The sequence below is a fragment of the Canis aureus genome, chromosome 7, assembly GCF_053574225.1.
Source record: "Canis aureus isolate CA01 chromosome 7, VMU_Caureus_v.1.0, whole genome shotgun sequence".
NCBI classification, from domain to species: domain Eukaryota; kingdom Metazoa; phylum Chordata; class Mammalia; order Carnivora; family Canidae; genus Canis; species Canis aureus.
In genome coordinates, this window is record NC_135617.1 from 43,539,868 (window position 1) to 43,611,956 (window position 72,089).

Sequence of the window (72,089 nt, forward strand, 5' to 3'; positions counted from 1 at the left end):
GCGGGGAGGAGGCTGCAGGGCGGGAGCGCGAATCCAACAGCGCAGGCTCCGCAGCACAGGGCGCCGGGACACAGCCCAGGATCCGGCCTCCCCCAAGACAGGCAGAGTCCGGGAGGGCCCAGGACAGCAAGGACGCTCCTGCCCCGAGCTGAGCAGATCAGCCGCCCCGCCCCGGAGCCTCCAGGCCCTGCAGACCGAGAGCTCTGTAGCCACAGTGGGGGCTGACTCCGGGGCTCCAGAGCTGGCCCCGCCACTAGGGCTGCTCCTCCTGGGGCCTCACGGGGTAAACAACCCCCACTGAGCCCTGCACCAGGCAGGAGCAGAGCAGCTCCCCCAACTGCTAACACCTGAAAATCAGCACAACAGGCCCCTCCCCCAGAAGACCAGCTGGAGGGACAAGTTCCAGAGGAAGTCAAGGGACTTAAAGTACACAGAATCAGAAGATACTCCCCCGTGGTTTGTTGTTGTTGTTGTTGTTTTTGTTTTTTTGTTTTTTGTTTTTTGTTTTTTGCTTTTTGATTTGTTTCTTTCCCCCACCCCTTGTTTCCTTTCTTTCTTTTTCTTTTATTTCTTCTTTTTTTTCTTTTTTCGCCTTTTTTCTTTTTTCTTTTTCTCTTTTCTCTCCTTCTTTCTCTCCTCTCTTCTCCTTTTCCCAATACAACTTGTATTTGCCCACTCCACACTGAGCAAAATGACTAGAAGGAAAACCTCACCTCAAAAGAAAGAATCAGAAACAGTCCTCTCTCCCACAGAGTTACAAAATCTGGATTACAATTCAATGTCAGAAAGCCAATTCAGAAGCACTATTATACAGCTACTGGTGGCTCTAGAAAAAAGTATAAAGGACTCAAGAGACTTCATGACTGCAGAATTTAGAGCTAATCAGGCAGAAATTAAAAATCAATTGAATGAGATTCAATCCAAACTAGAAGTCCTAACGACGAGGGTTAACGAGGTGGAAGAACGAGTGAGTGACATAGAAAACAAGTTGATAGCAAAGAGGGAAACTGAGGAAAAAAGACACAAACAATTAAAAGACCATGAAGATAGATTAAGGGAAATAAACGACAGCCTGAGGAAGAAAAACCTACGTTTAATTGGGGTTCCCCAGGGCGCCAAAAGGGCCAGAGGGCCAGAATATGTATTTGAACAAATCCTAGCTGAAAACTTTCCTAATCTGGGAAGGGAAACAGGCATTCAGATCCAGGAAATAGAGAGATCCCCCCCTAAAATCAATAAAAACCGTTCAACACCTCGACATTTAATAGTTAAGCTTGCAAATTCCAAAGATAAAGAGAAGATCCTTAAAGCAGCAAGAGAAAAGAAATCCCTGACTTTTATGGGGAGGAGTATTAGGGTAACAGCAGACCTCTCCACAGAGACCTGGCAGGCCAGAAAGGGCTGGCAGGATATATTCAGGGTCCCAAATGAGAAGAACATGCAACCAAGAATATTTTATCCAGCAAGGCTCTCATTCAAAATGGAAGGAGAGATAAAGAGCTTCCAAGACAGGCAGGAACTGAAAGAATATGTGACCTCCAAACCAGCTCTGCAAGAAATTTTAAGGGGGACTCTTAAAATTCCCCTTTAAGAAGAAGTTCAGTGGAACAATCCACAAAAACAAGGACTGAATAGATATCATGATGACACTAAACTCATATCTGTCAATAGTAACTCTGAACGTGAACGGGCTTAATGACCCCATCAAAAGGCGCAGGGTTTCAGACTGGATAAAAAAGCAGGACCCATCTATTTGCTGTCTACAAGAGACTCATTTGAGACAGAAGGACACGTACAGCCTGAAAATAAAAGGTTGGAGAACCATTTACCATTCAAATGGTCCTCAAAAGAAAGCAGGGGTAGCCATCCTCATATCAGATAAACTAAAATTTACTCCAAAGACTGTAGTGAGAGATGAAGAGGGACACTATATCATACTTAAAGGATCTATCCAACAAGAGGACTTAACAGTCCTCAATATATATGCCCCGAATGTGGGAGCTGCCAAATATATCAATCAATTAATAAGCAAAGTGAAGAAATACTTAGATAATAATACACTTATACTTGGTGACTTCAATCTAGCTCTTTCTATACTCGATAGGTCTTCTAAGCACAACATCTCCAAAGAAACGAGAGCTTTAAATGATACACTGGACCAGATGGATTTCACAGATATCTACAGAACTTTACATCCAAACTCAACTAAATACACATTCTTCTCAAGTGCACATGGAACTTTCTCCAGAATAGACCACATACTGGGTCACAAATCGGGTCTGAACCGATACCAAAAGATTGGGATCGTTCCCTGCATATTCTCAGACCATAGTGCCTTGAAATTAGAACTAAATCACAAGAAGAAGTTTGGAAGGACCTCAAACACGTGGAGGTTAAGGACCATCCTGCTAAAAGATGAAAGGGTCAACCAGGAAATTAAGGAAGAATTAAAAAGATTCATGGAAACTAATGAGAATGAAGATACAACCATTCAAAATCTTTGGAATGCAGCAAAAGCAGTCCTAAGGAGGGAAATACATCGCAATACAAGCATCCATTCAAAAACTGGAAAGAACTCAATACAAAAGCTAACCTTACACATAAAGGAGCTAGAGAAAAAACAGCAAGATGGACCCTATACCCAGCAGAAGAAGAGAGTTAGTAAAGATTGGAGCAGAACTCAACGAAATCGATACCAGAAGAACTGTGGAACAGATCAACAAAACCAGGAGTTGGTTCTTTGAAAGAATTAATAAGATAGATAAACCATTAGCCAGCCTTATTAAAAAGAAGAGAGAGAAGACTCAAATTAATAAAATCATGAATGAGAAAGGAGAGATCACTACCAACACCAAGGAAATACAAACGATTTTAAAAACATATTATGAACAACTATACGCCCATAAATTAGGCAATCTAGAAGAAATGGGCGCATTCCTGGAAAGACACAAACTACCAAAACTGGAACAGGAAGAAATAGAAAACCTGAACAGGCCAATAACCAGGGAGGAAATTGAAGCAGTCATCAAAAACCTCCCAAGACACAAGAGTCCAGGGCCAGATGGCTTCCCAGAGGAATTCTATCAAACGTTTAAAGAAAAACCATACCTATTCTCCTAAAGCTGTTTGGAAAGATAGAAAGAGATGGAGTACTTCCAAATTCGTTCTATGAGGCCAGCATCACCTTAATTCCAAAACCAAACACCCCACCAAAAAGGAGAATTATAGACCAATATCCCTGACAAACATGGATCCAAAAATTCTCAACAAGATACTAGCCAATAGGATCCAACAATACATTATGAATTCACCATGACCAAGTGGGATTTATCCCCGGGATGCAAGGCTGGTTCAACACTCATAAAGCAATCAACGTGATTGATCATATCAGCAAAAGAAAAAACAAGAATCATATGATCCTCTCAACAGATGCAGAGAAAGCATTTGGCAAAATACAGCATCCATTCCTGATCAAAACTCTTGAGAGTGTAGAGATAGAGGGAACACTCCTCAGCATCTTAAAAGCCATCTACGAAAAGCCCACAGCAAATATCATTCTCAATGGGGAAACACTGGGAGCCTTTCCCCTAAGATCACGAACAAGACAGGGATGTTCACTCTCACCACTGCTATTCAGCATAGTACTAGAAGTCCTAGCCTCAGCAATCAGACAACAAAAAGAAAAAAAGGCATTCAAATTGGCAAAGAAGTCAAACTCTCCCTCTTCACCGATGACATGATACTCTACATAGAAAACCCAAAAGCCTCCACCCCAAGATTGCTAGAACTCATACAGCAATTTGGTAGCATGGCAGGATACAAAATCAATGCCCAGAAATCAGTGGCATTTCTATACACTAACAATGAGACTGAAGAAAGAGAAATTAAGGAGTCAATCCCATTTACAATTGCACCCAAAAGCATGAGATACCTAGGAATAAACCTAACCAAAGAGGTAAAGGATCTATACCCTAAAAACTACAGAACACTTCTGAAAGAAATGGAGGAACACACAAAGAGATGGAAAAATATTCCATGCTCATGGATTGGCAGAATTAATATTGTGAAAATATCAATGTTACCCAGGGCAATTTACACGTTTAATGCAATCCCTATCAAAATACCATGGACTTTCTTCAGAGAGTTAGAACAAATTATTTTAAGATTTGTGTGGAATCAGAAAAGACCCCGAATAGCCAGGGGAATTTTAAAAAAGAAAACCATATCTGGGGGCATCACAATGCCAGATTTCAGCTTGTACTACAAAGCTGTGGTCATCAAGACAGTGTGGTACTGCCACAAAAACAGACACATACATCAATGGAACAGAATAGAGAACCCAGTAGTGGACTCTGAACTTTATGGTGAACTAATATTCGATAAAGGAGGAAAGACTATCCATTGGAAGAAAGTCTCTTCAATAAATGGTGCTGGGAAAATTGGACATCCACATGCAGAAGAATGAAACTAGACCACTCTCTTGCACCATACACAAAGATAAACTCAAAATGGATGAAAGATCTAAATGTGAGACAAGATTCCATCAAAATCCTAGAGGAGAACACAGGCAAAACCCTATTTAAACTCGGCCACAGTAACTTCTTGCAAGATACATCCATGAAGGCAAAAGAAACAAAAGCAAAAATGAACTATTGTGACTTCATCAAGATAAGAAGCTTTTGCACAGCAAAGGATACAGTCAACAAAACTAAAAGACAACCTACAGGATGGGAGAAGATATTTGCAAATGACATATCAGATAAAGGGCTAGTTTCCAAGATCTATAGAGAACTTATTAAACTCAACACCAAAGAAACAAACAATTCAATCATGAAATGGGCAAAAGACATGAAGAGAAATCTCACAGAGGAAGACATAGACATGGCCAACATGCATATGAGAAAATGCTCTGCATCACTTGCCATCAGGGAAATACAAATCAAAACCACAACGAGATACCACCTCACACCAGCGAGAATGAGGAAAATTAACAAGGCAGGAAACCACAAATGTTGGAGAGGATGCGGAGAAAAGGGAACCCTCTTACACTGTTGGTGGGAATGTGAACTGGGGCAGCCACTCTGGAAAACTGTGTGGAGGTTCCTCAATGAGTTAAAAATGGACCTGCCCTACGACCCAGTAATTGCACTGTTGGGGATTTAGCCCAAAGATACAGATGCAATGAAACGCTGGGACACCTGTACCCCGATGTTTCTAGCAGCAATGGCCACGATAGCCAAACTGTGGAAGGAGCCTCGGTGTCCAATGACAGGTGAATGGATAAAGAAGATGTGGTTTATGTATACAATGGAATATTACTCAGCCGTTAGAAACGACAAATACCCACCATTTGCTTCGAAGTGTTTGGAACTGGAGGGTATTATGCTGAGTGAAGTAAGTCAGTCGGAGAAGGACAAACATTATATGTTCTCATTCATTTGGGGAATATAAATAATAGTGAAAGGGAATATAAGGGAAGGGAGAAGAAATGTGTGGGAAATATCAGAAAGGGAGACAGAACGGAAAGACTGCTAACTCTGGGAAACGAACTAGGGGTGGTAGAAGGGGAGGAGGGCGGGGGGTGGGAGTGAATGGGTGACGGGCACTGGGTGTTATTCTGTATGTTGGTAAATTGAACACCAATAAAAAATAAATTAAAAAAATAATAATTAAAAATAAAAATAAAAATAAATATTAGCCTGTGATCAATCCCAGACTTAAAAAAAAAAAAAAAAAAAGAAGAAGAATGGAAACACTGCTCAGCTCTCTCAAAGCCCAAATAAACTTTTTGGAAATTAAATTTGTAATTAGATCATTTTCAGTTATATCTATTGACAAAAATATCTACTATTTGTAATAATTGGTAAACTCATAGGGAAAGCATCAGATGTTTATAAATATATTAGGAATATTTTATTAATTTGTGTAATGGTTTTTAAATATTTTATAAAATATTAAATATTAATTATTTTAATAAAATTTAATATTTTAAAAATATTTTTCCTATACAAAAATACATTGTAATAAAAAATATGATTTCAGGTAAATATGCAAGATCTGACAAAATATACAAATAGACAATTGCCAGATGATATATAAAAATAAAATACAACTTGCAGCAACCAGCCCAGGAAGCCAACATCTCAGGAAGCCAACCTACTGTCTATAGTAACCAATCTAAGAAATCAGACTATTATCCTAAGAAACCAATCCAGGAAGACAAACAATAACCACAACTACCATCAGATCAAAACAACCAGGGCTTAACTAATAAGTGTCAGCCCCCCTAATTTTTACCTCCAGTTCAACTTCAGATCAACTAGAGAAAAACAATCATATATAATGTGCCACTTACAGTTGGTCTGACTAAAACTTGTCCATGTCAACAACCTCCAGTCAAGGCATAGCTGAAAGTTCCCCCTTTTTCTACTATAAAGTTTTCTTGCACTTCTGCATTACTTTTGAGTCTCTACCAAACTCAAGTGATAGTGACTATCACCCTTGCTATAGCAAGTTCTGAATAAATAGCTTTTGTTTGTTTTTATTTTACTGGTCTTCATTTATTTTTATAGATCTTTAGATTACAGTCTTTCTATTATAAAACTTTCAGATAACTTACTTAACCATGTAGTCATTCAGATTGTGTTATGATTGATATACATTGAGAATAAAACATATTCTTTAGATATTCTTTAAATATACTTTCTTATGGTTTTAGTCAAATACATACAAAAAAAAAAAAAACTAAACTTACCTGATTTTTGGAAAGGAATCTAAAATTTATAGCATAAATAAAATTTATTTTTATTTATTTATGTTGTTGATCACATAAATAAGTGACTGAAGGGGTGTCTGGTGGCTTAGTGAAGTACCTGACTCTTGATTTCAGCTCATATCATTATCTCAGTTTCCTGAGATTGAGCACCCCATGAGCTCTGCACTGGGCATGAGTCTGCCTGAGATTCTGTCTCTCTTCCTCCTCTTCCACCTCCCCTTCCACATTGTTCCTACCAATTGTTAAAAAATGATCCCTTGTATATTCTACATTTTTGAAATAAGGACAAAATTTATAGATTAAAAAAAAGGAATCAAATATCAATGATGGACTTCAAGGCCTTTATAGGAAATTACCATAAAAACTACTATAGAAACTTACGTATTGTGCTATGTATGTTGCTATATTAATAGTGATCATCTTTAACACCAGGTAAACAATGTGATATTGGAGCTTAAAAGATATGGACACATGTTTGTACCCAGAGTCAGTTGTGCTATTGCCTATTTTCCACAGAGTAGATAATAACCTATATTTAACTAAATCTAAAGTTTTTTCAGCCAACAGATTTTGATTTGCTCCAAGTCCCAAGGATGCTAAAAGCCACATATACTGCAGGGATAGGTCCTTGTAACTTAGGTAAAAATGTAAATTATTGATAGTACATGCAATCTATGGTGACAATGAATTACTTATAACAACAACAAAATTGCATGTGAGATCATTATCCAATAGTGTTTTAGAGACAGTGTGTTATTATGGACTAAAATTTATGGATGATTATAACATAGTCTCTCTCTCTTTCTGATTTATGCAGTAAGTGAAGTAGAAACTCAGTTCAACAAACTGAGCTTTAGAAAATTTAACTTTAGCCAAAACCACATGTTTTCAAAATTACAAATGGCCTTGCCTATCTAGGTACACAATTTAATTAGGCTTATTAAGAATCTACAATAAAATACATTGTTGGTAACATGCTAAAACGTTCATTATTCAGGAATTTATATAAAAATATAATTAAACTGTACATTTATTAGGGAATCCAGCCACACATAAAAACAACAGTAAGCAGTGATAAGCAGTACTAAGCTCATTTGTTCAATTCTTACAAAACAATGACAAACTTAAAAGCATACATATACTTTACACTTTTACCTAATTTTCCATGTACTCTAAAATATTTAAATATAATTTTCTTAGTTTTAATTTTAATATTATAAAATAATTGTTCTTTTCTTTCTCAGGAGTAATCAAATCATAGGAAGAATATACTTTTTAGACTGAGATACAGCTATAAATTGAGACAGGTTGTGTCCCAGGTATGGATTTTTAAAAAAATGTTTGCTTCAGGCTTGTAATCTACTGAATGATGGGTTATGGGCTTACAGGATGAGATTAAATTGATATCATGTCAACATGTTATGCTTCATCTTATATTTGCTGAAGAAGTAAGACCTATTGGTCCTTGAAAAATATGTGACACATTTACTGGGAGACATTTATATTGGCCAAAAATATCAATTCAGTTTTAAAACATGAGCTTTCTGACCATCATACGACATTTAGAGAGATTAGTAACTTGTCTTAGACTGGTTTACATTATTTTGACTGATACACTGAACACAGAAATCCCCTGTGTTTATACTCCAGTCAGGTAAGATCCATATCAATATTTCCAATTTTCAAAATTTAATTAAAACAATATGAATGATTCTGTGCATATATAAAATATGAGCTACACATGCTATTTAGATTTGGAAAAAGCCATCTAGGTACTTCTCTGTCTTTTGGTAAAAATCCCTTAAATCAGAACTTAAATAGAAATAGAGTAAGTAGTATAAGATAGTTTCTTCAGATTTTCAAAGTCAATTGTTTCAATCTGTGCCCTTACCAAATTTGAAGGATGCAACAAGCAGAACAGACACTGCTCCTTACCGCTGTTTCAACTTAAGAGAACCCCAGAGTATGCTTTGGAGATGGTCACAGATATGGTTTCAGAAGAAAAAAATACCTGAATGCTTAAAAGCAAACTTGAGAAATAACTCATGAAATCATATAGCTTAGCCTAAAGGCCAAAAAAAAAAAAAAAAAAAAAAAAGAGTAGGGATACCTGGGTGGCTTAGTGGTTGAGCATCTGCCTTTGGCCCAGGGCATGATCGTGGAGTCCTGGGATCAAATCCCACATTGGGCTCCCTGCATGGAGCCTGCTTCACTTTCTGCCTATGTCTTTGCCTCTTTCTCTCTGTCTTTCATGAATAAATAAACAAAATCTTTAAAAAAAAAAGAGTATAAGATGAAAAATGAGATAACCAATATTATCAGTTTTGTTAGGGTTAGAGCTATGAGAAAAATCAAATTTCTTTTATTCCTGATATTCAATCCAGCTGCCTTACACATTCTCATTAGTTACATTTGCCTTTTTCAAATTTTAAAAATAAGGGTGGCCCTGGTGGCACAGTGGCTTAGTGCTGCCTGCAGCCTAAGGTGTGATCCTGGAGTCCCGGGATCGAGTCCCACGTCTGGCTCCCTGCATGGAGCCTGCTTCTCCCTCTCCCTGTGTCTCTGCCTCTCTTTCTCTCTGTGTCTCTCATGAATAAATAAATAAAATCTTTTTAAAAAAATGCAAAAATAAGTTTCCATAAAGAAATATTATCATACTTAAATTTAGATTTATTTTCTCCAAAAATTATAGCAAGACCAGAAAAAAAATATTCTTACAGAGTTTGACTGTCTATTTAAGTTAATAAAGACTACCTTTTCTTATTAATTGAATAGTTAATTATTACATATCTATTGATAACTTAACCATGCAATTTGCTTTGTCATAGAATAAAATGATGAATTGAAGATTTGTGCATCTCTGAAAATGGAGACAGGCTAAAAACATATACAGAAACATACAAACATAAAGTATGAAAAAAATGAAATTAAAAAGGTTATAGAGTAAATGATGAGCAGCAAATATTTTAATGTAGATTTGGGCAGGAACCAAAGAGATGAGAGACAACTAGTATGTTCTTAATGAAGCACCTCCTTTCCAGAGGGAAATACAAAAGTGATGAAGCAGATATGAGCTTGGTAGGTTTGAACAGCAGCCTAGTTAAAGAACTGAAAGTAAGACAAGAGTTTCATGTATACAGAAGATGGTGCTGGGGATGTAGGCAAGTGTAGTAATATGCAGGACATAGTGCCTAGATTTTATTCTAAATTTGATGAAAATCTATCAAATTATTTTTTTACAAAGTGCTTGCTATGATCTGTTGTAGATTTTAAAAAAATAATAACTATAAGCTGAAAGGTGGTTCCAGCAACCATTCAGTAAGAATTGATGGTGGTTTGGAATGAAGATGTACATAAAAATGTGAACAAAATTAAGGTGTTTTTTAAGGTAACATAAATAAGAACTCTTGATGAATTTTGTAACATGTGTGGCACTTTAAATACACACACTGCATATGTTAACCTATATCTCATTTTACTAATTAGGATGTACTTTTTTTTTTTTTAAGATTTTATTTATTTACTCATGACAGACAGAGAGAGAGAGAGAGGCAGAGAGACACAGGCAGAGGGAGAAGCAGGCTCCATGCAGGGAGCCCCACGTGGGACTCAATACCGGGTCTCCAGGACCATACCGGGCTGAAGGCGGTCCTAAACTGCTGGGCCACCTGGGCTGCCCAATTAGGATGTATTATTAACTTCTAGTCCAAGGCTTGGAAATATTTGAGACTATTGAGCTAAATTTATCTTGCTTATCTCTTTCAGTTTTTTTTTTTTTTAAAGATTTTATTTATTTATGCAGGAGACACACAGAGAGAGACAGAGACATAGGTAGAGGGAGAGACTCCCCACTGGGACCCTGCTGTAGGACTTGACCCCAGGATCCTGGATCACGACCTAAGCCAAAGGCAGGCAACCACTGAGCCAGCCAGGTGCCCCTCTCTTTCAGTTTTCAATTTAATTACATTATTTCACTTTATAGATCATCTCACTTGTTTTAAAATCGAAGCCACTGAATAGTTTTGAATGTCTGACAAAATTTATTAAATTGGGGCAGCCCCAGTCGCCGATTGGTTTAGCTCCACCTTCAGCCCAGGGTGTGATCCTGGAGACCGGGGATCAAGTCCCACTTCAGGCTCCCTGGTGTGGAGCCTGCTTCTCCCTTTGCCTGTGTCTCTGCCTCTTTCTGTGTCTGTCATGAATAAGTTAATAAAATCTTAAAAAAAAAAAAATTATTAGGGCAGCCCGGGTGGCTCAGTGGTTTAGTGCCGCCTTCAGCTCAGGGTCTGATCCTGGAGACATGGGATCGAGTCCCACATCAGGCTCTCTGCATGGAGCCTGCTTCTCCCTCTGCCTGTATCTCTGCCCCCCCCTCTCTCTCTCCCATGAATAAATATATAAATATCTTTAAAAATGTATTAAATTGGAGAAATTTAAATAGCTTAAAGTTTAATTACAGTTACAAATTTTTTTTTTGACCACTGAGCTGCCAGAGATTTCTGTAGACCAAATCACATATTGTTTCTTTGTCCATCTCAAAATCTTTTTTTAAAGTAGGTCCCATGCCTAACATGGGGCTTAAACTCAGGGCCCTGAAATTTAGTCACATGCTCAACAGATTGAGCCATCCAGGTCCCCCCATCTCTAAATCTTACTGAAACTTTTTCTTCCTCTTTCTTATTCCCCACCTATTGTCCAAGTGCAATTACCCAGGGAACTTCTAAGTTTTCTACTTTTATTGTACATATCCATTTACTTCCTTCTAATTACTCCTTCTGAATTCAGTTCCTGAACCACTTCACATATTCAAAACTTAGGGGAGAATGGATTTATTTTTAACAAAATGGTCATCTAGTCCACATCCTTCATGAAGAATAGGCAGACAACCTGAGGGTTTGTTTGGGTCGAACTCTCCACTCGGATTTTAGCAGTTAAATATAAAATCCTGGGCAGCCCCCGTGGCTCAGCGGTTTAGCGCCGCCTTCAGCCCAGGGCCTGATCCTGGAGACCCAGGATTGAGTCCCATGTCGGGCTCCCTGCATGGAGCCTGCTTCTCTCTCTGCCTGTGTCTCTGCCTCTCTCTCTGTCTCTCTCTCTCTGTGTCTTTCATGAATAAATAAATAAAATCTTTAAAAAATAAAAAATAAAATAAAAATAAAATCCTCAGAAATGGAAATCTAAGACAAAATTAATTTTGAAAAAAAATTGGTTTGTGTTGTTTTCCTAAACTTAATGTATAAATTAATTATTTATAATTTAAAACATAAAATGTTCATAAATACAAAGTCTGTGTGTATGTGGTAGTCCTTTATTCCAAAGACAAAATTTTATGGGATCCTGGAAAGTATAAAATGGACCGTCCCACCATTTCATTTAAAGGATATATTCATTGTGCAAGAAACAAATTACTTCAGTAGAACCTCCCCTTTCAGATGTTTCACAATTTAAGAACCAAGAATGTTTGGCAGAAGCCCTGAGTCCTCTCTATGGGTCCTATTGTTACATTTTCAGTTTTCATGCAAAAACAAAACAAAATAAAACAAAAGCTCTGCCTTGCCTTTCACTTTTAATAACAATGCATGAAATCTCTGCATTTTGCTGTAATACAGAATATTTAGCTGTACACCAATAATTCATTGGCACGATATTGAAAACTATTGTTAATATATTTCAAATGCGAGCTGAGAAGAATATGGAGGGTTTTTTTTAACATATTCTAAAATATTTTTCTAGAATAAATCAGAGAAATGTGTACAAGGAAAATCAGTGCTTTATTAGTCAGCTGTTGTCTTTACCAAACTGTGTTTTGGATAATTATCCCTACATATGATAGAAAAGAGCAACTTTCACCTCCTTACCTTGGACTATATAGATCTAGGAATAGAGCTAATATAGTATAGAAATTATAGCAGTAGGAATTATTAATTTTGGCAGGAGGAAATTCAATTTCTTTAATATATAATTTCACAATGAAAGTGATACTGTCCCCAAAAGGGTGAAAATTTGTTCTAGGGGAAGAGAGGCCCCTCAAAAAAATCTTACTATTTTATGTATAAATCAGAGGTATACATATAGTACATAAAGAGATATACAGCACATCTGTGTAATTAAAGCTTTCAGTGGAGGGCAATAATGCAAATGAAAGAAGGGGGAACACTATTCTAATGAATGTTAACCCTGAACAATCTAAAAACTAAACTCTTGAGTAGTATAGGGAATCATAACTTAAAGAATGCACTTGCTCTCATCACTGAGTATGATTCTAATTATTAAACTGTTCACTCACTCTGACAGATACAGGGACAAGCCATTTATTTTGCAACAAGAAATAGCCTTATAAACCCTATTGCTATTTTTACTGGATGAGTTATTTTGAGGAAATCCATTCATTAAATTATATAGTACTTTAATGTCTAGGGCTTTTTATTTTATTTTATTTTATTTTTCAGTAATCTCTACACCCAACATCGGACTCAATCTCACAATGCTGAGATCAAGAATCGCATGTTCCTCTGAGTGAGCCAGCTAGACATTGCTCATGTTTAGGACCTTTGAAAGAAACATAGCCAGGGCCTCAATCCTGAAAATAATTATTTTCTTGAGCATATCTTTGTTTGTCTTATAAACCTTATGGAATCTATAACTGACTTCATTTTCCTCTTCACATTGACTAATCAAACATAATCAAAATTTTGTCCCCAAATATAGAAAGTATAAAAGACCTGAAAACATCTATTCATATTAACCTAATTTTGATAGGTATTTATTGTTTTCTGGAATGTTTTTCTTTGTCTCATTTTTTAAACTATTTTTTAAGTTTATTTAATCTTAAATGAATCTTTTAGTAGTTTGAGCTACCTGCCACCATTTTTGTAATATGAGAGCTATAAATGTAAAAGTAGTTTTGTTTTGTTTTTTAATTTCAGATTAAACTTACCAGATACCTTTCAGAATTAAAATTCCAAGTGAGTAAACTCAGAATTAAATTTGTCATTTAATAAGAATACTTTTATTCAAATGTAAACATCATCTTTTATGATTTTGAGAATGCACTCTTTGTGGGATGAATGTGTTTGTGTGCATATTCTAAGCTAGTCCATTCAATTTTTAAAAGAAATTTAATGAAGAAGTTGTATATTCCTCACCCCTTTTTTGTTACAGAACAGACTGACAGGAAAAAAAAAAAGTAGTCCCCATATAATGCACACTCACACTGTAATGGAGAACTGTGATTTCAACCATATTAGCATAAACTCACTGAAGGATGAGTGGACAATGACTGAGAGTATAAATATACTTATAAGAGAAAGACTTCTGTGTAAAGAGATTTCTATTTCTCAGCTATAAAGTTAAAATGACCTAGATTTAAAATATCATCTTAAATTAAACCTTGGAGGCTACAGCACATGGTTACTCTTGCTTGTGCAATAAAGTGACTATCTTTGGACCAAATAATGTAATTTAAAGAGTCATTATTGTCATAAGGCCCTAACTTCTTAACACATTATCTTGAGAACTGGAGGGCTATGAGTGTTATTAAAAGGGGGCATAAGTTGTATAGAAATTGGAAATATTAAATGAAAATTTAGAGTCTCAGTGTCCTAATCATTAGAGTCAAGTGAAACTTACAAAAGATATAAGGCTGGTGCTATAGCACCTATGCTCCTTGCCCCCAATCAAACTGATATTTGGCTTTATGTTTTTATAAACTATAAATTCAGTTGATTCTGTTAGGGTTTTATTTAGTTTGCTTGAGTAGTTGTCCCTTATTTTGAAAAAAATTCTTTACAATTCTTTAAAATTATCTTTTAAATTCTCTTAACAAAAGAAAAATTCTCAAAAGAAATCAAAATTTCTCAGAATTGAGTTGCTAAATTATATAGATATATTTTTAGATTACACAGTAATCAACAATAGCATTTTTTGTAGTGATGAATCAAGTGCTCAAACTTAAGCTACATGGTTCTTACCTTCTAGGAGGGGTTCTAAAGAAACATGTTTCATAATTTGAATTCATATTAGGTGCTTAATCACAAGACTCTTAAAAATCCTCTATTAAAGCAGAAAATGATAGCCATATGTAAGGAAAGGATACACCACAGTTTAGCTCAAATTGTATAATATGTAGAATATATGTGAGTGTTTTTTTTTTTTTCTTAAGTCCAATTTAAGGGGTTCCTGGGCAGCTCAGTCAGTTAAGTGTCTGCCTTCTGCTCTGGTCATGATCCCAGACGACTGGGATCCAGGCCTGTGTTGAACAGAGACTGCTTCTCCCTCTCCCTCTACGCTCCCTTGCTGCTCCCCTACGACTTGTGCTCTCCCTCTCTCACTCACTCACTCTCTCTCTCTCATAAATAAATAAATAAATAAACAAATAAATAAATAAATAAATAAAAAATCTAATTTAAATATCAGCATTACATTTTAGTTGTAGTTCTGCACTTCAATGTGGTAATCATGTTGATGTCACCTTTGAATAGATTTTTAATGTAAACTGCCATTTCAAGCTAGTCAATGAAACCTAATGCAAATTACCTCAGGTGATAGAAAAACAAAAAACAAAAACCTTTGTGTTTCTTTTTCCATTTAGTAATTGATAACTTTTACCTCTATTTTTCTAGTGAAATGCTGTGCCTTCTAAACTTTGAAAATATCATTCTAATAATTCTCCAGTATTTTAGCATTTGAAGAAAAACTAAAGTTTTATTCATGGAATAGAGCTTTTATGTCATGCAATGGTATAAAATGTTTTGATAGCACCTGTTCTTATTTTATAACTCTACTTTGTTATAAAACCACCTAAAATGTTACCTGGATAATAATTTTACCTCTAAATATCACAACCATGAAAAACCAGATGATTTTACATTTACAATTTATATCATATAGAAAAGAAGTAATTAAAATATTTGATATCTAAGGATAATTTCTTTGAAGGAAGACATTTTTAGGTATTTCTGTTTAAGGAACTTGTAAATAGTAGTGTTTGAGAAACATAGCTTCATATAAAAGCAGAAGGGCTTGACAATATGTTTCTAAAATTTTTCATATATATATATAATTTCCTCCAATTTTAATGTATATGTTTACATATATAGATATATCTTTAGATAACTAGAATATGAATTTATTAATATATAGTAGAATATTCTCAACATGGTTTCATTTTAATTTTAGTTTATGTAGAACAGCATATCACAGAATAAGGGTAAAGTTTCAAGACAAGATAGCCTAAGATCTAACCCATATCCATTGTTAAGCCTCAGTATCCAACTGCATCTTATTACAGAGCTATTGTATATATTAAATAAGACAACTGTGTCTCTGACAATATCTGTTTATTAATGCCAATTTTTCCTCCCTTTCTGTATTAACATTCATTTACTCTAGAAGTATCTTTTGGAATTCTAGTCTGTAATTTGCCCTCTAATAGAACTGATGCATAAAATTTTCCTTTAGTTCTGAAAATAAACAGTTCCTAATATCTCATTAAAGTATTTTAGTTATTTATTCAACTGAAAATTTTATTCAGAAGTAAAAAAAAATATTTAGAAGAGACAAATTTGTATTTTTTTATGTTAGTGAAGCAAATCAACAAAAAAATATTTTATTTGTTATATATGCCACTTGGTAAAAATCTGAGGGCAAACAAAAGTTATTCATATTGATAAAAATTTTAATTACATTTTTTTTGTGTGGATACCTTCGGACCAGATTCTAAATCAAGGATTCAGTTCAGGCAATTTATGGGAGGTGCCAGAGTAGGAGAAGAACCAAAAACAGGTAAGGAAAGGCAATGATAATGACTGGTTACATAGTGGAATATGAAGAATACTCCTACATATATAATCCCCAGTATTACTAATGAAGAGGTATGGAAGCTGGTGCATTTATATACATTCACTGACCACTCAGTGATTAAGGATTTCCCACATTGGGAACATCTCAAAACACATCCTGAGGACAGATCAATGCAAAAGGTATAGATGCTGGCTCTTGGAAGTCAGGCTGACATACATGGAAGTGGTTAGATGCTACTTCTGCTACACTGACTGAATCTACTATAAATGCTACTAAAAAAAAAAAAAAAAAAAAAATCCAAGTACTTTAAAGTATAAATCTAGGTACTAGGCATTCAAAATAATTTAAATTTAATATTATATGTTTTAAAAACTGAGTTGGATAAGAAGTTTTATTACTCAAAAAACTTTAAGATCATATATATTTCATTTATTTATTTATTTTAGAGAGAGAGAGAGCATGTGTGAGTTGTGGGGGCATGAAGGACAGAGGAAGAGGGAGAGAGAGAATTTTAGGCAGGCTCCCTGCCCAGCACTAAGCCTACCATGGGAGTGATCTCATGACCCTTGAGATCATGATCTAAGCTGAAATCAAAAGTTGGATGTTTAACCAACTGAACCACCCAGCACCCCAAGATTATATATATTTTATTAAAATAACAGAATAATAATTGTGTTTTTTTATAAAGACTAGAAAATATAGATAAGGAAAGTCAGAAAAGTGTGGACATAATACTACGAAGAGATAACCACTGTTAACTTTTTAGATATATCAATATTTTTTCTAGTACATATCTATATTGCTAACTATAATAGGTATTTAAAATTATTTTTATTCAAGTGTAATTAATATACAGTTATATTAGTTTCAGGTAAATAATATAATGATTCAGCACATAATATATAATCCATGCTTTCTACTTGGTAGCATCAAAGTTCCAAAAAAGACAAGAAAGTCCCAGTTCATAAAGACTTTTCAAGCTTTAGCTTACGTCATAATTGCTAATGTTCTATAGAATAAAACAAGTCACAAAACCAGCCCAACATTAATGTGAGATGGTACAATTAAAGAGGATGAATAGCAAGAAGGTAATAAAATATTATAAAATACTATCCTATATAATTCAATAAAAAACCTATTCTTAAGAAACTCACAGTTTAGTGGAAAGGAGAGAGATAGGGATGACTGGATGGCTCAGTGGTTGAGCGTCTGCCTTCAGCTCAGGACGTGGTCCTGGAGTTCTGGGATCCAGTCCCACATCGGGCTCCCCTCAAGGAGCCTGCTTCTCCCTGACTATATCTCTTCCTCTCTCTGTGTCCCTGATGAATAAATAAATCTTTAAAGAAATTTTTAAAAAAGGAAAAAAGGAAAGGCAAGAAACAAAAACATAGTGTAACTTTAAAAAGTTATCATAGTAAAGTTATTGAAACTGACCAAGATGGCCATATCATTCTCTTTAGCTCGACTAAACTTACACAGCTTTCTTTCTGACTATAGGTTCCTGAATTCACTTTCCTTAGAGCATTTACTTTAGAAAATTTGCAGTTGTAAATTCTTTCTCTGATCCTTTTAGATATCAATCTTCTCTCAGTCTCTTGCCAGTTTTACAACACAGGAATGTCTTTATCAAGGACATCCCTTTGAAATGTAATCATCAAAAACCAAACAAAAACCAAAAAACAAAAAAAACCCTGATCTCCGTGGAAGAATAGGAGCCTAAATTCCATAAGCATCAATTAGCATAACACAGATGATCTAATGACATTAACCAATCTTCCCCTTAACTTCCTTCAGTACTTTTTCACTGCTCTCTTCAGCACTAAAAAATTCCTTCTTTTGTTTCAGTAGAGCTCAGTATATCTCCCTGATTGCAATTGCAATAGTCTTCCTTTCTTAACTTGTCCAGTACATTTTTCTTGGCAGAACCAAGAAGGAAACTAATCTGTCACAGACAGAGGAGTCAACTATGAATCAGGAAAGATTTCTGGTGTAGGTATTGCCGGAGTTCATTGCTTATACTTTGGACTACCTTGGAAACAAGATATGATCTTTCCCTTGAGAGAATCTATTGAATAATGTCTGGGTTTCTTAATTTTCCACAAAAAAAGAAGCAATGATCTGGAGTTTAAAGAAGATATTGCATAATTCTATCTTAATACTTTCAAATCTTATGAATTAAAAAAAAAATCTTGTGAATTACTTTGCATTTTCATAGGTATCTTGATACTAGTAATGGTATATCTTCACCAGGGAACATGCATTTAATTTCCTTAATATTTATTATAAAATTGGAAATTGATACTCTAGCATTCTAATCATACTACTATGAATTTTGATAATAAAAGAGGTTAGAAAGATGCTTCAACAATTTTGTAAGAGCAGATTTTCTAAGAGTGCTACAAACTTTCTCAAAACTAATCCATTCTTTAATATGAGGTTGAATTTTTTCCCCTGATGCTAATTAATTTTGATGTTGAGAAATTCCATATTCCATGTGGCTATGGTCTGTATTTTTGCATCCCTGCAAAAGTCATATGTTGAAATCCTGATACCCAAGGTGATAATATTAGGAGGAGGGGACTTTAAAAGGTGGTTAGCTTATGATGGTAGAACTGTTATGAATGGGACTAGTACCCTTATAAAAGAGACCTTATGGAGCTCCCTAGTCCCTTCCACCAAGTGAGTACCCAGTGAAAAGGTGCCATCTAGGAAATGGGCCATACCAAACATTGAATCTTCTGGCACCATGATCTTGGACTTTCCAGTTCCTAGAACTGTGGAGAAATAAATTTCTGTTGTTTATAAACAACCTAGTGTACAGTATTTTGTTATGGCAGTTCAAAGGGACTAAAATAAAATATTTTAAGAATATTAATAGCCTTAAAGACAGATACAGATGTTGTGTTTTATCTACCATATTTTTTGTTTATTTGTTTTTGTTTGTTGTTGTTGTTTCATGTGTAGGATTTGGTGATTCATCACTTATTTACAATACCTAGTGTTCATCACAACAAATACCCTCCTAATATCCATCCCCTGTTTAGTCCATCCCCCCAAGCAAACCTCAGGTTGTACTCTATAGTTAAGAGTCTGTTTTATTGTTTGCCTCTCTCTCTTTTGTTTTTTTTTTCCCCCTGTGTGCCTCTGTTTTATTTCTTAAATTTCATATGTGAGTACCATCTTTTAAACACATACTGAATTGTTTATACTGATTTCTGCTTGACACATTCATGTCATTTCTTAGTTTTGTCATATTCCTGTGTTGTTGAATTAAACCTTACTCTTCTAATATTGATTGCAACACAGTATTTCTAGATTATATTTCCTACTGTTAAACCTAAGAAACTTGTATATATATATATGACTATGTCATTGGTTTATACCTTTTTTATATTAAATTTTTTAATCTTTAAGTTTCAGTGTTAAGCCAAAAGTACAAAATGCATGGAGAATATTTCCACCACTATCAATGATGGGTAATAAACTTCAGTAATGGTTTTTTTTTTTTTTTAGAATTTCAGAATATCAAAATCCATCTAAATATGGACACAACATATTAGTTTTTTAAAACATTTACTCTAATTTCTCCCATGATTATTTTCCTATTAGGTTTATTTTCTTAACTTCACTGAATCAATTCTGTTAATGTATTTTTTGAGAAAACAATATAGAATTATATAATGAATTCTTTTTGTCTAAATCTCAGTTACTGCACACATCCTACAAATATCATACATATTATAAAGAAGAGTAAGTGAACCACCATTGTCCATATCTACAAATTAAAGAGAGGATTGAAATCACTATTGCCTTCAATTCATAGGTAATAAAAAACTAGAAACAAGGCAGAGTCATTCAAGGGCATTACTGGTGCAGAGAATCTGGTATAGATTTCATAAAAAAAGGAGAGGACAGGGGGATCAATAATGCAGAAAACACATGAAAATAACTCCAAAATTTCCCCAAGTGGAAAAATGTTAAAAACAATTCTGAGATATGGTGGTTAAAACACCAAATACTGTAAGAATGAATAGTAATTTTAAGAAATATATTATCTTCTGGATAAAAAGGAGATGACCGGGGAGGAGTTGGCATCGTTTGGAAGCTTGCTGGTAATGCATGAAAAGAAGAAACAAATGAGAATTAGGGATCTTGGGGATTCTTGGGTGGCTCAGTGGTTTGGTGTCCGCCTTTGGCCCAGGGCATGATCCTGGAGTCCCGGGATGGAGTCCGGGATGGAGTCCGGGATGGAGTCCCACATCAGGCTCCCTGCATGGAGCCTGCTTCTCACTCTATCTGTGTCTCTACCTCTCTCTCTCTCTCTCTCTCATTCTCTCTCTCAAATGCTTATGTCTCCAGCTCCTCCCACCCCCGTGTCTCTCATGAATAAATAAATAAATAAAATCTTTAAAAAGAAAAAAGAAAATTAAGGATCTCAAAGTAACCAAAGAAAATCAGAAAACACGAATCCTTTCCTCTCCAAAATTACTAGTTTATTTGTTGAGATGTTCATCCTTATACATGCCAATACCGACTATTGTTGATCAAAGAAAATATATGACATTTCATAACAAAGAGAATATATTAGGCAATGTCTATAGGAAGATACTAAATGAAGAAAGTCAGATCAAACATTTCAGCTGACAAAAATACTCGGGAAAGCAATCATTGGGGATGATGCATGGCTCAGTTGGTTGAGCGTCAGACTCTTGACTTTGGCTCAGGTCATGATCTCAGGGTCATGAGATCAGGCTCCATGCTCAGCAGGAAGTCTGCTTGAGATAATCTCTTTCCCTCTCTCTCTCTCTGCCCCTCCCCCTATCTTTCTTTCTCTCTCTAAATTAATTAAATAAATCTTAAAAAAAAAAAGGAAGAGCGGGCAGCCTAGGTGGCTCAGCAGTTTAGCGCCTGCCTTCAGCCCAGGGCGTGATCCTGGACTCCCAGGATCGAGTTCCACATCAGACTCCCTGCATGGAGCCTACTTCTCCTGCCTGTCTCTGCCTGTGTCTCTGTCTTTGTCTTTCTCTCTCTGTCATGAATAAATAAATAAAATCTTAAAAAAAAAAATGAAAAAAAGAAGAGCAATGTGAAACACAATACTTAATTTGCAGAATGAAAATAATTTGCAGAAAGACAAAATATAGGAATACATGAAACAAGAGTTGACTAAAGTCATGAAAGCAATTGGGGCATGAAAAGCAGAAGAAACTCCTTGCTGAAACAAAATTAAATTCAAAGTGCATGAGGGAAAGTGGTTCCCACTAAAAATGCAACAAAGGGTATTGAAAGAAAACAGTCAAAAACCAAAAAAAGAAAATGTCAGAAATGTTGGAATAAAGAAGTATAAGAAATTAGAGAATTACTGTCAGATTTAAATGATTGACAAAGAAATTCCTACATACATACAGTTAACATCTCTGAAAAAGAAAAAAAAATAATAATAAAACAGAAATAGTATTTAAAATGTAACATGATAAATTTTCAGAAATACATTAAAACATTGGAATCTACCAATAAACAGACTCATCGTGTAACTGAAAATCCTGATCCCAAATACTAAGACATATTCTTACAGAATTTCTTGGATCTGGGCAAAAAGATCAAGAAATTGAAATGGAAGGAAAACTATGGTGGTCCCAAATGCTCAAAAAAAAGCAGACAAATGAGACAATAGAACAATTTGAGGTTTAAAAAATCTCAAGGAAATAAATTTTGAGCCAAGAGTTTTATATAAAGTAAACTATCCTAAGATGCCAAAACGATTGTACTAGACTTATAAAAACACAAGAATTCAGGTAATATCATATACACAGATTTTCCAGAAAAATCTACTAGAAAACTTCACCCAAATTATACTGATGAGACTTTTGCAGGTCTCATAATGAGGATTGGATATATTTAATTATACAGCTAAAACTAAAGTAAAAGTAAAAATAAGTGCAAGAATAGTATGTTAACATTTTTTTGATCTACCAAGGTAGAAATAACACATATACATTGGAGAAGGGAGAATAGATAAAGCTGAAGAAGCTTGCTGATAAAGTGCTAAGAAAATAAGTGGGACAAGGAATAAATTGCTAGCATTTAAATTTAATAAAGAGAAGCCCGAGTAAAGAAATAAATTACTATAAAAATCATAAAAAGTATAAATATTAAGGAAATCACTAGAAAATTAGAATGGAAAATAATGATAAAAGCAATATAAAAATAATTTAAAAAGTCAACAAACTATAGTCATACTGATACAATAATCTATATAGTAAATACAACCTAAAATAGTATCACAGAACTGAGCCCAAACATAGCAGTCATATCAATCAATGTAAATAGATATAATACTCACTAAAATAATTAAAAAAAACAAAACAAAACAAAGCCAATATCAAGTCCAAGCTATATACAAGGTATACAAACAAATCAAAACAAAGTTATTTAGAAAGGCTAAAAACAAAGGGATGGGCAAAAGTATATCAGCAAATACAAATATAAAAAGAGCAAGGTTGTCAAGAAATATGAAGAATTCAATTTTACTCTACTTCAAAGTTAACAGATTATTTTGCCAGTCCCATGCATGCTGGAGGAAGATGTATACTCCTGGGTCACAAAGGACATTATTATTCACAAGTTAGAAGGCGGCACAAACTTAACTTTACATTGATTCTCCTGGACTCTCAAGCTCCACAGAGGTTTGGTAAAGCAACTTAAGTGGATGCTACATAAGCAGAGTCTGTGTATTACAGCAAATAAACCCTGAATCTAGGAAGCTGAGGCTTTTATCATGAACTGCAACTAAGCCTATCTGCCCTTTGCCTTATAAGAGACATAGTCATTATACTAGACAGTAATGGGACCGGTCTTTTGTTTGAGGAACAGACATATTATCATTCAAAGTTTAGTATACAAACATATTATTTTAATCACTCCTTTGATAAAGGAGGGATTCCTGATCTAGGGATATGGGGATGGTCGGACACACTTATAATACTGAGCAGATAAGACCAACAGCAGTTTATTTAGCACATTTACTACCAGCTTATAGAAGTACAAAACATGACACTCAGGGCCCTGTGGGCCTGCAGCCAGAACAGAGGACAAACAGAGGCTGTGGAAGGCTGACTCTGACACCTCACCAAAGAAGATATCTAAGTGGCAAATAAGCATATGAAAACATGCTCCATAACTTCTGTTATCAGGGAAATGCAAATTACAGTAAGATAACACTACATACCTATTAGTATGGCCAATATCTAAAACAGTGACAAACCAAACACTGGCAAGGATATGGAGCAGCAGGGAATCTCATACATTGCTGGTGGGAATGTAAAATAGTACAGTCATTTTGGAAGACAGTTTCTTCTGTCTAGTGGTTTCTTCTAAAACTAAAAATACTCTTACTATATGATCCAACTATTTTGCTTTTTTGTTTTTACCCAAAGTTGAAAACTTATGTCCGCATAAAAACTTACACATGGATATTATAGCAGCTTTATCAAGATTACTAGAAATTGGAAGCAACACATGTCCTGCAGTAGGTGAGTGGTTAAATAAATGCTGGTGTATCCAGACAAAGGAATATTATTCAGCATTACAAAGAAATGAGTTACCAAGTTATGAAAAGGCATAAAAGATCCTTAAATGTGTACTACTAAATGAAAAAAAAGTAATTTGAAAAGGCCATATACCGTATGATTCCAAATATATGACATTTAGAAAAGCAAAAACTATGGAGACAATAAAAAAAAAAAATCAGTGGTTGCCAGAGGTATATTTGGGGTAGTGGGATGTGGGAAGAGAGATGAATAGATAAAGCACAAAGGAATTTTAGGACAGTGAAAAATACTCTGTATGATACTATAATGATGTATATATGTCATTATACATTTGTCCAAACCTATAGAATATACAATACCAAGAGTAAACTCTAATATAAACTATGGATTTTGGGTGATTATGGATATGTCAATGCAGGTCCATTCCTGGTAAGAAGTCTCATTCTGATAGTGATGTTGATAATGAAAGAAGTAGTGGGAGTATATAGGAAATCTGCATTTTTCCTCAATTTTATTGTAAACCTAAAAATGATTTAAGAAAAAAGCTTACTTAAAAAATTAGGTTCCTAAAGATTAAAATTCATAGGGGAACTGTAACATTTATGATACTTCATGGTTAACTACACAGCCACCATCTTCATCTAGATGTAAGGTGAAATAGAAGGAACACAGAAGGAATGAGATTACACATATCACTTTATGGCCTAAAAAGATTAATTAAAGAAAAAGTAAGGAGAATGAATATCGAAACCAAAAATCTATACTTCTTGCCATATGTTTCAAAAATTAAAACTGTAATAATGGGCAAGAAACCTTCAAATGTGAATAGAACATTCAAGAAAATTGACCACAGACAGGTCACATGTGCATGTATGTGTGTATACACACACACAAACACACACACACGCATTTCCTAAAAAAAGAAATAGTACAAAATTGTCCTGTAACAAAGTAGTAATACTAGAAATTGTTAACAAAAGCAAGCAAACATAGGGTGCCTGGCTGGCTCAGTCAGTAGAACATGGAACTCTTGATTTCTGGAGTGTGAGTTCTAGCCCATACTGGGTGTTGAGACTACCTAAAAATAAAATCTTAAAAAAAAAGAAAGAAAGAAAAAAGAAAAGAAAAAAAAAAAAAGCAAACAAAAAACAGGAAAATTTTCTCACCTAGAAATTGAAAAGCCTTTATTTAAAACTATTGGTTGACAAAAAAAAAAAAAAAAAAAAGCAAAGAAAATCATTCATTACATCAAAGTTTTAAATCTTTTAAGGAGTATTGAGTTGTACCATATTCTCTTAAAATTTTTATTTTCTGATATGCAAATCTAATAGAGCTTTCTATACTTCAGATTTTAAGATTCATGTGTTGTCTTTGTGATCCTGTAGAAACAATGGCAAAAATTAATCTCTTTTTTAAGGAATGAGTTTGCTAAATTTATCATTTTAGAATTCCTATATTTTCTAACTCACTATGATTTAGCTATATATTTTTTTCAGCTTCTATCAAAGGAAATAAAAACTATAATTATAAAGTATTTTGGAATGATGTAATCAAAGGAAATGTATGCAATACATTTTTCCATTATTAAATAGTTACATATAATTTATAAGAAAAAATATCTCAAACACAAGGAAATAAAAATGGGGAGAATAAAAAGAATAGATTATGGTGTATAAATAATAAACATAAGAACCTGATACATTAATATCAGGCATAGTAGATATTAAGCAAAACAAATGATTTAGGATAAAATTTTCACTATATAATGTAAGCAAGTAGATACAGAAATTAAAATTACCTGATATGCTTCAAGAAATCATAAAGCCAAAATCATAGTGGGAGAATATGACATATTTTTCTAAGTATATGTTAGAATAATCAGACAAAGTAATCTTGATACCTCTAAAATAGTAATATCCATCAAGACCTGACATGAAGCATTTGGTGCCTAAAATTAACACATCAGAATTTTTAAGTCCCTCTTCTATTATTTCCTGGACTGGCACCAACTTTATTTTATCATCATTATCTACATATTTGTGAGAGTTTTTTCCACTCATTTTATTTTATTTATTTTTTTAAAAAGTTATTTATTTATTTGACAGAGAGAGAGAGCACAAGCTAGGGAAGTAGCAGAGGGACAGGGAAAAGCAGGCTCCCCACTGAGCAGGGAGCCCAACATGGAGCTCCATCCCAGGACCCTGGGATTATGACCTGAGCTGAAGGCAGACACTTAACCAACTGAGCCACTCAGGTAGCCCCCTCATATTTTAATATTAGGAAATATTTAAAAATTTTAAATATTATGAAGATATATTTTAAATATTTGAGGATATATTTCAAATATCTTGAAACATTTGAAAGGGCCTTTTTAAGAATGATTCTCTTTATGTTAATTTTACCTGGAACACATACATGCAAGTATAAATTTAATACATGAGTAAAGTTTTCCCCATTTAAATTTGCTTGATATAATACATTTTTCCAACTGAAACCTCTTTTATGCAAATAAATTTTTACTCTTCATTTAGTATCATTTTTCAGACTCATATTTATTTTTTGAATTTATAATTTGCATTTTTAGAAATGGGAATACTGTTCTTTTGATTTCACCAGCTTAATTTATTTCATTTCAAATCTTTCCCTCTTCCAATTTTAGTGGATTTGTATCTTTTTTCCTTACCTGAAGAATCTTCTACTTTACAACTTTCTTTTTTTTCTTTTAAAGATTTTATTTATTTATTCATGAGAGACAGAGAAAGAGAGAGAGAGGCAGAGGAGAAGCAGGTTCCATGCAGGGAGCCTGATGTGGTACTTGATCCTGAGACTCCAGGATCACGCCCTGGGCGGAAGGCAGTTGCTAAACCACTGAGCCACCCAGGGATCCCCTACAACTTTCATCTTGGATACTCCCTCTCCTACCACCATTTTTTTTCCAAAAAAAAAAAGTAATTTTCATCCTGGCATAAAAATTATCTTTTGTTTTCTTTACTAAATTATGCTTAAGAGTATGTTTGTGCTCACACTATGCGAAGTCAAAGAAGCCAGTCACAATAGGCCACATACAGTAAGATTCTATTTATACAGAATGCCCAGAATAGGCAATTTCACAGTCACAGAAAGTAGATTAGTGATTGCCATGGAATGAGAGAAGGAAGAGAGGAAAAGATAGTGCTAATGGGTATAAGGTTTCTTTTGAGGATGATAAAAATGTTATGAAATTAGGTACTGGTGGGCAGCCCCAGTGGCTCAGCGGTTTAGCACTGCTTTCAGCCCATGACATGATCCTGGAGACCTAGGATCGAGTCCCATGTTAGGCTCCCTGCATGGAACCTGCTTTTCCCTCTGCCTTGTACCTCTGCCTTTCTCTGTATCTTTCATGAATAATAAATTTTATTAAATTTTATTTATTTATTTATTAAATAAAATAAATTTTATTTATTTAATAAAATTAAAAAGAAAAATTAGGTACAGGTGATGATCATCAAGTTGTGACTATACTAACAACCAGTGAATTTCATACATTAAAAGGGAGAATTCTATGTAAAGGTATATCTTAATAACATTGTGTGTCTATGTACTTGTGCATACACATTTTATAGAATTTTGATAGGTAGAACAGCCAATTAAGAATATAAAATCTTAGGTCAGTTTTGCTATCTGAAATGACATTTCTTCAGAGTTTCTATATCTAAGGACTTTGAAGACCCACCAGAGTCCATCCATTTGAAATGGAGGCTAGATCTCTTTGGTGGATACTGCAAAAACATCTCAAATAAATACAATAGTTACTAACCTAATTGTCAAAAGAACACAAGCACTTGCCATCACCAAAGTAACTATAAACTGGAGAAAAGGCAATATAAAGACGTTTTGAAATCTGTTACAGTATACCCAATATTCCCACATGTTCCCCTATTTTAGAGTATAGGATTGAGGAGGCCAAATTCTGACCCCTCAGTCTATTGTACAGTGCATCCACTAAGTCTATGGTCCCACTCCTTGTTATTTCCCTGAACCTCAACTGAAATGAAATACTTAGCAGCTTGGACAGAGCCCACACAATGGCTTTTTGACTGAAGGATAATTTACATAGATAAGGCCAAGTAGAAATCCTTGTAACAGTTTTGTGTTCTTATGAGAATAAATACACATCATAAATAATTTTAATAAAACTTAGAAATCAGTAAATACTATAAATTTGGTGTATACTAAGGAAATCTAAGGTAGTATCACTCTGAATCTCATCCTTTAGCAATCATTATTTTAAACTATATTTACTCACTTTAATGTACATGATTATTTGCTGATATGTTTTAACTGTGTGGATTTTATTTTAATTTAGAATTGATCTAAATTTAATATTTCTCTACCCAGGGAGTAGGGGAAAAAAGCAGAAAAGCAAGGACATTGAGAATTGCTTCTTTGATTACATGTCCTCCTCTGCATCATTATTTTAAGTTGTTGGATGCATTCAATATTTAGTTATTATGCTAAATTACTAGAATTGTCCTGATTCTGACTATAAATTCTTATAAGGTCACTCATTCACTCTTGTTTTTATGCATTGTCTAATACCTTTGCATTTCTCTTCAGCAATATTATGTTATATGCTTTTCACTCCATTGCTTCTACTCCTGATCACAATGAACTCACTCATACTACATCACCTTTAATTTTCCTGACCCTTCATTGGGTCTCAATTGGGTCCTAAAATAATAGATAGCACATTCACTGCCTGCTAGGAAACTCGAGATTTCCTGGTGTCTCTACCAGGCTGTAACAATATAGATTCCTAACTTCAGGGTTGTAACTGCCCATCTATTATCTCTGCATAACCAAACCTCTTGCATAATGAGGAATTAGGTAACCATGTACCTGAAACTTCATTAATGCACATGCATGTTCCTGGTTTCCTGGAAAAGTACTACTGGAAAGATTATTCCCTCTTTCACCTTCCTTACCCCAAGAACACACCAAACAAATGGTTACTTTACTATACTTATTTTCCTCACTTTAAATTTCTTCTTTCTGTAGCCAGAACTGAGGGAGATATGTTTATTTCCACCCAGGGAATCGCACATAAGCTTTGATAGCTCCTGGCTCAGGGACCACAGAATAAACAAACTAAAAAGTAGGACCAGGGAGAAAGATTAGCACTGAAGGGAGAAGTTAAAACAAAACAAAACAAAATGAAACAAAACAAAAAATCCTAAAGGAAAGAGCATATCCAAGAATCTGAATAATCTGCCATTTGTACACTTATAATGAAAAAAATAGAAAAAAAATCTTTAAGGTCTCTGACTACTGCTTTGACAAAAAATAATCTATGGAATTTCACATTAAGTTTTCCATGGAATTATCTCACATTATTTTACCAATTCTCTTGCTATAGATAGTTACTGTTATCTCATGCTTCTGCCCAAAATGAATTGTTTACAATATGTTTACCCTATACTTACTGTTTGTCTTTGCTCATCTCTTCTTACTGAAGAAAATTCTCATGTCTTTCTATGATCTCTGCATATTCAAATCCTATCTAGTAGTTCTCAGGGCATCTTTAATGTTATGTCTTGCACAGAGCCTTTCCTGATCCTAGGGATGGAAATGAGTTCTCTTTCCTCCCATTTTCCAATGTACTTCATGTTTCAGTTTCGAGCTTATATTTTTCATGGTATTATTGGTTAACTTAGATAATAACTGGCCTTATGTATTTACTCCTATTTGTTTTTATTTCCAATAGCACCTAGCCTGGTGCTTTACACAGAATATTTGGGAAAAAATGACTATTGACATGACTATGGACATACAAAACCATGATTAAATTTAAGCCACTATAAAATGCCATATGTTCAACAGTAACATCTATTAAATATGATTTGATGGTTATGGCCAAAATGTTTAAGGTCAGCAATTCAAGTAAAATATCCATTCCTAAACTATAAATACTACTTCCTAATCTTAATATTTGGCTTCTCACAACAGGAATAAATATTCTTCACACCATATAGTGTAGCATGAATTTCTCAAATTGCTATGGTTTTCAAGAAAACGCTGCTCTTTTTGCCCATTAATTTTTTTTCAAACACTATCAGAGTATCTGTACTACATTATCTTTAAGTATGTTCAATAAACATCAGAATAATAATTCAAACACATTAAAATTTTGTTGATCCTTTTGATGTGCTATTTTAAAATTTATATAGTATGAAAATGAATATAATATGAAATTTAAATATGAAAGAAACTCATTTTATACACATTGAACCTGAGTGTTCAGGCTCAAATACAAAGCAAATTCAGATGCAGCAATGCATGGATAAGGAAGGAAACCATGATAAGGGAACTCCTGTTTTAGAAATGCTGAAGTTAGGTATATACACTGGAGGAAAGGGTAACCAGCAGATTCAATGTTGATGTTCAAAAACAACTTTCATGTTCAATAGACAGGATATTCAAAAAGCAATTTCCAGACAATGGCAGGTCTTCAGTTCAGACAGATCACCATGTATTGTTTGTACGATGCTTATCCATGTAGAACAGAGCCAAAGTCAGTGAAGTGGGGATTGTAAAGATTTAGTCTGTGTATTAGCATTGTAATAAAAGGAGCTCTGATTTAGAACTAACTCTGCTATGATTCAGATCTGAAATTCAATTAGATTACTGAGGTGGAAGCCCAGTTGTATTAATCAGTCAAACACAACTAACTTCAGAAAATAACACAATTTAGGAAACACAGGAGTATCTTGTCCTTTTTTAGGAAAATAAATTCTGAAAAAATATAATCGAACAAGATATAAAGCCTGTTCCATCCTGTGTATTTTCTCAATGTACGATAAACATAGACACATGAAGAAAAGCCATTAAAACTAATAAACAAATACAGTAAAGTTATATGATACAATATCGAAATATAAAAATCTATTATATTTCTATACACTAACAACTCTCTGAGAAGGAAATTAGGAAAACAAACAATTCCATTTACAATATAATCATAAAGAATAAAATACTTAACAATATATTTAACCATGGAGATGAAATACTTGCACTCTGATAACAACAGATCACTGATGAAAGAAAGTAAAGATAAAAATAAATGAAAAGACATTGCATATTCATGGACTGGAAGACTTAATTTTGTTAAAATGTCTATAGTACCCAAATCAATCCACAGAGTCAATGCAATCCCTATTAAATTCCAAAGACATTTTTTATTAAAATAAAAAAAAAACTAAAATTAATATGGAATCACAAAAGACCCCAAATAGCCAAGACAATCTTGAAAAGAAAAACAAAGCTGGTGAATCACATTTCCTGATTTCAAAATATAATGCAAAGCCATTGTAAGTAAAACAGTATGGTAGTGGCATAAAAACAGATATATAGACCAACAGGGCAGAATAGAGAGCCTAAAAATAAACTCAAATGATTTTTGAAAGAGGAACCAAGAGGACACCTCTTTAACAAGTGGTAGGAAAACTAAATATCTACATACAAAAGAAATGAGAAACATTTTTTACATCATACACAAAAGTCAACTTAAAAATGAATTAAATATTTAAATTCAAGACTGGGAACTGTGAAACTTTTTTAAAAAATTTTTTAAAGATTTTATTTATTTATTCATGAGAGACACAGAGAGAGAGAGAGAGAGAGAGAGGCAGAGACACAGGCAGAGGGAGAAGCAGGCTCCATACAGGGATCCTGATGCAGGACTTGATCCAGGTCTCCAGGATCACACCCTGGGCTGAAGGCGATGCTAAACCACTGAGCCACGTGGGCTGCCCAGAACTGTGAAACTCTTACAGGAACATACAGGTGACAAGATTCATGACATTAGACTTGGCAATGATTTCTTGGATGAGACACCAAAAGCACAGGCAACAAAAGAAATATTAGACAAGCAGGACTCCATTAAACTAAAAAGTTTTGGGCTTCTTGGGTGGCTCAACAGTGTAGTACCTGCATTCCTCCCAGGGCATGATCCTGGAGACCTGGGATCGAGTCCCGCATTGGGCTCCCTGCATGGAGCCTGCTTCTCCCTCTGCCTGTGTCTCTGCCTCTCTCTTTCTCTCTCTTTCTCTCTGTGTCTCTCAGGTCTTTGAAAAAAAAATAAACTAAAAAGTTTCTGCACAGCAAAGAATGTAATCAACAGAGTGAAAAAAGAGACCTACAGAGTGAGAAAAAATATTTCAAAACCATATATCTGGTAAGGGATTTGTTATAAACTGAATATATCTCTACAAAATTTATATTTTGAAAACCTATCCCTGATATGATGGTATTAGGAGGTGGGGCCTTTGAGAGGTAGTTAGAATTAGATGAGTTCATGAGGGGTAGCCCTTATTAATGTATTTGATACTTTTAAGACTCCAGAGAGAGCCTGCTCCTCTCTGCAGTCTGCCATCGGAAGCTACAATGAGAAGTGGGCTCTATACAAGCCATAGTTCACCAGAGTCAGATCGTCCTATCAATTGGATACTGGATTTCTAGCCTTCAGAACTGTGAGAAATTAATTTCTGTTGTTTATAAACCATCCAATCTATGCTATTCTGTTATAGTAGCCCAAATTAAGACCAAATTAATATCCAAAATACACAAAAAACATCTAAACCCAATAGCAAAAAACACATAACCCAATTTAAAAAATGGGCAAAAAACTTGAATAGGTATTCTGCAAAAAAAAAAAAAATGGCAAAGATGCTCAATATTAATATAAATCAAACCACAATGAAATGTCACCTTACATCTGTTAAGATGACTGTTAAGAAAAGAAAATATAAGATAAGAAGAAAGAAGAAAGAAAAGAAAGAAAGAAAGAAAGAAAGAAAGAAAGAAAGAAAGAAAGAAAGAAAGAAGAAAGAAAGAAAGAAAGAAAAGAAAGAAAAAAAGAAAAAGATAATACATGTTGGAAAGAAGTAGAGAAACTGGAATCCTTGACACTGTTGGTAAAATAGTGCAAGCATAAGTATATAAGTATTTTGTTCTTTTGCAAGATGAACATGGCAGGTAAGTAATGTCATTAGCTACATTTTGTGCCTGAGTTCCTTATTGATAAAATCTAAACCTTTACCATATTTTAACTTGAATTTTTCTGATTTCTTTAAATATTTGGAATTTTGATTTATGTACATTATAGTCTTGAAATAGTTTCTCAAAATATATTACTGTTTTTTTTCAAGGATTTATTTATTTGAGAGAGAGGGAGAACACGTGAGAGTGGGGGGATGAGCACAGGAACAGGGAGAGAGAGTCTCAAGCAGACTCCCCACTGAACATAGAGCCTGACTTGGGGCTCTATCTCAGAATCCTGAGATCAGGACCTGAGCTGAAATCAGGAGTGGACCGCTGAAATGACTGAGCCAGCCAGGCACTCCTAAATGCTCATATTACTTTTGATTTTAAATAAATTTATGATTTTATTCAATTTGCAAAATTTATCCAACTTTAATGTCAGAATTGCTAAAATTGGTAACACAAGAAACAAAAACTGTTGATGAGGATGTGGAGAAAGTGGACTGTTGGTGGAATGCAAACCCATGTAGCCACTGTGGAAAACAGTATTGAGGTTCCTCAAAAAGTTAGAAATAGAACAACAATTGTACTACTAAGTATTTACCAAAATGATACAAACACACTAATTCAAAGGAATACATACAGCCTGATTTAATAGCATTATCTACAATAGTCAAATTATGGAGACAGCCCAGGTGTCCACTGACTGATGAATAGATAAAGATGTGGTATATATACAATGGAATATTATTACTAAGCCATCAAAAAGAATTAAATCTTACCATTTGCAACGACATGGATGGAGCTAAAGAGTATTATGCTAAGTGAAATAAGTCAGTCAGAGAAAGACAAATACCATCTGATTTCAGTCATATGTGATATAATTTAAGAAACAAAGCAAATGAGCAAAGGTTAAAAAAAATAAAAAGAGATGCTAACCAAAAACAGATTCTTAACTATGGAAAATAAATTAATGGTTAGCAGCAGAGAAGTAGGTGGAGGGAAGCTTTAAAGATGAAAGGGTGGGAGGTGCCCGGTTGGTTAAGTGTCCAACTCTAGATTTCAGCCTAGGTCATGATCTCAGGGTTGTGAGATGGAGCCCAATGTTAGGCTCTGCACTCAGCCTGGAGTCTGCTTTTGCCTCTCTCTCTGCTCCTCCCTGTGCTCACTCTACTCTCAAATAAATAAATATAATAGAATCTTTTAAAAAAATACATAGGTGATGAAGACTAAGGAGTGTAGTTGTTATGATGAGCACTTGGTGATAGATGGAAGTGCTGAATCCCCATATTGTACACTAGAAACTGATATTACACTGTATATTAACTACCTGGAATTTGAATAAAAATTTAAAAATATTGTATATATTTAATGTATCATATCCAAGCCCAGCTAAGGAATTTACATCTTCTAAGTTCTCAATATTTAACATTGATAATATATAATGTATATTAGATAAATATAATGTATTAATATATCATACAATAATAATTTAATTAATATGTACTATCATAAAATATAATTTTGTCCTTCACTGGTCCTTTTTATTTGTAAACTTTTTTGTTTATAAATTGTTTTTATATATATTTTATATAGAAGCAATCACTGTTGCATCTCCCAAAAGACACCTAGTCAATGATGAATTTATATTGCTTTTGAATTTTAGTTAGTTTTTTCATGCTCAAACATTAAAATAGGGTTGACATAGAGCATTAACTAGATAAGGGGAAGCTAAAATGCTTGAGAAGGTATGAAGGTGAAACTGAAAGCAGAGATATCCTCACAGTTCCTTCAATTTCATCCTATCAATCCAGTCTCCAATGAGAAGCAAGAGCAAGGAATTGTGGTCACTATGAGTGGTACAGAGCAGAGAGCAAACCAAAGTTTGGCAATATTAAATAATTTGTCCAAGATTACACAACAATTCGACAACGAATGAAAGACTAAAAATTAGACCTTAAGGCTTTTCCTTTTTTTTTTTAAGATTTATTTATTTATTTTAGGGAGAGGGAGAGCACAAGTGAGCAAGCACAGATGGAGAGGTGCAGAGGGAGAGGAAGAGAGAAAATCTTAAGCAGGCTCCATGCCCAGCACAGAGCCCAAGGTGGAGCTGGATTCCATGACCCTGAGACCATGACCTGAGCCAAAATCAAGAATCAGACACTTAATCAACAGAGCCAACCTGGTACCCCTGGACTTTAAAGCTTTTCTCTGGACAGTGTAGTCAGATAAGATGTGTGGTCAAAATTTCACTAAGTAGATTGTGGCATGGACTAGGGGAAGTCAAATTGAAAAGGAGGATGATGATGTCATTGACAAAGATAAAAATCTCATAAAGAAATGAAAACACTAAATTTAATTTTGACCTATTACATATGTTTAGAACTCCAAGTAGTATTAGATATCAATACTATTTACCTGCAATAGGATGCAGTAAAAAGTAATTTGATACTGGATTAAGAAAAACAGTTTAAATACAAGGTCTTCTTTGAATTAGTAGATTATTCATTTTTGATGAGTATTATTTTCATGTTCTATACCCTGTAAATAATGCATTCTTGAAGGTGGTTGGGACAATTTCATGACTTATTATACACAAAGTAAGTGCCTCTGTGCTAATTCCACACACACAAAAAAAGACAATAAAATATTTGATAGTGACCATGACGATGAAGATGTTGATGATTAAAAATGATGATGACAAAAACAGGAATGACAACAATTAATACAAAATAGATAACACAATTTTAAACATGATAGAAGGTTTATCTAAGTTAACATGATTAGCTACTTTTTAACAATTAAACTTGAACTTCTATTTCAAATTTTATTTATTATTACAGTTAGTATGTTATTAAAATGACCGTTTCTTTCTGGTTCAGTCTTATTGATTACATTTGAACATAAAGACTTCAGTTGGCTTAATCAACCCTCATTTATAACCTGATGTTAACAGACATTTAAAAATCCAATGCTATGCTGTCTAAAGGGGTAATAAATATATATAGGTCAATATGTGGGACAGCTTATTAAGGCTCTGTAAGGAAACAATTACATCCTTGGATATGGTAGAGATAGTGCCATGATAATTTCCGTTTCAATTAGTGAAATTATGTAACAAAAGTTAGATTTAGGAACCAGGATTCATATTGTTATATACAAAATTATCAAGTAACTTATTCCTATTTATTAAAGTATTCTGTTTTAGTCATATGACTATTGACATACCAGAGATTGAGCCTTAATATTAAATATAATAGATATGTATAGGTTATAGGATATTCTATAGAACAGAAATAACTATTTTTTAACTTACCATATGTGTTTTTCTCTCTCTTTTCTAAAGACCAGAAAATAGCATCATAGTTCCTGGATAAAACTGACAAAGTAGGCATCTCAGAATGGAGCTTATGTCTTCAACTACATAGTTAACAAATGCTGGCACTTTGATATCCCTGAAGATATAATTAACAGCACAAACACTGTTATGTGGATCCTGATTTACTAATAGTTTTCTAAAAATCCATAAGGTATATCACTATCCATAACAATCAGAACAGCTACCAACAAAAGTTGCTAAACCTCTCAATGATCAGTGGGTAAAACTTGCTCAAATGCTCACGTGCGATCATCACATTTACCTCAAAAGTTCATATGGTTACTGTCATAGAGAACAAGCTCCCATTAATCTAAAATCACCTAAAAATAGACAGAAATCCATTCTAGTTAAAAACAACATACTCCCATCTATTTCCCCAGGCAACCAATTTGGCATCAGAAAATATCCATCAAAATATAAAACCTTTGTTCTTTTTTTTCCCCCTCACAATCAAAATAGAAAAAAGAGTACAGGTCACTGTTCAAATAATTTATGTGAAAGTCTTTATTGATCAAAGCTTTGGTTTTAGTGATTAAATGATTCTAAATAAACTAGGCATTATTTCAAAAGGCAATTATTTTAAATTTCCTTCACTTTGTTTTTTAATTCACGCTGGAAAACTAAATACATTCACTTATACAATATATTTCTGTTGTCTATAGTTTTATTGTGATTTATCTAACTAATATTCTTTTTCTTTTTTTAAGATTCTATTTATTTACTCATGAGAGACACAGAGAGAGAGAGAGAGAGAGGCAGAGACACAGGCAGAGGGAGAAGCAGGCCACCCACAGGGAGCCCAATGTGAGACTCCATCCGATCCGGAGTCTCCAGGATTGCACCCTGGGCGGAATGCAGATGCTAAGCCGCTGAGCCACCCAGGCTGCCCTAACTAACTAATATTCTAAAATTTCTTTTACATATAAACTCTGATGCTTCTTTTACCTTGGAGTTTACCAATTACATAAGAAAGTTAGTTTTATACAAGTTTCATGTATCAGTTTTATTTATTTTTTTTACTTTATTTATTTATTTTAGAGGGGGGAGGCACAGAAGGAGAGGGAAAGAAGCTCAAGCAGAAAATTGTCTTAGATGTCTATCCTCCAGAACTGTGACAAAATAATTTCTGTTGTGTAAACCTTGGTTTGTGGTATTTTTTTTTAAAGATTTTATTTATTTATTCATGACAGACACAGAGAGATCGAGGCAGAGACACAGGCAGAGGGAGAAGCAGGCTCCATGCAGGAAGCCAGATGTGGGACTAGATCCCAAGACCCCAGGATCACATCCCAGGCTGAAGGCAGCGCTAAACCTCTGGGCCACCGGGGCTCTCCAGCCTGTGGTATTTTTATACACAAGTTCAAATAGACTAATACAAAAACTTTTTACAATTGTGAAAATGCAAGGCCATATACATTGTTGCAATATTAAAAGTTATGTAAGATATATACATTTAAAAAAATAAAAAAATAAATATATATATATACTTTACCTGCTTACAAAAACAGAGAAGTTCATAGAGTGAAGAAATTAGGTAAGTTTGTGGTTAAAATGGTAGAACACACCAATTAAAATATTATAGATTAAATTAAGACTTACTGGATAGGAAAACCCAGGATTTTCAGAGTCCTTACTGTAGATATAACTATTTAGTAGCAATCAAAACATGTTGTTGATGCCATCTGATGGTCACTGATTTTTTTTTTTTTATCAAAATGGATTTCTATAAAACAGTATTGAATTTGACCACCATTGAAAATTCATCTGTGTTTTTATATAAAGTGAACAAGGGAAAATTTTAATTTATATTTTTACTACTAATTTGACAATTTTTTTAAAAAGCTATGGACAAACTCTTCTCTTACTGAAAGTTAAATTAAAACTAAAATTACACATTGTAGGTTTCTTATTTAAACTGAGTTTAAAAAGCAAAAACTGAAGCTATGTAATTTTTAATCTTTCCCTACTCAGTAAGACTCCATTAAAGGCCAGAGATTTACTACATGCCTTTCATTTGCTCTCCGTGTTAATACTTTCAGTTTGTTTGCTTCTTAAAACGTATAAAACATTCTTTTGCTGGTTGTTAAATGCCAGCTGGTACTGTCAGCTACCATTGTTTCCCAGCTGTCTGCCCTGATATCCCATTGCTTCAGGCTGGCTGACACAGTGTCCTTGAAGCATTTTATTTGACCTCCTATTCCATTTCCTCAATCAGTTTATCAAAGGTACTTAGCATATTTGGTTGTTGAAAGCATCCCACTTTTTCACTATAAAGGAGTTAATACACTTATAGGGATTTGACTTCTAAAAGAACTTGGGTTACACTTTAGTCCTGTAATCACCAAAGTTTTTGGTTATTTACCCCTATCAAGAAGTTCACTTTCTAAAAAGAAACCAGATATATGTTTATTTATGTAATTCTGTGAAGTATACATAGATGTACACAAACATTATACACATTATACACAAGAGATTCCTCTCTTTGCTTGTGCTAGAATATATTCATATATTCGTAGTTGGAATAATAATTATAGTGAGAACAATAATGTCTATTCATTTGGTTTAAAAACGTGGTTTCAATAGATGCCATGGTTGAGAAGGGTAGATAAGCCATATGAAAGAAATGCCCTGTTAGCTATAAATGTCATAATAGACATTTATAATTATAGCTATCAATAACATCTACCAGTAATGGAAGAATTTAGTAGCAAACTTCCAATCATTTAAAAATCAATCAGTATTGTTGAAAAACAGAAGATACAGCATGTTCATGTTTTTAACGAATGGTTCAAATACACACCAAAAGAATCATCAATCAACATCATCAATCTATCAGAATATTATTTTAAAGAGTAAAAACTTCTGACGCCAATTGTATTTTTTATATATGAGAAAAATGTGTTTTTCCAAAATCATTTAAAATAGAGACGTTGCTCAAGTACCTCTTTTTAACAGCTTTTTTAAAGCCAGAGTTTCCTTTGAACAACTATGACTTTTACATTCATTATTAAAATGTCCACTTTACCTTGAAGAGAAATGCTGAGGATGATTTTTAGTTTTTTAAAAAAGATTTTATTTATTTATTCATGAGAGACACAGAGAGAAGGAGAGAGGCAGAGACAGAGGCAGAGAGAGAAGCAGGCTCCATGCAGGGAGTCCCATGTGGGACTCAATCCCCAGACTAAAGGATCATGCCCTGGGCCAAAGGCAGGTGCTCAACTACTGAGCCACCCAGGTGTCCCATAATTTTTTAAAATATATCACTGGGAACTCAACAAATATTTGTGAAAGAAAAATGAAATCAATGCAATGATTTTTCTATTGTGCTAAATTATGTTTTGTTTAGCCTTTTTTTCCATTCATTCATCCATCATTTAACATGTTTCAGACTCTACTTGACCTAATGTTTTTTCCTATGTCTTTTATCAAAGTATATATTAGTATACTCAGTAATAATTCTTATAAAAAACCATCTTGTGAAATATTTTTTTAGGTGGCCCAGAATCATATTTGAATTAAGTTATTTACATTTACTTCTCCAAAATGGAATGTAAATATAAAATTTTATTAATGTATTAATTGGAAATTATATAAAGTTGTCCCATGTATATGGATTATATACACGAATGTATAAAACTATAAATACTATAATAATCATTTAGCTATTTTCTTCCAGATTTTACTAGAAAATTGCAGATAACCTTGCCTAAAGAATTTTTAAGAGGAAACATAATGATTCTAAACCTCATTATCTTTCCTTGATATTTTCCATATTTTTCCACGTTTCATGTAGGCTGCAATAAAGTGGGTTTATTGGGTTGCTTTTTGGAACCTGTAATTTCATATCTATTGAATAAATTTTTTAGTCTATGCAACTCTTATTCTCAATTTATGAATACAGAGTTCTATCTAAATCTGAAACATAAGTGGGGTACCTGGGTGGCTACTATCTTCAGCTGGGGTCATGATCCTAGGATCCTGAGATCCAACCCCAAGTCAGTCTCTCTGCTCAGTGGAGAAGTCTGCTTCTCTCTTTCCCTCAGTCCCTCCCTCATCTTGTGTTCTCAAAGTAACAGAATCTTAAAAAAAAAAATAAATAAATCTGAAGCATAAGTATTTTCATTCCCTTATTGTTTTTGCAGATATGTTGGAAATAAATTCACTCTATCCATAGTGACTCCTATTCCTTGGCGCTCTGCCCATGTGTCTCAGGAATTCCATCTTTCTGCTTGTGACCCATGGTATTCTTCTGTGGAAAAGGGGTTTTACATATGCATCTCTGTCATTTTGTTAGAGAGAGAAGTAGCCATCTGTACAGAAGTCACTGAACTTAGTTAATTTTCTCTTTTGTGTTAGTAAATGTCACTCCTTGTGCCATTAGCTTCCAACATTCTAACAACCAGAGCTTCCTATATATTCTTCATACAGGGCAACTAGATTTAGGACATATACATATATTAAATTCCACTGAGGATTACAAGGCAAGTTGGATATTCTCTAAATATGATGTTAAGCAACTTATCATTTAGTGAAGTTTAGAAAATTAATGATTAAAAACAACTACAAGAACGGTAAATGCAGTAGTTAGATAAAATGGCTCAATGCAATAAAATATGCATATGTTTCCCCCCATTTCCATAGAAAAAGGGAAAGATCTAAAATATTACTTGTCAAGAAATCTTTGATGGTTCTGTGTAGTTAATGCTAGATGGCTGATGATATGTGTATCATATGTTGATTGATTTTCAGTTTTTGTATCTATGCAAAGTTTCTTTTGCTTTGTTTTTAGGTACATTCTAATGCTGTTATGTGTGATGTGTTGGATTATTTAAAATGTTAGTTAATTCACGGAAGTTTGTCTTTCCATTAAGTTCTTTCAATCAAATGATATAAAAAATAATATATGTGGTTGGCCAAACATATTTTGTACTTTACAGGTTTCCATATTCAAAGATAGTGAGAAGGGGATCCCTGGGTGGCGCAGCGGTTTGGCGCCTGCCTTTGGCCCAGGGCGCGATCCTGGAGACCCGGGATTGAATCCCACATCGGGCTCCCGGTGCATGGAGCCTGCTTCTCCCTCTGCCTGTGTCTCTGCCTCTCCCTCTCTCTGTGTGACTATCATAAAGTAAAAAAAAAAAAAAAAAAAAATATAGTGAGAAGAATGTCTTGTGGTAAGTGGAGACTGGATAACACTGAGCTTTCCTCTTAGAACTCAAAGGGAATAACGTCTTTGTTGTTGCTGTTTCCCCAGGTTCCCAATGGGTGGGAAAAAAAGAGAGAGGCTGCCAAGAGTATTAGAAGAAAAAGAAAAATCAATGTTGTCTCTTTTTTGCCTCAACTAAAGAAATAAAAAAAAAAAATTCTAAAAAGTTTATTTAAACCAAGCTGGTTTATTTAGTAACAGGACAATATCAAATCCCTGTGGGGCGGGGAGGATGTAGAAAAGTATTTTACCATAATATTATACACTGATAGTCTGACAACAGAAAAATAAATGGATAAATACTCAAAGGTAAAAATAAAGCCAGGACAGACACCATATATTTCTTTTTTAAACTAACATCTACATTTATTTCTTTTATCATTTAAAAAGAAATTTTTATTGGAGTTCAATTTGCCAACATAAAGCATAACATTCAGTGCTCATCTCGTCAAGTGCCCTCGTCAATGCCCGTCACCCAGTAACAGCAACCCCCCACCCACCTCCCCTTCCACTACCCCTTGTTCATTTCCCAGAGTTAGGAGTCTCTCATGTTCTGTCTCCCTCTCTGATATTTCCCACTCATTTTCTCTCCTTTCACCTTTATTCACTGTCACTATTTTTCATATTCCCCCAATGAATGAGACCATATAATGTTTGTCCTTCTCCAATTGACATACTTTACTCAGCCTGAAATACCTTCCAGTCCCATCCACTTTGAAGCAAATGGTGGGTATTTTGGGTGCAATTGTAAACGGGATTAACTCCTTAATTTTTGTTTCTTCAGTCTCACTGTTAGTGTATAGAAATGCCACTGATTACTGGGCATTGATTTTGTATCCTGCCAAACTGCCGAATTGTTGTATAAGTTCTAGCAATCTTGGGGTGGAGTCTTTGGAGTTTTCTCTGTACAGTATCATGTCATCTGCGAAGAGGGAGAGTTTGACTTCTTCTTTGCCAACTTGAATGCCTTTTATTTCTTTTTGTTGCCTGATTGCTGAGGCTAGGGCTTCTAGTACTATGTTGAATAGCAGTGCTGAGAGTGGAATCCCTGTCCACTGTGTTCCTGATTTTAGGGGAAAGGCTTCCAGTGTTTCCCCATTGAGAATGATATTTGCTGTGGGCTTTTCGTAGATGGCTTTTAAGATATTGAGGAATGTTCCCTCTATCCCTACACTCTGAAGAGTTTTGATCAGGAATGGATGCTGTATTTTGTCAAATGCTTTCTCTGCATCTATTGAGAGGATCATATGGTTCTTGTTTTTTCTCTTGTTGATATGATCTATCATGCTGATTGCTTATCAGTGTTGAACCAGCCTTGCATCCTGGGGATAAATCCCACTTGGTCATGGTGAATAATCTTTTTAATATACCGTTGGGTCCTATTGGCTAGTACCTTGTTGAGAATTTTTGCAACTGTGTTCATCAGGGATATTGGTGTATAATTCTCCTTTTTGGTGGGGTCTTTGCCTCGTTTTGGAATTAAGGTAATGCTGGCCTCATAGAACAAGTCTGGAAGTATCCCATCCCTTTCTATCTTTTAGAACAGCTTTAGTAGAATAGGTATGGTTTCTTCTTTAAACGTTTGATAGAATTCCCCTGGGAAGCCATCTGGCCCTGGACTTCTGTGTCTTGGGAGGTTTTTGATGACTGCTTCAATTTCTTCCCTGCTTATCGGCCTGTTCAGGTTTTTTATTTCTTCTTGTTCCAGTTTTGGTAGTTTGTGGTTTTCCAGAAATGTGTCCATTTCTTCTAGATTGCCTAATTTATTGGTGTATAGCTGCTCATAAAATGTTTTAAAAATTGTTTGTATTTCCTTGTATTGATGTTGATCTCTCCTTTTGCATTTGTGATTTTATTAATTAGAGTCTTTACTCTTTTTTTTAAAAAAATAAGGCTGGCTAATGGTTTATCTATCTTATTAGTTCTTTCAAAGAACCAAGTCCTGGTTTTATTGATCTGTTCCACAGTTCTTCTGGTCACTATTTCATTGAGTTCTCTCTTCTGCTGGATGTAGTTGTTTTTTTTTTTTGTTTTTTTTATCTTATTTATTTATATATATATATTTATTTATTTAAGGATCTTCTCTTTGGAATTTGCAAGTTTCACTTATAGATGTCAGATGTTGAATGGTTTTTATTGATTTTAGTGGGGACCTCTCTATATCCTCGATCTGAATGCCTGTTTCCCTCCCCAAGTTAGGGAAGTTCTCAGCTATGATTTGTTCAAATACAGTTTCTGGACCTCTGTCCCTTTCGGCGCCCTCTGGAACCCCAATAAAATATAGATTTTCCCTTCTGAGGCTGTCATTTATTTCCCTTAACCTTTCCTCATGGCCTTTTAATTGTTTTTCTCTCTTTCTCCTCAGCTTCCTTCCTTGCCATCAAATTGTCTTCTGTGTCAGTCACTCTTTCTTCTACCTTATTAACCTTCATTGTTAGGACCTCCAGTTTGGATTGCATCTCATTTAATTGATTTATAATTTCGGCCTGACTAGATCTAAATTCTGCAGTCATGAAGTCTCTTGAATCCTTTATACTTTTTTTCCAGAGCCACCAGTAGCTTTATAATTGTTCTTCTGAATTGGCTTTCTGACATCGAATTGTAATCCAAATTTAGTAACTCTGTGGTAGAGAATACTGTTTCCAATTCTTTCTTTTGTGGTGAGTTCTTCTTTCTAGTCATTTTTCTCAATGCAGAATGGCTAAAAACGAGTTTTACTGGAAAAAGGAAGAAAAAAAGGGAGAAAAAAAGAAAAAGAAAAAACAAACAAAACAAAACAAAACAAAACAAAACAAAAAAAAAAAAGAAAGAACAAGTAGGGGTATCCTCTGGTTCTATAAACTGTAAATCCCTGGACCTTCCCTGGAGCTTTCCAGGGCTGCTCAGTCAAGAACTTGCTCTTCCCCTGTTTTCCAGCTGGTCTTCTGGGGGAGGGTCTGCTGTGCTGAATCTCAGGTGTGTGCACCTGGGGGAGCTGCCCCGTCCCCTCCCAGGTGCATGGCTCAATGGAGCTGTTTATCCTGTGAAGCCCCTGTTCCCAGGCAGCCCCACTCTGTCCTAGACACATGTGACACCAGGAGGAACAACAGTGGTGGGGCCAGGTCTCCAGCCCTGGAGTCAGCTCCCGCAGTAACTACCGCAGTCTCCCAGTCCGCACTGGCCTGGGTGCTCCGGGGCAGGGGGCGCTGACCTGCACAGTTCGGGGCCACCCAGAGGCTGCAGCATCCTCACTGTGCTGTGCCCTCCCTGCCTCAGCCTGTCTCGAGGGGAGTGAAGGATCCTGGTCTATGTCTCCCGGCGCCTCGGGATCTGGGGCCTGCCCCGCCACCTGAGCTGCTCCTGGGCCGCCGGCCCCCTCCACCCGGAGCCGCCACCTGAGCTGCTCCCGAGGCCCCGCTGGGCGCGCTCCAGCCCTTTGCCGAGCTCGACCTGCGGTGTGTGGCGAGCTCTCCCCCAGCGCGCACCACCTCTGTTAGTGACCCGGGGAACCTGGGGTTCCACTGCCCCTCCTGGGTTCCTCTGCCCCTCCTGGGACCCTGCCCCAGTTCCCTGCAGCGCCTATCCCTCCGTGAAGAATCTGGTGCGGATTTTTAAAAATTCCTGCTTCTCCAGGCCGGGCTCTCCTGTCCCGGGGGCTCCCGACGTGGCCTTAGCCCAGCTCCTCGCAGGGCCGCTGCCCCCCACACTGGACTCTTATTTATTTATTTATTTAAAAATTTTTTTTTGCTCCATCTTCCTACCTCGTTAGAAATGCAAACTCTTCTCTCTGTAGCGTTCTAGCTTTTCTCTCTTTATATCTCAGGCCGAATTCATAGGTTTTCAGGATAATTTGAAAGTTATCTAGGTAAGTTGGTGGGGACAGGTGACTTGGGGACCCTACTCTTCCATCATCTTGCCCTGCCCCTCTTTTATCATTTTAAAAAATATTTGTGTGCATACTCTATACAACCCATTTAAGTTTGAAAGTGTTTAAATAATGTCAAATACTATTTTCATACTAAATTGTAAATATCTTTTTGAAAAGTACTGTTTCTTATGCCTGAAGTCCCAAAAGTCCCCTTGTGTGGTATCAAAAATATATTTGTCTGTTTCATCTCTCTTTCTAGTCCTCAGATACTAAAAGTTAAAAATCCTCATTGTAATATAGCACATTATCACTATCATTTTGTTGTGGTTCTTCCTGCTGCCCTCCCCCTCTCACTTCAGCACCAATCCACTTTCAATCCTACTCTTGTCCATTAGGGACTCACTTTCCTTATTTGTAAGATAAATTAATGGGGCTTAGTAGATGGACATTAGATACAGCTGATGGAAGAAAAAGTAGAATAAATACAGGGATGACAGTTTATATATACATTTTTTGAGTGGTTTCAAAACTATAATACATATTCTTTGCCTAATTCTATGTATCATTTTGGAAATATTTTTATTGATTTTGTGTGATTGTGCTGGTACATTACTAATTTAATGGTTACATATCACCAAGCTTCTGAAAATTTGGGATCCAACACAAAAATTTCCTATGACTAAATTTTAAAAAATAAGTTATCACTAGCAAAAACAAACAAAAAACAAAAATGAAAACAAAACAAAATAATACGTACTTTGTTAACAGCTTTCATCATGAATGGATGTACTTTGTCAAATGGTTTTTCTGTGTCTATTGAAATGATCACATGGTTTTTATCCTTTCTCTTATTGGTGTGATGTATCACATTGATTGATTTGTGAATATTGAACCATGCTTACATCCTTGGAATAAGTTCCACTTGATTGTGGTGAATGATTTTTTAAATGTATTGTTAAATTCAGCTTGCTAGTATTTTGTAAATGATTTTTACATATGTGTTCATCTGAACATATATAGTTTGTCTGTGTGTGTGGTGTTTATACCTAGTTTTGGTGTCAGGGTGATACTTGCCTCATAGAATGAATGTGGAAATTTTCCTTTCTCTCTCTCTCTCTCTCTCTCTCTTCTCTCCCTCTTTCTCTCTTTGCAAAAGTTTGAGAAGAATAGGTATTAACTTCTTGCAATGTTTGGTAAAATTCACCTGCGAAGGCATTTGGTTCTGGACTTTTGTTTGTTGGGAGTTTTTGATTACTGATTCAATCTCCTTGCTCGTAATTGATCTGTTCAAATTTTCTCTTACACCATATATAAAAATAAACTCAAAATGAATTAAAGACCTAAAGACCTGAAACTTTTAAAAATCCTAGAGGAGAGCACAGGCAGTATTGTCTCTGACTCAGCCATAACAACATTTTCCTAGATATATTTCCTGAAGCAAGGGAAATAAAAGCAAAAATAAACTATTGGAACTACCTCAAAATAAAAAGCTTCTGCACAATATGGACAGTCAGTCTAGAGGGTATAATGCTAAGTGAAGTAAGTCAGAGAAAGACAAATACCATATGATTTCATTCATATATAAAATTTAAGAAATAAAACAAGCAAGGGAGGAGGGAGAGGGAGAGAGCCAAACCAAGAAACAGACCTCCAACTTTACAGAACAAATTCATGTTTACCAGAGGGGAGATGGGTGAAGGGATGGGTTAAATAGGTGATGGGTTTAAGGAGTGTACTTGTCGAATAAGCACTGGGTAATATATGAAATTGTTGGATCACTGTCACTATAGTGTACACCTGAGACTAACATAATACATAATAATGTATGTTAACTACTTTGGAAATAAAATTTAAAAAGTTTCAGCCAAAAAAAATCTCTAAAGAGATTTTTCTCTAAAGAGATAAAACTAAAAGAAAAAACAGAACTGGAAAGGAACACATTCAAATAGAGGGTGAAGCCATGGACAGAATAAGTTTTTATTTTTATTTATTTATTTTTTAAAAAGATTTTATTTATGTATTTATGAGAGAGAGACACACACATAAACACAGAGAGAAAGAGAGAGAGAGAGAGAGGCAGAGACACAGGTAAAGGGAGAAGCAGGCTCCATGCAGGGAGCCTGATGTGTGGGACTCAATCCCAGGACTCCAGGATCATGTCCTGGGCTGAAGGCAGGCACTAAACCGCTGAGCCACCCAGGGATCCCTAGAGAAGTTTTTAAAATCTTTAATAGCCAATGTCTATACTTGTTTTTCAGTTTTGTACTTTTTAGTGCATTGGTTTCTATATGGTATAATAGGTGTGTTCTGTAATATAATGTCTACTGCTCCCTTAGAAGTTTGTTTTCTTTACAACAGTTTACTCATCAGTAAGGATTTAGTTGTTACAAATCATTTTAGCTATTTTATTAAAGTGAGAAGCTTGAAGGAGTAGGCTTTGGGCTAGATTTTGAGTCCCAATCATACCACAATCACGAAAGCAGGAAAATAGAAGTTTACCCTGGGAATTGTTGACTTCAAGAAAAATCCAGGATTTAGAAAGCTACTAATACTACCACAATACCATCTTGATCTCCACAGAGATGACACTGGAACATAAGGATATTCCTTCATGGGGAAAAGGGTTGTGAATGTCAGGAGTAGAAAAAGCCACAGCAGCCTCACTTTTGTCCCTCAAATCTAAGAAATGTTTTAGCTCTTTTAAAAGAGATATTTTAATTTTGCAGTTTCACAGTATCTGATCTGATACAATATCTAACACAGTTCCTGATACTGTTCTACAGTATCTAAATTTTTAAAAAGAGTGTGTATGTATATGGTAGTGTATCTGTTTGTGTACATTTTTGTACATGTGTGTATGTATATAATTTCTGTGAGTGAATGACAGAAAGTACAGAAAAAATGTGAAAAAAATACCACAGTTGATGTGTGGTGATAGATATTAACTAAACTTATTTTGGCGATAATTTTGCAGTATATACAATTATGGAATCATTATATTGAACTAAAACATTGTTATACTTCCATAAAATGTAATACCATAGTTGGTTTCTATTTATACAAATATACAAAGTCAGAAAATTATAGTAAAATATGAGAGAATATTGGATGTGTGGTTGATGGTTATCCTTAATTTAACTGAACTGTGGTACTTTTTACGGCTTCTGTTTTGCAGACTTCTATGGTAACTAGTATGGAAAACATTGAGACCATGATTCATGGCACTGTCATGTTCCAAAGAGATGCATAATATAGCATAGTCCTTCAACATATGTGTACCATACTTCTGAAATTTCAGATAAAGAGAAATTCTAGTAGCTCCTAGTAGAAAGAATATAGGAGGTATGCTATCTGTGAAATTAAAAAGGAGGTTAGAATTTATTACCAATGTAGTACAGAAGTATAGAAAAACAAATGAATTATAAAATAAACTTACAGAGGGATGTTTCTGTTCCTAGATCTTTAATACATCCTTTTGCTAATTTTTCTTATCAGAACTCTTTCTGAGATAATTTGGATTTAAGGAAACAATAAAAAAATAAAAAATTTCCTCCAATTCCTCAAGAAAATTGACAAAGAGGTAAAACTTAGAGGTAAAATTTAGATAGTGGCACAATAATAAATATACATTGTGACTACCCATATCTTCCTTCAAGAAAGAACTTGTGCCCAATTTCAAGCAGTATAGTTAGTGGTTTCTAGTTGTCAGCTCTTTTAGAGTCTTCTTTAGAGCATATATATGCCTTGTCCAAGGTCATATCATGCTTTCCTAGAGCAGTCTTCAGAATGTGCCAGAATGAGGTGAGGATACACGAGTCCAGCTTGTTTGCCATGATGTGGGACAACTCTGACAGGCAATATTTGCTTCAAAATTTTAAATTGAGTTGAGCAATTTTTGATGTGCCTACATTGCAGATTACTTCTCCTTCCACCTAATCCTTCCTCTCCCACTTTCTTTCGGAAGTGTTGATCTCTAAAGAATAATTTGCATCTCAAATCCCATCTCAATGTCTGCATCCAGAGCACTATACCTGTCAGGGACATTAGTAGGGATCATAACTGAAGTCTACATAAGTAAGTTCATAATATTTTTTTTGATTAAAATCTAGGGTGCAAAAAAAATAAAAAATAAAAAATAATAAAATCTAGGCTGCTTGGGTAAATCAGTTGGTTAAGCATCTGACTTTTGGCTTTGGCTCAGGTCATGAACTCATGGGTCCTGGGATCAAGCTCCATGCTCAGCAGGGAATCTGCTTGAAGATTCCATCTGCCCCTCCCCATCCCCTTCACAGTCTCCCAAAATGAATAAACCTTTAAAAAAAATTAAAATCTATTTTAACTATTTAAAAATATGCTAGTGAACCAACATTTTAAGAAACAGTAAATAAAGGAAAATAATCAAGTATATATCCTGTGTTTCCTATAAAGTCTGCATCACGGGATAAGCAAATATTTAATGAAAGGAAGGAAGTTTTTTATGTAAAGAATAATCTTATCCAATAAATTAATAAAGAATAATAGAATTTGAATGCCACTATTTTGCAACCTGAGTTAATGGATCCAGTCATTGAACATAAAGGGCTGATATCACAATAGAGATATCAAAATCATAATTTGCTTTTGGATGGAAGAAATCAACACCTGTAAAGTAATTTTACCATTTTTTTCTCTAAAAAAGAATCTAATTTTAATTAGTTCTCCACCTATAAGTACTAATTTATAAGAAATACAGAAGAATAAGGAACAAGAGAACTGCACTATGGGGATACATTTTCCAAATCCAGGCTTTGGTAAACTCCATAGAGAAAATAACAAAGCTTCATTAATAGATTCATCACAAAGAGTAAAAAAAAAAAAAAAAAAAAAAGAAAAAGAAAAAAGAAAAGAAAGATAAAAGAAACATAAATTTAGAGAAATTTAAGAATGTTTATCAACTAATTATAATATACAGACCTTATTTGGATCATGATTAAAAAATAAACTCATCGATGTAACATTGACCAATATTTATAATGTTTACTGGATATTTAATACTAATAATAAATTATTATATTTTATAATTGACAGTGGGATTATGGTTAAGTTGCAATAAATACGTCCTTTTTTAGTACAAGCTGAAATGGAATGAAATTATATATAGGATTTGCTTCAAGATATACAGAGAAAAGAAGGATATGAATTATGATTCAAAAGATTGGTCTGAATTGATAATTGTTAAAACTGGGTAATGAGGACATGGGGATTAATTAATCTCTGCTGTCTGGTTTTAGTTTTGTTAATAATGGGTTGAAAGATGTGTGCCAGGGTTGGCAAAAGATGTACATCTATTTTATAATTTACAGCCAGCACTGTGGTCAACATCACTCATTGCCCAGAGCAATGCTGTTGCTATTGACTCTGGACTTAACCTCAGATGTCTCCAACACAGACTTCTCATGGCTTCAGTGAATTCATTTGTTACTATGTAAAATGAAGTATAATGTGCAAGTATTAATATTTAATGAACTTCTTGTCTTAGATCAACAGGATAAAACACAATAATATGACTTGGTTTTCAGTTGTCATTTGGGAACATTGTTACTAGAAAATAAAATTTTAATAAGGAAACTCTAGTATATCAAATAATTAATATTTTGGATCATTGTTAGAGGCCAAACTACATTACACCAAGTGGTAATTAAATTTTGCCATGGATTCCTTCAAACTAAAATGTAAACTTAAACTTACTCATTGTCTCCAATGCAAGAGATGATACACATTTATTAAAGTATTTTAAGTATAAATTAATGTGCAGGATATTAGTCCAGAATTTATTAACATGGGATAGCTAAAATAATATATTTTATGTGATGACATGTTGGAAACATTTTTAAGACACCTTTATTCAGATTTAAAGTCAATAATAATAACAATATATCCCAAATATTTGTTTACTTCTGTCTAACCCTTTTATTGGTATGAAAGGTTATGTTAAAGATAAAAGTAAACATTTTCAGTTGACTTATTATTCCAGGTGACTATTATTCCTATCTAGAATTAGTCATTTCTTATTAATATGGAAGGCACAAGTTTTATTGAAAGGAAATGTGTTACTTTGTTATAGTATAGATTTCCCAGTAGGCTCCTCCTCCTCCTCTCCTCCTCCTCCTCCTCCTCCGCCTCCTCCTCCTCCTCCTCCTCCTTTTTCTTCTTCTTCTTCTTCTTCTTCTTCTTCTTCTTCTTCTTCTTCTTCTTCTTTCTTCTTCTTCTTCTTCTTCTTCTTCTTCTTCTTCTTCTTCTTCTTATTTATTTAATTTATTTATTTGAGACACAGAGAGGAGAACATGAGCAGGAGGAGCAGAAGAAGAGGGAGAGAGTATCTCAAGCAACCTCCTCTGAGCTGGTAGCCCAATGCAGGGTGTAATCTCACAACACTTAGATCATGGCCTGAGCAAAACTAAGTCAGATGCTTAATGAACTAAGCCACCCAGGCGTCTCTCCGAGTAGACTTCTTAGGGCCCTAATGATGTCTTAGTCTTCAGCAGTACAGAGTACAATATCTAAAATGTGGTAGAAACTTAATAATAGTTTTTGAAGTTAATAAATTAGTAAGTACCTAAAGATTAGGCATATTCACTTGATTTGTATTGTTATCTAATTTAGAAAAAATATGTATAAATTTTCCTTAGATATTTTATCACAAACTTTTAAAATCACTTAATAAGAGCTAAAGATATTATATTTTATTATATGGACAAAAGAAAATTCTGTGTTGTTTTCAATATACTTAAAATAATTAATAGCATATTTTGAACTTGAAATTTGCCAGCCTGGATAGTAAAAAGCTTTAATATATTATTTTACTTAAATACAGTGAAATAAGTTGTGTTATTGAGTTCAATCATTCAAAAGGGAGACTGTAGATTATACAGGTTAATTTGCCCAAGATCATACACTTAGAAATTGATGGAGTCTGGATCTGCACCTCTACTTAAAAAGAAAAAAAAAATTCCATTAAAGCCTGTACTTTTCCAATAAAACTTGAAAAATACTGAAACACAAACTCAAATGTAGAATTGCAGGCATTTTGCACTATCAGATAAATTTGTGTTAGAAAAATTAGATAAATCGATGATCAATACTTTCTAATAAATTTGTTTATGTCCTTTAGTCAGCTGCAAGATTAGCAAGTACAAAAACTAATATTGTGATGTGTAATCTATAATGGATACAGATCATTAATGTGCACTCCACAAAATAGCAATTGGACAGGAGGGTGAGGAAGAGATGAATGGATTGAGTACACTAATTAGTAAACTGAAGTGTAGGAGTAATAATGTGGCCAGGCAGAGGCTGCAATCAATAAAGAATAAATAACGATGACTGTAAAACTGTAATAAAAATAACAAGTATGCTGGGAGACAAAGAGCTGCTATAATGTGATTCAAGTAAATGTTTTTGATTATTACAAGATTTACTTGTGAAAGTGCAAATCAATTAATAGAATGAAAATTAAAATTTGACTCATAAAATATAAACCATTTATGACAAATAAATTGTTGTGGTTCACTTGTATTATTTTCAGCAGTGTTTTTCCTAATGTAAAAAAAATCAATTTTTAATATCACCAATAAAAGATAATGATGTTATAATCTTACAGTAAAGACCAGATTTAGAAACTAGTTGTTTTTGAAAATCTGTAGTAAAAACAAGCAAATAAGTAATTTTGTATAATTTTGATATAAATTTGTATTTAATATATTCATATCTATGTATGAACATATATTTTACATATATAATTATGGCAGATTGAATTTGTATTTAAGGAATTATTTTGACTTAGATAAATGAGAATTCCACATTATTCAAATTTCAAAACGTTTTTTCTTTTTTTTAAGACATTTTAAATTAAATTAATGCTTATAGAAAAAGATAAGCAAAGATAAAGGACTAGAATAAAAAGATTATCAATATATATTTTGTCAACAGGTGATATGTTTATAAAGTAATTAAAGATAATTTGTGTGTCTGATGCTCAATAATAAATATTTGGAACTATAATTTTGGTGACATCTTAATAATCTGTCCAAGTATTTATCAGCAACTAAAAAATCAACTGAATAAGGTATAACACAAACACAGAAGAAAAATAGAGTTTAAAGTTAAGCAATATTTACATGGATCATAATAAAATAAACTCACTTCATAAAGGATGCATATTCATTGATACAAATTGAAAATCCATAAGTCTCAAAGAAGTTATTTATAAAGAGAATCACATGAAATACATGAATAAGTTTACCTCTCAGAAGTTTACTCAGCTATAAAATGAGCAGCAGATTTCAATTTCCTCCCCTGTCATCCCATGAAAAATGAGGTTTATTATGAAAAGTGTTGTAAACCTTAGCTTACCATTTCAAAATACATGTTTATTTGGCATCCTAAAAATATAGTTTCTATACTTCAAAATATTCATTTGAAAAATGAGAACGCTTAAAAAAATAAAAAATAAATAAAAATGAGAACACTTAGTATAACCAGATCCATTCCTGGGTTCAACAAATATTAACTGAATCTACAATTTTTCAGTTTCCCAAATTCCCATTGTGCTAGTTTCTGATAATAAAATTGAATTAGTTTCAAAGAATATTTCAAGCTTTATGTCTATATGTCCATTTATACATAAAATATTTAAAAACTATTAAAATGCACAATAAGAGAATTTGCAATTTTATCTTAACTTTGACTGCTTTGTAATGAAAAAATATTTCATAAGTTTATAAATGTGTGAATTACATGTGAATATGTAAACTTATGTCCATAAGTTATCTTTTTTATTTTGTATATTTTTTTATTGGAGTTCGATTTGCCAACTTACAGCCATAACACCCAGTGCTGATCCTGTCAAGTCTCCCCTCAGTGCCCATCACCCAGTCACCCAATCCCCCCCTACCTCCCTTTCCAGTACCCCTTGTTCATTTCCCAGAGTTAGGAATCTCTCATGTTCTGTCACCCTCATTGATATTTCCCATTCATTTTCTCTCCTTTCCCCTTTATTCCCTTTTACTATTTTTTATATTCCCCAAATGAATGAGATCATATAATGTTTGTCCTTCTCTGATTAACTTATTTCACTCAGCATAATACCCTCCAGTTCCATCCACTTTGAAGCAAATGGTGAGTATTTGTCATTTCTAATGGCTGAGGAATATTCCATTGTATACATAGACCACATCTTTATCCATTTATCTTTCGATGGACACCGAGGCTCCTTCCACAGTTTGTGGAGCTATTGTGGACATTGCTGCTATAAACATCGGGGTGCAGGTGTCCTGCCATTTCACTGCAGCTGTGTCTTTGGTGTAAATACCCAGCAGTACAATTGCTAGGTTCCCCTTTCTCCACATCCTCTCCAACATTTGTGGTTTCCTGTCTTATTATTTTCACCATTCTCACTAGTGTGAGGTGGTATCTCATTGTGGTTTTGATTTGTATTTCCCTGATGGCAAGTGATGTGGAACATTTTCTCATATGCTTGTTGGCCATGTCTATGTCTTCCTCTGTGAGATTTCTCTTCATGTCTTTTGCCCATCTCATGATTGGATTGTTTGTTTCTTTGGTGTTGAGTTTAATAAGTTCTTTACATATCTTGGATACTAGCCCTTTATCTGATATGTCATTTGCAAATATCTTCTCCCATTCTGTAGGTTGTCTTTAGTTTTGTTGACTGTTTCTTTTGCTGTGCAGAAGCTTTTTTTTATCTTGATTAGGTCCTAATAATTCATTTTTGCTTTTGTTTCCTTTGCCTTCATAGATGTATCTTGTAAGAAGTTGCTGTGGCCAAGTTCAAAAAAGGTGCTGCCTGTGTTCTCCTCTAGGATTTTGATGGAATCTTGTCTCACATTTAGATCTTTCATCCATTTTGATTTTATCTTTGTGTATGGTGTAAGAGAGTGGTCTAGTTTGATTCTTCTGCATGTGGCTGTCCAATTTTCCCAGCACCATTTATTGAAGAGACTGTCCTTTTTCCAGTGGATAGTCTTTCCTGCTTTGTTGAATATTACTTGACCATAGAGTTGAGGGCCCATTAATTTCTGGATTCTCTATTCTGTTCCATTGATGTATGTGTCTGGTTTTGTGGCAGTACCACACTGTCTTGATGATCACAGCTTTGTAGTACAACCTGAAATCTGGCATTGTGATGCCCCTGGCTTTGGTTTTCTTTTTCAATATCTCCCTAGCTATTTGGGATTCTTTTCAGATTCCACACAAGTCTGAAGATTATGTGTTCCAACTCTCTGAAGAAAGCCCATGGTATTTTGATAGGGATTGCATTAAACGTGTAAATTGCCCTGGGTAGCATTGACATTTTCACAATATTAATTCTTCCAATCTATGAGCATGGAATATTTTTTCCATCTCTTTGGGTCTTTCTCAATTTCTTTCAGAAGTGTTCTGTAGTTTTTAGAGTATAGATCCTTTACCTCTTTGGTTAGGTTTATTCCTAGGTATCTTATGCTTTTGGGCACAATTTTAAATGTGACTGACTCCTTATTTCTGTTTCTTCAGTCTTATTGTTAGTGTATAGAAATGCCACTGATTTCTGGGCATTGATTATGTACATAATCATGCCACACTGCCGAATTGCTATATGAGTTCTAACAATCTTGGAGTGGAGTCTTTTGGGTTTTCTATGTACAGTATCATGTAATCTGTGAAGAGGGAGAGTTTGACTTCTTCTTTGCCAACTTGAATGCCTTTTATTTCTTTTTGTTGCCTGATTGCTGAGGCTAGGGCTTCTACTACTATGTTGAATAGCAGTGGTGAGAGTGGACATCCCTGTCCACTGTGTTCCCTATTTTAGGGGAAAGGCTTCCAGTGTTTCCCCATTGAGAATGATATTTGCTGTGGGCTTTTCGTAGATGGCTTTTAAGATATTGAGGAATGTTCCCTCTATCCCTACACTCTGAAGAGTTTTGATCAGGAATGGATGCTGTATTTTGTCAAATGCTTTCTCTGCATCTATTGAGAGGATCATATGGTTCTTGTTTTTTTCTTGTTGATATGATCTATCACATTGATTGCTTTACGAGTGTTGAACCAGCCTTGCATCCTGGGGATAAATCCCACTTGGTCATGGTGAATAATCTTAATGTACCTTTGGGTCCTATTGGCTAGTACCTTGTTGAGAATTTTTGCAACTGTGTTCATCAGGGATATTGGTGTATAATTCTCCTTTTTGGTGGGGTCTTTGCCTCATTCTGGAATTAAGGTAATGCTGGCCTCATAGAACAAGTCTGGAAGTATCCCATCCCTTTCTATCATTTAGAACAGCTTTAGTAGAATAGGTATGGTTTCTTCTTTAAACGTTTGATAGAATTCCGCTGGGAAGCCATCTGGCCCTGGACTTTTGTGTCTTGGGAGGTTTTTGAAGACTGCTTCAATTTCTTCCCTGCTTATCGACCTGTTCAGGTTTTTTATTTCTTCTTGTTCCAGTTTTGGTAGTTTGTGGTTTTCCAGAAATGCGTCCGTTTCTTCCAGATTGCCTACTTATTGGCATATAGCTGCTCATAAAAAGTTTTTAAAATTGTTTGTATTTCCTTGGTATTGGTGGTGATCTCTCCTTTTGTATTCGTGATTTTTATTAATTAGAGTCTTTACTCTTTTTTTTAAAAAAATAAGGTTGGCTAATGGTTTATCTATCTTATTAATTCTTTCAAAGAACCAACTTCTCGTTTTGTTGATCTGTTCCACAATTCTTCTGGTCTCTATTTCATTGAGTTCTCTCTCTTCTGCTGGATGTAGTTTTCTTTTTTTTTTTTAATATTTTATTTATTTATTCACAACAGACAGAGAGAAAGAGAGTGGCAGAGACAGAGGCAGAGGGAGAAGCAGGTTCCATGCAGGGAGTCCAACATGGGACTTGATCCTAGGTCTCCAGGATCACAGCCCTGGCTGAAGGCAGTGCTAAACCACTGGGCCTGCAAGGCTGCCCTGGGTGTAGGTTTTATTTGCTGTTCTTTCTCCTGTTCCTTTAGGTGCAAGGTTAGCTTTTGTATTTGAGTTTTTTTCCAGTTTTTTGAGGGATGCTTGTATTGCAATGTATTTCCCCTCAGTACTGCTTTTGCTGTATCCCAAAGATTTTGAATAGTTTTATCTGCATTCTCATTACTGTCCATGACTCTTTTTAATTCATTTGTAATTTCCTGGTTGACCCTTTCATCTTTTAAAGATTTTATTTATTTATTCATGACAGACAGAGAGAGAAAGAAAGAGACAGGCAGAGGGAGAAGCAGGCTCCATGCAGGGAGCCCAACGTGGGACTCTATCCCAGGTCTCCAGGATCACGCCCTGGGCTGAAGGTGGCAGTAAACCGCTGGGCCATCAGGGTGCCCGACCCTTTCATCTTTTAGCAGGATGCTCTTTAACCTCCATGAGGTTGAGTTTCTTCCAAATTTCTTCTTATTATTGAGTTCAAGTTTCAAAGCATTATGTCCTGAAAATATGCAGGGGACAATCCCAATATTTTGGTATCAGTTAAGACCTGATTTGTGACCCAGTATGTGGTCTATTCTGGAGAATGTTCCACGTGCACTTGAGAAGAATGTGTATTCAATTGTGTTTGGATGTAAAGTTCTGTAAATATCCATGAAATCCATCTGGTCCAGTGTATCATTTAAAGCTCTTTTTTCTTTGGAGATGTTGTGTTTAGAAGACCTATCGATTGTAGAAAGAGCTACATTGAAGTCACCAAGTATAAGTGTATTATTATCTAAGTATTTCTTCACTTTGCTTATTAATTGATTGATATATTTGGCAGCTCCCACATTCGGGGCATAAATATTAATGATTGTTAGGCCCTTTTGTTGGATAGATCCTTTAAGTATCAATAGTGTCCCTCTTCATCTCTTACTATAGTCTATATGAGGATTTATATTTATCCTCTACAATTTATCTATATGAGGATTGCTACCCCTGCTTTCTTTTGAGGACCATTTAAATGGGTAAATGGTTCTCCAACCTTTTATTTTAAGCCTGTAGATGTTCTTAGTTATAAAATGAGTCTCTTGTAATAGCAATAGATGGGTCTTGCTTTTTTAACCTGTCTGAAGCCCTGCATCTTTTGATGGGATCATTTAGCCCATTCACATTCAGAGTAACTATTGAAAGATATGAATTTAGTGTCATCATAATACCTATTCAGTACCTGTTTTTGTGGGTTATTTCTGTGGGCCTTCTCTTTCTTTTACAGAGTCCTCCTTAATATTTCTTGCAGAGCTGGTTTGGAGGTCACATATTCTTTCAGTTCCTTCCTGTCTTGGAAGCTCTTTATCTCTCCTTCCATTCTGAATGAGAGCCTTGCTGGATAGAGTATTCTTGGCTGCATGTTCTTCTCATTTAGGACCCTGAATATATCCTGCCAGCCCTTTCTGGCTTTCCAGGTCTTGTGGAGAGGTCTGCTGTTACTCTAATATCTCTCCCCATATAAGTTAGGGATCTCTTGTCTCTTGCTGCTTTAAGGATCTTCTCTTTCTCTTTGGAATTTGCAAGTTTCACTATTAGATGTCAGGTGTTGAATGGTTTTTATTGATTTTAGGGGGGACCTCTCTATATCCTGGATCTGAATGCCTGTTTCCCTCTCCAAGTTAGGGAAGTTCTCAGCTATGATTTGTTCAAATACAGTTTCTGGACCTCTGTCCCTTTCGGCGCCCTCTGGAACCCCAATAAAATATAGATTTTCCCTTCTGAGGCTGTCATTTATTTCCCTTAACCTTTCCTCATGGCCTTTTAATTGTTTTTCTCTCTTTCTCCTCAGCTTCCTTCCTTGCCATCAAATTGTCTTCTGTGTCAGTCACTCTTTCTTCTACCTTATTAACCTTCATTGTTAGGACCTCCAGTTTGGATTGCATCTCATTTAATTGATTTATAATTTCGGCCTGACTAGATCTAAATTCTGCAGTCATGAAGTCTCTTGAATCCTTTATGCTTTTTTCCAGAGCCACCAGTAGCTTTATAATTGTTCTTCTGAATTGGCTTTCTGACATCGAATTGTAATCCAAATTCAGTAACTCTGTGGCAGAGAATACTGTTTCCAATTCTTTCTTTTGTGGTGAGTTCTTCTTTCTAGTCATTTTTCTCAATGCAGAATGGCTAAAAACGAGTTTTACCGGAAAAAGGAAGAAAAAAAAGAGAGAGAAAAAAAAAAAGAAAAAGAAAAAACAAACAAAACAAAACAAAATTAAAAAAAAAAAAAAGAAAGAACCAGGAGGGGTATCCTCTGGTTCTATAAACTGTAAATCCCTGGACCTTCCCTGGAGCTTTCCAGGGCTGCTCGGTCAAGAACTTGCTCTTCCCCTGTTCTTCCAGCTGGTCTTCTGGGGGAGGGTCTGCTGTGCTGAATCTCAGGTGTCTGCACCTGGGGGAGCTGCCCCGTCCCCTCCCAGGTGCATGGCTCAATGGAGCTGTTTATCCTGTGAAGCCCCTGTTCCCAGGCAGCCCCACTCTGTCCCAGACACAGGGTGACACCAGCAGGAACAACAACAGTGGTGGGGCCAGGTCTCCAGCCCTGGAGTCAGCTCCCGCAGTAACTACCGCAGTCTCCCAGTCCGCACTGGCTTGGTGTTCCGGGGGCAGGGGGCACTGATCTGCACAGATGGGGCCACCCAGAGGCTGGAGCATCCTCGCTGTCCTGTGCCCTCCCTGCCTCCGACTGTCCCGGGGGGAGTGAAGGATCTTGGGCCGTACCCACCTGCACCTTCTGATCCAGGGCCTGTGCCCCTGGAATCCTGCTTCTGGGCCGCACAGCCCCCTCCACCCAGACGCCACCTGAGCTGCCCTTGAGGCCCGGACAGGCGCACTCCAGCCCTTTACCCCACTCGGCCTGCAGTGTGTGGCGCACTCGCCCCTGTTGCACCTCCTCTGTTAGTGACCCCAGGAACCTGGAGGCCCCACCTCCCCTCTTGCGGTTCTGCCTGGTTTCCCTGCTGAGCTTTCCGTCTGGAAAGAATCTGGGGCGGATTTAAAGTTCCTGCTTCTCTGGGGCTGGCTTTCCTGTTCTTTTTTTTTTTTTCTTTTTTTTTTAAGATTTATTTATTTATTTATTTATTTATTTATTTATTTATTTATGATAGACATAGAGAGAAAGAGAGGCAGTGACACAGGAGGAGGGAGAAGCAGGCTCCTTGCCGGGAGCCCCACGCAGGACTCGATCTCGGGTCTCCAGGATTGCGCCCTGGGCCAAAGGCAGGCGCCAAACCACTGAGCCACCCAGGGATCCCCGGCTTTCCTGTTCTAGAGGCTCTCTCCACCCCCCTTAGCCAGCTCCTCGTGGGGGGCCCTTCCCCACTGGATTCTTTTTTATATTTTTTCCAACTTCTTACCTTGTTAGAAGTGCAAACTCTTCTCTCTGTAGTGTTCCAACTGTTCTCTCTTTAAATCTCAGGTCAACTTAGTAGGTTTTCAGGATGATTTGAAAATTATCTAGGTAAGTTGCTGGGGACAGGTGATTTGGGGACCCTAATCCTCTGCCATCTTGCCCTGTCCCTCATAAATTATCTTATATTAATACCTGTAGATCTAGAGAGCTATATAATCACTCATACCTTAGTATTTGTAATAGAAATAGAAAATATTTGGAATTTTATATTTTATTAGCAAAGGAAGGAGGTGCTTCATGCGGAATATACTAATTCTGTTAATAAAAAGTGTCCTTTCATGTATTGATAGAAGCTATGAAAAATATTGCTTTCATAGATATTTAAAGGTATCTTTACATAATTTATATTTTTCCATTGTTTCTATAATAATATTATACATATACTATTTTATTTTATACTTGCCAAAATGTTTTATGTAGAGAGCATTTTAACATTAGTCTTTTCATTTGATGTTTAAAATAGGTCTATAATTTGGACAATACTGATACAATTATCCCAGCTTTCAACCAGTGAAGTTAACTTGGACAGGTCATTTAACTACTAAGTGTCAAATAGTTGAAATTTCTGGTAGGTAGTGGGGCCACAGCTTAGGTTCATAGTTCTCTAATTTCTAGTGGAGCACTCTACCATGTCAACATAATGCATATATTGAGTCTTGCCCGTGTATTGGGACAAAAAAAAAAAAAAAATACAATCTCTATATCCTTTTGAAAGGTTAAACAAAATAAATTTATTTTTTAAGTGATACATAATAGTTTTATGGTTTTAGGTTTTTTGTTTTACCAAGAATTAAACACTTAAAACTTTATGAAAAGAGCCATAGTTTTAGTTGTCATATTTCCCCAATATTTGATCAATCCAATATACAGAAATTGAAGCAAAGTCAAGAACATCATATGCTTTTACTCTCTCTGTTTCTACATTACTAAAGAGGTTTAGAAGTTGGAAATCAGATTATTTTTTTACTAAACCATTTTTTTATTTTCCAAACTTATTTTAGGTAGCAATATATTAAAGAATGGAGCCATGAATGGAGCCATGGTTTTCAAACTTCTTGGTCTTAAGAACCCAAAAATATTTTGATCATGTGGGTTTTTTCCAGTGATACAACAAATATTTAATAACGGACTTTTATGGATGGGAGGCAGATGGTGCGACCAAACCCTGGTCTGTAGCATTTGCTGATTTCCATGATGTTAATATTTCTACTATGTTCAATTTCAAGCTGCTGAAGTGATATCACTGAACACACAAATGGAAAGAATGTGCACAATCAACTTTCACAAGCCTGTGCAAACTAGTTCCAGAACACCTCTGGTTGTATATCTAGATCTACATCTAGAAATGGTATTTCCCATAGTAGAAATTAAAACAATTTTTAAAAATATTCATAAAGAAACAATCTGTTCACATAAATAGCATAATATTTGTGAAAAATAACTCTATTTTCCAGACAAACAGGGATAGTAGAATTGTTTTTACATTTTCTCATTGTTTTATATTTTCTCAGATTTCTAGTGGGTGGCTTAATAGAAGAAAACTGGATTTTCATATCTGATAAAGCATACAATCTGCTGTAACATCACACCTTATATAGTCAGTGAAAGATTGGAGCAAAAAAAAATTACAATTGATCCTTGAATAACATGTGTCTGAACTGCCCTTATCCACTTATACACAGATTTTTTTTCAATAGATACAGCACATTACTGTAAATTAATTTTTCTCCTTTATGACTTTCTTAATATTTTCCTTTCTCTAGCTTATTCTATTGTAAGAATACAATATACACTACATATAACATGCACAATCTGTGTTAATTGACTATTTATATTATCAGGAAGACTTCTGGTCAACAGTAGGCTATTAGTAAAGTTCTTGGGCAGATTTTCAACTGCAAAAGGGTCAGTGCCCTTAACCTTTGTGTTGTTCAATAGGCAACTGTGAACACAAAAAATAGTTTGATCTTAGAGACCTACAGAAAGAGTTTTGAGAATTTCAGGATCTTTGGATCACATTTTGAACTACTGCTATAGAGAAACAGGTTGAACAAAAAACAAACAAACAAACAACAACAACAACAAAAAAAAAACAGCAACAAAAAAGCAGCCTATGTGGAAATTATCTAAATAAAAGGAAAACGGAGCACCATGAGTATATGTCTTCTCTGGAAAATGAGAAGGACCCATGAGACATGCTTATTATGGAGTACAGATCTTTCTCAACTTACAATGGGGTTACATTCTCATCAACCAATTGTAAATTGAAAATTTACTGTGAGTCAAATATTCATTTAATACACCTAACCTATTGAACATCATAGCTTAATATAGCCTACCTTAAATGTGGTCAAAACACATTAGCCTACAGTTAGGCAAAATCACCTAATACGAAGTTTATTTTGTAATAAAATGTTGACTGTCTCATGTAATTTATTGAATAGTGTACTAAAAGTGAAACATAGAATGATTGTATGGATACAAAATGGTTGTAAATATCTCAATTGTTTACCCTTACCACATGATTGGCTGGGAACTATCACACACTAGCTGCCCAGCATCACAAGAGAATATCCTCCCATATATCATTACCCCAGGAAAAGAACAAAACTCAACATTTGAAGTACAGTTTCTACTGAATGTGTATCAGTTATGCACCATGGTAAGAACAGAAAAAAATAAAAAATAAAACCATCTTAAATTGGGGACTGTTTCTTGTTAAAAGTTCATTAAACTTATCATGCAATCTGTGATCTTCTCAGCAAGGGCGGGAGCCATGAAAACCTAAAGCAAAAAGTAGAAATTTAAATTATATTTAGGGATTTAATTGTAGGAACAGTATCCCTCTCTTCTATCCCTCCAAGGTTTTTAGGAAACTTACTGACATACAACAGGAAGTTACAAAATTTTTAGTACAGGCGACTTCAGTTAAGTGATGATAACAAAATTTATCTTAAAATATATTTTTAATAAATCTAAAATTTTCCAAGAAAAGAAAGAAATAGCCGTTGTCAAGGGAATCAGATAGTGCATCTATTAGGTGATACAAAGTTAAAAAAGAAAGAAAAAAGAATATGACACCTGCGAAAATTGATGATCTCTTCCAAAGAAGTTAAATTAATCTATATAAAGTATTTCAGCATAGAACCAATATTTGTATTGCTAATAGGTCTATATGATATTAAACACATTGTGAAGATGAGATTCTTGGATATTATCCATGAAGATAGTCATAATTGACTGAACATTAAACTAGTCAATCAGATCAATAATTGTTCAAATGAAAATTATGAATATACAGCTAACAAAAAGTACATTAGCATAAGTCTTTATTATTTCTGATTGATTCTAAAGGTATAAATCAAATTTTCAGTGGAAACTGGCTTTTTTCTTTATAATCACTTATTATCTGACTCTATATTTTATTGAAAAGACAAAACATGCCAATTTGAGGACAGAAATATTTTAAAAATTAAATATAATTTCCCACTAATAGTTTATCAACATAATAAAGCATTACAATTAATTGCAATTAATATTAGTAGACATAATAATATATTTTAGATTATGTCCTTACAAAAGGAAATTGAATATACAATTTTGCTGTAGAAGCAAAAATCCTCAGAAATCATTGCTGTAGAAAAAAATACTTCAACACAGTGCTGTTTGATTTTTAGAAAATAAAATTATATTAAAAATCATAGTGTTTCTAGTCACTAAACAAAACAGTACCAATGATGTGTACAAAAAGTCAGTTCTAATCCTGAACTGAAAATATTTAAAATGTTCTTAAAATATTACAACTGTTCTATATATTCAAAAAGCTAGAAGATTGAACCTAAGTAGACTGTAAAATACTGTAAATACAGAAACGGACTAAAATTGAACTTCTAGAGATTAAAACTATAATACATAAGATTTAAAAAATATACTGGATGTGATTAACAGATTAGACATGGCAAAAGGAAAGAATAATGATGGAAAACATACAGAATCGAATACAGTTAAAGACTGGAGAAAGTCAAAGTATCAATGATATAAGGAAACTTCAAAGATTCTTATTTACATGTATGCAAGTGGAGTCAGCAAAACAGAAGAGGAATGAGGGGGTTAGGAAAATATCTGAAGAATGCAGTTTTGAAATTTTGATGAAAAGTACAAACCCACAAATCCGAGAATCTTATTGAATTCCAAACACAACAAACATGACAAAATTACATCATGGCATGTAACTGTCAAATTGCTTAAAACCAGTGATAGGGCAGCCCGGGTGGCTCAGCTATTTAGAGCCGCTTTCAGTCCAGGGCGTGATCCTGGAGACCCAGGATCGAGTCCCACGTCAGGCTCCCTGCATGGAGCCTGCTTCTCCCTCTGCCTGTGTCTCTCTCTCTCTGTGTGTCTCTCATGAATAGATAAACTCTTAAAAAAAAAAAAAAAAGTGCTAAAATAAAAAAATTCAAAGCAGACAGAATGGGTAAAATCCATTAGATACAGAAAAACAAAAATGACAGCAGATTTCTCATTAGAAACAATTTAAGTCAGACCATAATGAAATATTTTAAAGTACTGAACTAAGCAGAAGACAAAAAATGAGAGTAGAAATCAAACAAGTAGAAAAGAAAAAAAAAACAATTTAATAAAAATGAGCAGAAGATCTGAATAAACATTTTTGCAAAGAAGACATACAGGTGGCCAAAAGGTACATGAAAAGATGCTCTATATCATTAATCATCAGAGAAATGTAAATCAAAACCACAGGTATATATCATCCCACACCTGTCAGAATGGCTGTTATAATTGAAACAAAAACATAGTTTTTAAAGAACAGTAAAATTGACAAACCTCTGGCTAGAGTGATCAAGAAAAGATACAGAACACACAGATTACCAACTGTAGGAATAAGAGAATTGACTTCATTAAATATTCTAATAGTTAAAGGATATTAAAAGAATATTATATACAGGTTTATGCCAATAAATCCAACAATTTAAAAGAAATAAGCCAATCTCTTAAAAGATAAAAACTACCAAAGCTAACTAACAAAACTTCGGGGTTAGATGGCTTCATGAGTAAATACAATAAAATATTTAAGGATAAAATAATGCAAATTCTTCACAAAGACTTCCAGAAATCTAAAGAGGAGAAAATACTTTCCCATTCATTCTCTAAGACCAGAGTTACCTGTATTAATACCAAAATAAAATAATTGCATTATAAAAATAGCAAACTACAGTTCATTATCCATTATGAACATAGATATAAATTTTTCAACAAATTCTAGTAAATCTAGCCGTATATAAAAGGGATAATAAGTTGCAACCAAGTGGAGGTCATTGCTAAAAAGAAAAAAAGGTTTTAGCATTTGAAATAAAAAATGCATATTTCACTATATAAACAGATTGAAAACAAAAAACATACTATCAAAAAGTGTAAAAATACTTGATGAACTCTAATAACTGTTTCTATTAACAATCACAGCAAATTAGAAATAGAATGTAACTTCCTTTCATAAACATACATTTATGTAAAATGAATAATTAATAAGATGCATAATGGTGAAAGATTTGATGTTTCTAATATTAGGTGCAAGGCAAGAACATCCCCTTTCACTGCTTCTATTCAACATTATACTAGAGGTTCTGCTAGTTAACAGATCAAAGAAAAAAAGTAAAAGCATCTAGGCTTGAAGGAAGAATTAAAACTGTCTCCCTGGAGATAATATAAGATATCTTACAGAATCTACTAATAAACTAATAAATTCACATTTAGCAAATTTAGCAAAATTGTAGTCAACTAGGTCAATATAAGAATTCAATTGTATTTCTATGTGCTAACATTAGAAGATAATCAGAAATTAAAATATTTAAAAAGCATCAAAAATATTAAACACTATAGGATACACCTTACAACATGTATATACTATCTGTGTCTTGAAATATACAGACTAATGCTAGATGAATTTTAAAAAGATCTAAATAAACGGAGAGATACTGTATTCATTGGTTAGCAGATTCAATATTGTTAAAAATTCAGTTCTCTGAGTTGCTCTACTGATACAACACAATTTCAATCAAAATGGAATTAGGCTTTTCTTGTAGAAAATGACAAGCTGATTCAAATATCCATACAGAAATGCAAAATATTTAGAATACCAAAACAATTATTTTTTAAAAAGAGAACAAAGTCAGATGCCTTACAGTTTCCAATTTTAAGAAAAAAAAAAGTTTTTTATACTATATTAAATGGGGCAGTGTGATATTTGTGTAAAGATTAGATTAATGTGGAGCAGCCCAGGTGGCCCAGCGGTTTAGCGCCACCTTCGGCCTAGGGCGTAATCCTGGAGACCCAGGATTGAGTCCCACGTCGGGCTCCCTGCATGAATCCTGCTTCTCCCTCAGCCTGTGTCTCTGCCTCTCTCTCTCTCTCTGTATCTCTCATGAATAAATAAATAAAATCTTTAAAGAAAAGAAAAGATTAGATTAATGTTAGCCAGTGCAAAATAGAATCCCAAAATTGACCCCTACATATACGGCCAATTGCTTCTATGGGATACACTATAATAGTACCCCTGATCTGGATTTTTAAAAACCTGATCATGATTATCAAGCCATACCACAAAACACACTGTGATGGCTGAAGTAAATTATACTGTGAATAGGCCATTCAATGTCATTTGTCTTCTCCCTATTTCTTTTGGAACACTCTCTTTTGAAATACTAAATCTCTGTAACAAGCTTGAACAAGCCATATGTAGGGGCTTCAGTAGATAGTTCCAGCTGAACTTATAACTGAAAACCATTGTAAATGGCAAGAGTGAGAGCCATCTTGAATGTCCAAATCTGCTGGGCTTTTATTTTTATTTTATTATTTTATTATTTATTTATTTATCATTTATTTATTTATTTATTTATTTATTTATTTATTTATTTATTTATTCATGAGAGACACACAGAAAGAGAGGCAGAGACATAGGCAGAGGCAGAGGGAGAAGCAGGCTCCACACAGGAAGCCTGATGTGGGTTCGAACCTGGGTCTCCAGGATCACACCCTGGGCTGAAGGCAGACGCTTAACTGCTGAGCCACCCGGGCGTCCCATCTGCTGGGCTTTTATCACAGCCAACATCTGGCTTTATTGCTTAAGAGACTCTAAGTGAGAACTTCCAGTCTAACCCTCCCTAAATCCATATCCCACAAAATGGTGAACTAACTGAAACGATTACTTTAAACTTTTAAGCCTAGGGAAATTTTTTTATGTTTCAGAAGATAGCTGGAATATAGCCTGTATTTAATAACTTGCTCTAGAATTATCCTAAGATTTAGTTATCATCCTTTTTCCATTTTACTTTTCTCCGTTTAAAATAAGAATTTCTATAGCTCTATTTATTGTCTAACTTTCTATGTTCTATCTTGTCTATTATCTTTCTTTTTTCTGTTTCCTCCAAATGATTTCTATATGTATATATACATATGTTTTATATATATATATAATTAATATATGTATCCATTCATATACCAGGCTGCTATGAGACAAATCTTAATTAACATTCTTGAAAGCTCTTTTTTCTAGCTTAAAAGGTCTACAACTTATCCCCTTATATCTTTTGAAGATGCTTGACGAAGGACTTAGAGCCATTCTCTTAATTTGATCTTTGTCTCATGATTCCTTACTTTAAGGATATTTTGCTTTCAAAAGAATGAATATGTAAAGGATTTTACTCTCCAAGCAGGTAAATTCCGGTTCCACTATATTTTCTCTAAAGACAGCTTGCAAACTGTATTCTTTAGTTCATCTCTCTCTTCTTATACCTTATCAAGAATATCAAACAGAAGACAATTGAATATTTCAATTTGATTACCTAGAAATAGTCACAGCCAAATCTGTAAATCCATTAGATATAATTTTCAATCTTCTATGTTATTAAGAGATTATTTTCTAATTGTTTCACCATTACACAATATGAGACATTACTTTTAGTGTGCTATAGCAGTTTCCTAACTTTCCACCAACTACTGATAGATTTTGTATGATTTTCCAGCTTTTTAATGTTTCCTCATTGTTTTTCAAGCTTCCACCAATTTACCTTTTCCCATTTTTAAATGAATTTTTTATTATGAAATACCCTACTTCCAACTTTTTATCAGTCAACATACGCTACATAAAAAAATAATACCCTAACACCAAGAAAGTTAAAAAACAAACATGTATTATTTTCTCATGATCTATAGTTTGTACTGATTTTTCAACCCTGATCCAAGTTAGCTGTGGCTTCTTGGTTAGGGTACCCCAATCACATCTGTGTGATTTGGGGGCTTGAATATCTGTGAAGACTTAAGACCTCTGTCTCTCTCCCTGGTTCAGACTTGAGAGGCGATTCCATCATCGAGGGAAGGCACATACCAGTGCAAAACAATGTTTCCAAGTCCTGGTGTGTAACTCATTTGCTATTTGCAGATGGAAAAATCAAATCAAAAGCCAATTCCTATTCAAGAGGTGGAGAATCAGACTCCATCTTTTAATGAAAAGAGAGTCAAAATTATGTTGTATAGTGATATGGATATAAAAAGGCAGGGACAAATTGGTAGTTATTACTGAAATAATAGAATTGAAATAGTTGGAACATGTTAAACTGGGTTCTCTTGGACTTCATACACATGAAAAGAGACTTGTTTGCTGAGCAGCTAATAACTCAAATGTAGTAGGTTTCTTTTAGAGAATTTGCATGAACTATATACTTCTTTGCAGGCCAGTGCAGTCCACTTCAGACTAACAATCAATCTTGAAACAATGCAGTGTACCCAAAATTTGAAGATGCTAACTTTTCTCTTCTCTCTCCTCTTTCTCAGGTTTATGTTTATTTTATTTTTCTTTAGACCATTTTATGTACTCACTGGCTTTAATAAGACACTAACTTGTATTACAAAAAAAAAATAATTCCCCTTTGCTATGACACTAGAAACTACTTCTGCATTACATCCATCTAACTACAAGTAAATAGATAAATGTATATATGAGTAGAATCAAATATGCTCTCTTCTTCAACAATTTGAGAGATACTGAAAGGAGTGAGACCTAAGTTAGATAAATGTCAGGTAGATAAATGAAGGTTCACAAATTCCATCTGCTTCATTTCTTGAATCTTTACTGATCAGTGTTTTCTATTTCTTTGACATACTCCAATGTCCTTTCCATAAATTTTTCCTAAATGTATGTATGCTTATTTGCATGATGAGACTGGTATTTGCAATACCATTCAGAAGCTTACAATTAAGAATTTTGTTTAAGGAAGTGACTTGAGTTAGTATTCACAAACAGGTATATCTGATTCCCATGCTTGGGCTCTTGCCACTGAATCATGCTGCTTTATCACACTAATCAGATAAAGGGTTATTACTCTCCTCTCCTCTGCATTTCTCCTAGGCTTTGCTCCTGAGAAGGAGAGATGAAAACAGAATTATAGAAGACTGCTGTGGTGGAGAAATTGATCATAATATATGATAAGGAAATGATGAATCAGAATTTATGATCTTGCTCTTATAAGATTTTATTTTCTACCTAATCTTTTTGTTTGTTTTCAATGCCATACTCTACTTTGGCTCTCTCTGTATGGAGATTCTTCATCACATTTATTAACAATTTTTATTAGTATTCTTATGTTTTAAAGTTACATATATTTTTTTTCTTTCTCTTTAGGTTGCTACATTCTATGAAAATCTAAGCAGAAAATAATTGGGGAAGCTTACTAAGGGAATGATGTGTTAAATTCCATGATCATAACATCTGGGAAGTTTACTGGATATATTTTGTAAGGATATATGACCAAGAACCTGTTCCCAAAGTTACCAAAAAAACTCTCACTATCTTCAGAAAATGTTTCATTATATTAGCCCTGGATGGGGCAGAGGGTTAACATTATAGTTTTACTAAGTCACGAGTATTTCAAATAAAAAAAAAGATCTTTCCCAACCTATTGATAAAATATGCAAAAGTTCTTATGCAGTTCCTCACACAAAATAGATACTTAACATTTTCTTTCATTAAGTAGAAAGTAAAATCCTAAAAATAGTAAGATAGTAACTAGTTCTGTTAATGAAGAAACTTAAGTTCATGACATTCTACTGTTTTTATAATCTTTGGGGTCTTTGTCATAAAGATAATTCTCTCCAGCGTGCAGATATAATTTCATGAATATCCCTGCCATTGGATGATATAAGTCAATTATAACTCATTTGCAGCATTAACATACCAGCATTCGGATTTGTATCATTCATCAAAAATCACTTTTTAACAATCTTACCTTAGATTTGCTACAATTAGCATAATAAAAATGCCATAAAATCAATAATAAAAGTTAAATTTAAGTAAATTTAAACCTTAATTTTAAGGTTTTTTTTTCCCCTCTGTACAATAGTCACTAAATCAATAGTTCTATAACAAGTACTGAATACATACTTCATGTAGACAGAGAACATCAACATTATCTAGGGTACAAATTATTGTCCAAAATGGGGTATTGGGCAAAGTGCACATGTTATATCATGTTCTTCCAAACCATCAGCATCAGCATCATCGCCAATCTTATAACATATTTCAGAATTACTGGGAAATTAGATTCACTTTACTTCTCATAAATTATCTTCTCCATATTTCCCACAAATTAAAACAAAACATTTCCTTTCAATAAATTTGATTCTTTACATTACATAGAAGTTTATTTCTTTTACAAATAAACAAGCTATATACTATAAATAATGTATCTAAATAGAACAGCTTAATACTTGAGGGAAGTATAGTTCCCAAACATAGAAAAATCTTAAAGAAATGATGGGGAAATTATTTGCACTTAAAAACATGCAAATTAAGTCTCCAGAGAGAAAAGATAAAAATGAAGTTTATCATTTAATATTTGTAAAACCAAACATTAATATTTTTGTTTAATTATATATATTTTTATGAATACTACTAGAATCTATGAGTAATTTCTCTATTTCCTGAGATTCCCTGTGAGGCAACGATGAGTCCATTGTTAAACAATTTCATTCACTCAAAGTAATGAACCTGCATTTCTCAGGATAATTGGTATACTGTCATGTGGTTTATTTA

General features: G+C 34.5%; 1 long non-coding RNA gene across 3 annotated transcripts; it reads left to right on the top strand.

Annotated features, from left to right (window-relative positions):
* The first annotated feature begins 17,470 nt into the window (after positions 1–17,470).
* On the top strand, positions 17,471–42,184 carry LOC144317296 (uncharacterized). 3 transcript variants are annotated; one of them, XR_013383248.1, is made up of 6 exons: positions 17,471–17,664; positions 24,013–24,108; positions 35,148–35,329; positions 36,491–36,674; positions 37,714–37,865; positions 41,775–42,184. It is a non-coding gene; the product is annotated as an uncharacterized LOC144317296 (long non-coding RNA). The 3 variants fall into 3 exon arrangements; XR_013383246.1 differs by lacking the exon at positions 41,775–42,184 and having other exon boundaries at positions 37,714–41,671; XR_013383247.1 differs by lacking the exons at positions 24,013–24,108; positions 41,775–42,184 and having other exon boundaries at positions 37,714–41,671.
* Positions 42,185–72,089: the final 29,905 nt, after the last annotated feature.